This window comes from Mobula hypostoma, chromosome 19 (genome assembly GCF_963921235.1).
Source record: "Mobula hypostoma chromosome 19, sMobHyp1.1, whole genome shotgun sequence".
Classification (NCBI taxonomy): domain Eukaryota; kingdom Metazoa; phylum Chordata; class Chondrichthyes; order Myliobatiformes; family Myliobatidae; genus Mobula; species Mobula hypostoma.
The window spans coordinates 20,600,714-20,661,661 of record NC_086115.1 but is presented as its reverse complement, the minus strand read 5'-3'; the positions used below and the strand labels follow the sequence as shown (position 1 = coordinate 20,661,661).

At 42.4% G+C, this 60,948-nt stretch overlaps 2 protein-coding genes across 2 annotated transcripts in view; both read left to right on the top strand.

The window, feature by feature from the left end:
• Window positions 1–245: 245 nt before the first annotated feature.
• ddx21 (DEAD (Asp-Glu-Ala-Asp) box helicase 21) lies at window positions 246–18,415 on the top strand. The gene is made up of 15 exons (XM_063071504.1): window positions 246–545; window positions 948–1,232; window positions 3,170–3,245; window positions 4,217–4,395; window positions 5,006–5,123; window positions 6,034–6,219; window positions 9,378–9,523; window positions 11,475–11,624; window positions 12,565–12,726; window positions 13,093–13,212; window positions 14,640–14,713; window positions 15,121–15,280; window positions 16,742–16,876; window positions 17,478–17,522; window positions 18,030–18,415. Exons 1-15 carry the CDS (start codon window positions 456–458, stop codon window positions 18,195–18,197), a joined length of 2,094 nt encoding a protein of 697 aa, XP_062927574.1. The 5' UTR covers window positions 246–455; the 3' UTR covers window positions 18,198–18,415.
• Window positions 18,416–40,410: 21,995 nt separating this feature from the next.
• kifbp (kinesin family binding protein) overlaps window positions 40,411–60,948 on the top strand; it is a 21,242-nt gene continuing 704 nt past the window's right edge. Inside the window, exons 1-7 of the mRNA XM_063071150.1 lie at window positions 40,411–40,885; window positions 48,281–48,379; window positions 49,964–50,043; window positions 55,964–56,147; window positions 57,300–57,393; window positions 59,629–59,741; window positions 60,663–60,948. The exon at window positions 60,663–60,948 is cut by the window's right edge and continues 704 nt beyond it. Coding sequence (XP_062927220.1) covers window positions 40,505–40,885; window positions 48,281–48,379; window positions 49,964–50,043; window positions 55,964–56,147; window positions 57,300–57,393; window positions 59,629–59,741; window positions 60,663–60,948 — 1,237 coding nt within the window. The 5' untranslated portion in view covers window positions 40,411–40,504. The remainder of the gene's footprint in view (window positions 40,886–48,280; window positions 48,380–49,963; window positions 50,044–55,963; window positions 56,148–57,299; window positions 57,394–59,628; window positions 59,742–60,662) is intronic.

Below are 60,948 nucleotides of genomic sequence, written 5' to 3'. Positions count from 1 at the left end.
AGATTTCACAGTTGTCGAGGCCCCTGGGGAGGGGTGGAGATTTCATAGTTGTTGAGGCCCCTTGGGGAGGAGAGGAGATTTCACAGTTGCTGGGGCCCCTGGGGAGGGGAGTAGGTTTCACAGTTGTTGGGGAACCTGAGGAGGCAATTTGACAGTTAGGGTGCCTGTACAAGGGGCGATTTGGGAAGTAAGGGAACGTGGATGAAATGGGTACGTAATATCGTAGGGGAAAAGAATGAGAAGGACAGGGAAAATCAAGAGAAGGCTGAAAATGAAGTACACTCCTGGAAGTCGGAGAATATTTGGCACAGGCATTGAAAATTGGAGTTGAGCTGCAGTGCCGGCGCCGACCTCGGGTGGCGCAGTTCCGGGCGGACGGGGCCTGCTTCCTCTTCCCCCGCGGCCCCGCATTGCTCGGCTGTGTCGAGCTTCGTGTCCCGGTGTGTTAGTGAGAAATGCCGTCTAGACTCAGCTGCCAGCCCGAGGACCCGGAACCCGGTATGGAGGCCGAGCCCGTGAAGTCGAAGGAACACAAGAAACATAAGGTGAGCGCGGCCAGGGCCGTTGGGGCGGCTTGGGCCTCGCCCCTCGGCGGAGCTCATGGACTGAGATCGGTCTTTAGGCCGGCGGCGTGTCGCTGCTTCAGCCTCGGGCCCTGCTCATTATGGGAAGCGAGGGGGTTCGTTATCCGTGTAAAGGGACACCGGAGAGAAGTGAAAAGGGGATACGTGATAAGAGAAAGGGTGTCAATAGAAGGATGAGGTGGTGAGATGGGGCAGGAGATAAAGGGGAGGGAGAAGATCTGAGACGGATGCGGAGACTAATGAAAGAAGTACACGAGGGATTATAGAGCGAGTGGGTGTAAGGAGAGGAAGAATTTGAACGCGGGGAGTAAGTATGTAGGGTTTTGACGTTCTGGCACATTTTAATCAAGAGTCTAATTTTAGAGAGATAAAGAGAAGAGAAGACATTCGGAAGAGAGAACGACATCGGAAAAAAAGTCAAAATACAAAGAAAACGGTGTACAAGAAGATCAGCAATCAGCAGATGAGAGCGATGTGAAACCTCCGAAATCAAAAAAGTACAAATTGGCGAAGGGTGATGATGAGGAAAAATGTGAAAGAAGACAAAAACGGGAAGATAAAAATGGGTTCATTAAAGAATCAAAATCTGAAGCCATTCCATCTTGCAGCGATGATTCCGTGCAGTGCTCAGAGGGCGAAGTGGAAGAGGTAGGCACATGCTCATTGAATAACATTAAACTTAAAACTAAACCTGAAGGAAATTTGAGTACTTTATTGTTTTGCATACAGAACTTGGTCCCACTTTTGCTATAAGTACGTCTGAGATGTGGTCGTTGACTCGTACAGCACCAAAACAAGTTCTTAGACCTACCGTGTCTATGCTGCCCATCAAGTACCAAACTGCTAATTCTATTTAGTAACACTTGCTACATAAGCATAATATTCCTTAGTGAATTAAACACTTGTCCTTTTCAAATGTTGTAAAGGTACTCGCCTCTACCATCCACTCAGACAGTGGGTCCATGTTGAAAACATATTCTTGTTGATGAAATAATCGAAATCTGAAGCCATTCCATCCTGCAGCAATCATTCCTTACAGTGCTCCATAGATTAGAGAATTCCAAAGATCCTCTAAATCTATTTCTGTTCACCTAAATCAATACCCTATGGTCTTAATAATTAATACACTTTTCTGCAGGTGAGAGATTTCTATTCTATCTTGGCTTGTAATTTTGATTACCTCTATTAGGTTTCCTACTTCCTCCTCTGATGGAAGCAAGGCAAGCCTAACCAGTCCAATCTCTCCATACAACCAAGTGGTGCTCAGGGATTAAGAGTGGGGATGCATACCAAACAAGTTATCCATGATAGTAAATATTTAAATTCATTTTAGTTTGTCCATTAAGGATAAAAATCTAAAGAAAACTGCAGATGTTCCAAATCTGAATTATAAATAGAACACACACAAAATACTGGAGGAACTCAGCAAGTCAGGCAGCATCTATGGAAGGGAGAAAACAGTCAACATTTCAGGCTTGGTCCTGATGAAGGGTCTCGACCCAAAACATCAATGGTTTACTCTTTTCTATAGTACTACCTGGCCTGCTGAGTTCCTCCAGCATTTTGTATGTGTTGCTGGGATTTCCAGCATCTGCAGATTTTCTCGTCTTTGTACAAACAATGTGCTGGCAACACTCAGGCAACCTTTGTGGAAGAAGAGTTAATGCTTCTCATTGAGAGCCCCTCGTGATGACTTAACTTCAGAATTCTGTGAATTGTTATAGATCTGCAGGTGTGGTAGACGGCATTTGGCAGAGTGAGTGTGTAGGTGGTTTAGGATATCGTTCGATCCCCCTGCTTTTTGCTTGGCATCTGCATGCACTTATTGCAGAGATTCAGTGCCTTTCCAGATGCTTCTCCACGTGATCAGAGCCTCTGCTGTGATGTCAGTGTGGGTAAGGATCTGACTTTGAATTCACATCCTACCATAACATTTGGAGAGTTTAGCAAAGCTGATATTGGAGGTATTTCTCAAATGCTTCTGTATGCCTATGATAGGAGGCAATTACTGCTGTCGGTAAACACTATGCTAGTTGCATGATTTCAAGTCTTGGTCTCTTAAATACTTTTCTATGATTGCTGTGCTGGTCCTGCATACACAATGCCAGTTCTCCCATGGTATAGATTTTCCACAATCTCACCGTGGATCTTGGATGTTAGGGGCATATTGTGTGGCAGAGGTAAATGTCATAGGACCTCTCTTTCAAATGTATATTTAGTATAAGGACCTTTTTGTCAGATGCTTCATTGACTGAATCAGCAATGACCTGATGTTGTGATGTTGAGTATACACATAAATGTCTGTGTACTGTAAATTGAGAACTGATTTTGAATACTACACAGGATGTCTACATCATGAAATGCTCATGATAATGTATCTTGTCAGGGAATGTAAATCAGGAGCAAGGAGTATGTTCTAAGTTGTAGGTGGCAATTGTTCTGACTTGTTTATTGAGTGGTAAGAGCAATTGGTCGCTTTGGAGCAGCAAGCAGCTTAATTGACAGTTGTATTTTATGATAAGCTGTCTATATTGTATTTTGTTTGAAACATTTGTGAGCTATTTCCAATACCTTTCTTCTTGTAGGAGCTTTCTCTTGAACAGAGAGAAGGAGCCTTTTCAAACTTCAGAATTTCTCAGGAGACTATTAAACTACTTAAGGGTAAGTGTTTTGTTTGTTTTGTTGCTTTCTTCTCTTGCAGACTGATGCTGTGCTCTCAGTTCCACTGCATTTCTGATACCACCACTCCTAGACAATGGATATTAGTTGTGATACCAATGTCTTCCATGTGGTGATTGAAATCACACTCCTGCTTGTGACTGCTATGTTAAAGCCTAGTTAAATTCAAAGATCTGCCCTTTTCTCTTATCTCTGGTTCTTAATTTCCTGAGATGCCCAGTCTATTCATTGAGAGATGTATGAAAACTGAGCCCAGTCTTAGCATTCCCAGATGTATCCATTTCTCGTCATGGGTCATTGTCAATCAGGAAACCTGGCGATTTCTTTGGGTAGTGGAGGTTTGCGAAAGATGGCTTGACTTCTTTCAATGTCATTGATAAGTTCTTATCAATGCCTTCATTCCAGATTGTTGGGCTCTCTGAGTCTGAAGTAATTTTCCTCATGTCTTTGTGGGAGGCCTGATGCTGTTACAGGTGTCTATGATCTGTGGTGGGCTGAAATCAATCCTCCCCTGCTAAGATGACAGTTTTTCAAAATAATAAGTCTGTGGTTCAGATTGGATTAATATAGGAAAAAGCTGCAGTTAACATAGTAACTGTGAGCCTCATCTGTCATTTAATGAGATCATTGATGAAACTACCTCATCCAAGATTCTCACATATCTTGATTTCTTGTCCAAAGATCTATCATCAACCTTGAACGTAATCAAAATGCATTCATAGCCTTCTGGGGTAGAATTCCAAAGATTCACAACAGTTTGGGGAAAGAAATAATCACTCAATCCTTTTCATCAGAGTATGTGGCTCCTAGGCACCCAAGCAAGTGGAAGTGCTCACAGTATTGAGATTACAGTTGTTTCTAATTTTCTTTGTTTTGTTGGATTTGAAGTGTGCATTTGGTCAAAGAAATGGTTTTAATCCATTGCATCCATTCCTTTGGTTAATGTCCCATAGCTCGAGGTGTGACTCACTTGTTTCCGATACAAGCACAGACATTCAACCATATCTATGATGGTAGTGACTGCGTGGCACAGGCCAGGACTGGCACAGGCAAAACGTTTTCCTTTGCCATCCCACTGGTTGAAAAGCTGCAGCTGGACATGACTGATCAAAGGAGAGGTCGGGCTCCTAAGGTAAGCATCTGTTTGACAGCTGCGTCTGCACTGATGTAAAGGGATTTTTGTTTGTTTGTTAATGTGTACAGGGAAAGCATTCTGTTACTGATAAAAATGGTGAGCACCATCACAGAAACTGACTGGGTTCAGATGGTGAAACTTGGAGAAAAAAGTGCTCTCTTCGGATCCTGTCATAAAGATGCTCATTCTTGTTTCTTTTCAGTTTCGCATTCGCATGGCTATTTCTTACATAATGTATTTTGTTTTGAAATGGCTCAACATAATTCAGTGCATCCTCGGCAGCTACTTAGTTACACATTTTTTTATTTTTCACGTGAAAGCAAATAGGACTCTTCAAAATAACTTGCCTCAAATAGTTTCAGGACCTTAATGTGATGGAGTATTGGAGCAAATAAAAATGTTTGAAGTTATTCTACTTACTCTCCATGACTAATCAGAGAATGTACTTTGGGGAAAACAACATTTATCTTGAGAAACTAAAAGTAGCTATACAAGAACAGATTGAGAGCACTTATTTTAGCGAGCAAATGGGAAGCATACTCATCGGGAATTACTATTGAGATTTTGCTTTACCTTCTCTTGTACTTGTCTCTTTCTATATTGCCAGGTCCTGATACTTGCACCAACAAGAGAACTTGCGATTCAGGTGTCAAAAGATATCAAGGATATCACCAGAAAACTTTCTGTCTCGTGTTTTTATGGTGGAACAGCATACAATGGTCAAAGTGAGTGCTCCTTATTACTGATGGTGATTGTTGTCTAACTAGAGCTAGGGTTCCCAACGTTTTATATTTCATGGTGCCGTACCGTTAACTGAGGGGTCCATGGACCCCAGATTGGGAACCCCTATTCGAGAGTAATGGGGTATGTGTTTCTGGTCTGAATTCTCTAGTTGATGAGGCTACAAAAGGTCTGTCAGAATCTCTTATACTGTTAGTACAAAGCAGTTTTGTGGGAATGATCAAATGGCCACTGAAGTTCTCTGAGTGCAACTTCTGTGAATGTGCAAATCCCCAATTTCCTGAAGTTCTTGCTACTGTCTTTCCATCTGTGGTTAGAAATTGGAAGCCAACTTCCTGTGGCTTCCCAGCAGTGTGGGGAAAGTTTTAAATATTTTGTAATTGAATTAATTTTTTTTGTTTTCATATTTCTTTAGTATAAATAATTTAGTAGTGTTTGAGTTTTTTCCCAGTACCTGAGGCCTTCAAACATTTTAGCTGAGGTCAGGCTAAACTAATGATCAAAGCAAGGTGCAGGGTTTGCCACCTACAGAAGGAAAGCCCTCATCTTGAAATGACTACGTTGGTTAAGGAAATGAAAACTAGGTGGCTTGCTGCTCATTGGAATAAATCAGATGTGCACCACTATCTTGTGCGAAGCTGACCAATTTAGGAATGAAGTTCACCTTGGAGAGCATTAGGCCAGATCTATCTGTTGTGTTCTGGATAATTTATCACTTGCATTGCTAACTTTTATATCAGTTGTATGTATTGCAGAAAACTGTGATCGCAGATCAGTAGTGATTTCATTGAATTGTGGAACAGATTAGAGGGATACATTCACATACTTTTGCTCCTATCTTCCTCGTGAGAGATGGATTATACAAACAGAGTTAAGATTGAATTTTCTTTTTAGTGGACAGCATTCGCAATGGCATCGATATTTTGGTGGGGACACCTGGCCGGATCAGGGACCATTTACAAAACATGAAGATCAACTTGTCTAAGCTGAAGCACGTGGTCCTGGATGAAGTGGACCAAATGCTGGATATGGGCTTTGCAGAACAGGTGGAGGATATTCTGAAAGTTGCATACAAAAAAGGTTGGTCACTGCATTTTCCATGGCACATTCCCTTTGACCCTTGCATTGTTTTAAACTTGCGCACTATGAGCAATTTGTTCTGAATAAATGCAGTTCAGTTAAAATGGACAGATCCAGTATAACACCAGGAGGACTAGAACAGAATTACTTAATGCTATGAAGGTGAAGAAAGCTATCTGAGTGATAGCCTTTTTCTGTGCTGCAGTTTTCTATGATTTGTATGGATATACAATTCAGTAGTTATCTAGGGGTGAGTTATGACATCAAGGTTGCAAGCTGATTGGTTCAGTGTCAGGCAGTAGCCTTCTCAGAGAGATGATGTCACGGTTTGGATTTGGTTTTGGTTTCCAAATACAGTGGATTGCAGTTAATTGGGACACATCGGGACAGGGTACCTTTTGGTCCATTTAAACCGCCACCCCAGATAGCTGAAGTTTCATGGAAATAGTTAAGATGGTATAAAAAAGACTTACTGTGTAACAACTTGTATATTTAAATCAAATACGACCAATACTACTATAGTACTATGACACTGCATTAGTTCCTAATGGTTATCAACGGAGGAACTCATCCAGTGTTCGCAGTGAACAAAATCAGCACAGGCACCTGGTGCAGATAATAGACCACCGTCATACGATGTTATTGATTATTGCATCCTTCAAATCTTCATTTTCATTGCAACATTCAAGATAATTCTTGATATCTTAATTCTCTGTAGTTCCTAACTTTGAAGTAGTGAAATTTTCATTCCCGGCCTTTTCTGGCATCCCCAAGCCTGAATGCTTGAAACTGAGCAATGTACCCTCTAAGGTGTGTACGTGTACACGCACCTTTTGCTTCTAGTGCACAAAGGAATTTAAACTGCACACGAAAGGTTATCTCCCTCTATCTTGTTGGCATGTTAAGTATATTTCACAACATACATAATCATAATTCCTTTAACGGTTTCTGATGCGGACAGTGTTGACATCGTGGAGTCTGCGATGATTTGTCTGCAGATTTTAGAACTGGCTTATTTATACTGTTTTAATTGATTCACTATGTTGAATGCCAAAGAAGCAACGGGCATGAAGCGTAAAAGAACTGCTGGTTCATTTAAATCGGACTGGCTTAATGAAACAGTAGAAACTGATACACCAAAAGCTTATGAGGTCAGGAACGTGCAGCTGTGAGAAATACAGAAACTGGTATTATCTGCGTGTATTGTTGCAATGCACAAGTTGCTGGGGAATTTGCAAGTGGAAAGAAGTGGGGAGATATTTGGAAACTTGACTTTTTGAAGTGTCATTTAGCAAGCAAATCACTATGGATGGTGTGCAACAACTCCAGTGGGAAAAACCTTCATTACCCGCTGCATATGTTTGTGAGAGTGCAGATGAACGAGAGCAAAAACAATCAAACCCAGAGGAGATTAAAGTTCTTATTGACAGTTATTTTACTTCTTTTAAAAAATGAACAACAAATTGGACTTGGTGGTTTATTATCCTTAGAGTAGCTTCAGCTTTACTTCCACTTAAAAATTCGGTGCACTTATGTTGTTGTCACTGGGCAAAAAATCGTACAATACAAGATTTTTGCACACTGATCATTGCAAATTAGAGGGAACATCATCAGTGTGCAAAGCAGTTCTTATTTCTCACCAACTATCAGTGATAAAAATTACTGCTTTGTGAACACAAACACACAACTGATGCATTGTAAAAGCTGTAGCTTCAAACCTGGTGCACCCTAACAGGCACACAAGTGTGTGCGACTGATGCTTGTTAGAGCCTGTTTGGCAAGTGTCTGCCTCAATTAAGCGGCATAGTGTCCCAAGTAAATAAATGAATCTCCAGCAATTTTCTTGATTAGCTTTTGTTAAAGTTTGAAATAAATGGCAGTGCCAATTAACTGGAATCCACTGTATTAGAAAAAAATACGTGTATTTGTTATGGGACATAGAACAGGTTGGAGATACTGGAAGGTACAAGAGGTGAATTGGAGTTAGTCATAGAATATACAATACAGAAACATGCCCCTTGGCCCATCCAGTCCGTGCTGGATAGTTTCTGTAATAGTACAGAACTATTATTCTGCTTAGTCCAATCAACATGAACCCTCCTTGTACTTATCCAGATTTCTCGTTAATGCTGAAATCGAACTCACGTCCATCACTTCCACTGGCAGTTCATTCCACACCCGCGCCACCCTCCTAATGAAGTAGTTCCTCCTTGGGTTCCCTTTAAATATTTTACCTTTCACCCTTAACCTATGATGTCTAGTCCTAACCTCAGTGGAAAAAAGCCTACTTGTATTTACTCTATATCCCTCATAATTCTAAATACTGTAACAAATCTTCCATCATTCTCCTACGCTTCAGAGAATAAAGTCCTAACCTATTAGATCTTAGTGTGTCAAAGGAACCTGATGTTTGGGAGTAATGTTGCAAGGGGCTCTATGTTGATAAATGGGGGCCGAGAATAGAATTATGAGGGGCACTTGGTAGATTTATCTTACATTTAAGCTACAGGCAGAGTGTTGGATATTGAATTTTGTGGAAACTATTGAAGAGGATGTGGGAGAACAAAATAGTGCAGTTGGGAGAACAGATGTGAGAACATTGGAATAGGGGAGTCTGTAAGTAACACATTGATTAGCTGGTTCGCTCTTAATTGTCTGCATGCAGTTGTGTTGTTCTTAATATCCTCTGATATGTGTGTATTTATTCAGAAGGTATAGCATGTAATGCTTAATATTTAATACATGTGTTGTTATTCATCTCCCATAAGACTTTTACAACCATACAACAATTACAGCACGGAAACAGGCCATCTCGGCCCTTCTAGTCTGTGCCGAACTCTTACTTTCATCTAGTTCCACCGACCTGCACTCCCTTTTCATGGTAGTTTGCCTTTAATGGTTACAGCTCTCCTGATCCTGTGTTGTGGTGGGTGAATATAGAACCATTGATATTAACACTCCACTAGTAATTCTTTTCTGACTTCCAAATGCATTTCGTGCTTAGAGTCATAGAGTTATACAATACAGAAACAGACTCTTTGACCCAGCTTATCCATGCTGACCAAGATGTCTGTCTAGGCTAGTTGCATTTGCTTGCTTAGTGTGTGACTCGAGACCATAATGAAATGAAATGTTTTAACTGTTTTTCTCCCAATAAGATTCCAAGGACAATCCCCAAACACTTCTCTTCTCTGCGACTTGCCCTCCCTGGGTTTATGAAGTTGCAAAGAAGTACATGAAAGATAATTTTAAACAGGTCGACCTCATTGGCAAACGGACTCAGAGGGCAGCTACTACTGTTGAAGTAAGTTCTAATGGACCTGAAACTCTAATGAAACTTAAAGCTTGGTCTTTGTTAGTTATTGGAAGGTTTGTGTTAAATTTGTGGTTTTGGGTGGCTTTCAAATCTGTATTCACATCTCTGGAAAAACTGCATAATTTAATCTAGGGTAATTGTGAAAATCTGGCCCTTGGGTGGTATCTATATGCTATGGTAATTTTAATGCTATATTAATCCAAACTAATCTCATTGTCTAGCCATCCATAGCCTTTTGTGTATTGGATGTTCAATTGCTTTTCTTGAATGTTGTAAGGCAGGGTATTCCAGAATACAACCACCCACTGTGTGAAAAAATAAACACCCAATACTTTAAATATTAAGATTTGAAACACCTCTGATGTGGGGGAAATGTTTCTTGCTTTTTATTCTAAGCTCCTCGGTTTTGTACATCTCAGTCAAGTCTTCCCTTGTTCTCCTTCACTCTAAGGAAAATAAACCTAGTCTATCCAGTGTCTTATCTGTTTTAAGTAGGCAAAGAATTATTTTTAGATAGTGGTCTGTGGTCCTAGATTCTCACGTTAAGGTACATTCAACCTGTCAAACCCCCTCAGGATCTTGTGCTCTAGTCAGGTACCTGTCATTCTTTTAAGCAGCTGTATAAAGGTTGAGCCTGACTTTTGCTCACAAAGCAGCCAGTCTATTCCAAGTATTAGTTTAATAAATCTCTGAACTGTTATTAATACCTTCCCTTAAATAAGCAACCTAATACTGTATAGGAAAGTTGTCTTACCAGTGCCCTGTGTAATTGAAGCAAAGCCTCTTTACTTTTGTATTTAGTTCCCCAGCGATAAGCAATAACATTCTTTTTATTTTCCTAATTTCTCCGTATCAAACATCAGAACACCTCTATCTGTCTTTCAGAGCACCAATCTCTCTTGCCATTTAGTTTTTTTTCAAAATGGATATGGTTACATTTTCCACAATACAATACAGTATATGATCATCACTACCTTAGAGGGGTTAGTTTCCTAAAAAAAAACTATCTGTATCACATACTTCTGTAATACAAATCCCCTTTTCCCATTATAAACCGGATGTGTTCCTACAGGATGTTTTTTTTTTGTCATGTTACAACGTTTTATTGGCAATTACGAAGTGACCCACTGCCATTACTTAACACTCTCCAGTCTGAGGACTAGTGAATAGATGTCTCTGCTGCTGCTCTCGAAGGCATTTTCTCTGTTGCTTAAGGCTTGTGGATTACGAAGTATGGGATTATCAGGGAAAGTGATCGGAAGATTGGGGTTCATGAAGAAATTTGATGCAGAAGTGTTTGGGGGTGGGTAATGAGTTAAAACGTGTTGACATTGGAAGTGGAGTAAATGTTAAGGGAGCACTTTAAGAAGCTGATCCTGGCTACTCTGCTGTCCACAATGCAGCACCTCAGAAGGTGGTTCATAGAGGGCAACACAGCAACTGGTTCCCATGCCTGTGATGTTCAGTTTTATTTTTCCCCTTATCCCAGATGAAGGTTGGCAGTCCAATTGTCTGGTGACTTGAGCACAGCAGACCAAAGACCACTTGAACAGTTTCCACATGACATGAGTGTGAATGATTTCTCATAATTTGTGCTTCTCCTTCCAGTCAAATTATGTTGGTAATTACAAAAAAAACTCGACTTCTGAAAGTTACTGTAGATTTGACTGTGCTTTGCAGTTTATCATTTCCCACTGCTTTCAGAACAGATCAGAACATACCATTTCAGGTTAATGTATACTAGCATATTACAACAGGCATATGCAAGAATGCTACCTATGAAGTATATTTCTGTACTTCAACGTAGTACTGAAACCCAAACTGTCCTGAAGACATTGTCTCACATTTAGTTTGGTTTGCCAGCTGCACTGAGAAGTGATGATGTTTCACAGCTTGACCATTAGCATTATCTCAAATCCCTATTTCCTCTCTGTTCTAGCATTTGGCTATTACATGCCATTGGTCAGAGCGACCATCCGTCATTGCTGATATCATCCAGGTATACAGTGGCAGCCAAGGGCGAACTATTGTCTTCTGTGAAACAAAGAAGGAAGTAAACGAGCTGGTGATGAATAACTCTTTAAAACAGGTACTGGAATATCCCCTCTGAGCTGAAATATTGTAATGTAGGATAGATGAACAAATTATAATTATCTCTGAAATATAGAAGTAATGGACTGAAGATTAAAAAAAACTATAAAATAGCTAATATATCGCCCCTGATTTCTAATATTTCCCCCTCTTCATTGTTAAACAGTGATAAATCTGTTATCCAATGGTTGAATGAAAAAGACAATTTCTGTGAAACACTGAAGGAAGTAAGAGTGGACATTGAAAGCTTCTATAAATTTCTAGAGTCACAGAAGTACAGCACAGTAACAGGCCATTTGGCCCATCTAGTCCTTACCAAAACCATTTAAACTGCCTACTCCCATCAACATGCGTCTCGAACATAGCGCTCCATAACCCTACTGTGCGTATACCTATTCAAACTTCTCTTAAACGTTGAAATCAAGCTTGCACCACTTATGCTGGCGGCTGATTCCAGACTCTCTCAACCCTTTGAAAGAAGAAGTTTCCCCTCATGTTTCTCTAAAACCCATCTTTCACCCTAAAACCATGGTTGTAGTCCCACCCAACCTCAGTGGAAAAAGCCTGCTTACATTTACAATATCTATACCCCTCATAATTTTGTGTAACTCTATCAAATCTCCCCTCAGTCCTCTACATTCTTATGTACTATAAAATCATCTCCAGTCATACAGCAATGTACAAGGTTAGCTGTGATGCACCTATCACTCAATAGCAAATGGTAACGGATTTGAACTGACACCTACTATATTTCCAGTGTTACTATGTAACAGATTTATACTGCATTGTTATGTAAGCATCAAACCTGCTGCTCTTTATACATTCTAGGTGTCCAATGAATATCCCAAATTGTAGATCAGTGTTGCCTGAGCACACATAGTATCTGTTTGCTCAATGTCACCTTTTTCCCTAAACCGAGTTTATGATATCTTGTCCAGGAAGCACAATGTCTGCATGGAGACATTCCACAGAAGACGAGAGAGGCTACGTTAAAGGGTTTTCGGGATGGCAGCTTTGAGGTTCTGGTTGCCACCAATGTGGCTGCACGCGGCTTGGACATTCCAGAAGTAGATCTGGTAATACAGAACTGCCCACCAAAAGTAAGTCAATACAACTGGTTAAGGGGGAGCATTCATCTCTGCTAGTAAAATGTTGGATTATAGATTATTTTGATTATTTCTACAAGTATTTAAATACAGTTCTGTGGTCACATGGACCTCAACTTAGGAGTATAATGTTTCGGGATTTTTATAACAGGCTGAAATCTAGACAGACCATAAATGAATGGGTGGGTTAAGTAGGTGTGGAACTTGTCCATTGGTACCATGGATTAATTACTGAGCATTTCCTTGGTAGCGGCATTTGATTAGCTTCTGTAACAATGAGTCTGAGGTAACTCGCTGTCCTTTGTATCATGTTTTTCAATGAAGATTTTCTTTCTACTTACTTGCCATTCTCTGACTTAGGATGTGGACTCCTACATTCATCGTTCTGGTCGTACTGGCAGAGCTGGGCGCACAGGGGTCTGCATCTGTCTGTATCAGCGCAAGGAAGCGGCCTCGCTGAGGTCCGTGGAGATGAAAGCTGTAAGTGATTTATTGAAGACTTCAGAAAATAATGCTAATAATTAAAGTTTTACCCTGGTCTTCAACCAACAGAGATCAGAAGAATTAGATTTATTTCAAATTTCAGCATATAGAATCATTAAACCCCAGGGGAATTAGTCTTTACCATTTCTGTTTTTGCTCAGGATCTTTCTTCCTCCTCCCAGGTGCTTAGCATTCACATTTATTCTTTATTGTCACCAAACAATTGATACTAGAACGTACAATCATCACAGCGATATTTGATTCTGCGCTTCCTGCTCCCTGGATTACAAATATTAAATATTAAAAATTGTAAAAATTAGTAAATAGAAAAATTTTAAATTATAAATCATAAGTAGAGAATTAAACCTCTAAATTTAATCCTCTACATTAGTTTATCCTTCAATATTGAGTTACAATCGTGTGACTACTGTTGCGGTATTCTCACCTGATGTCTCCTAGCAAGGGCAATCATGCAGCTTTTGCCTATTGACTTGGATCTGTTGGATCTCAAGCAGGGTGCATAGTATTGCACTTCCCTGAATCATTCTGCTAACCTTGTATTCATTGAGCATCAGATCTGATAATTCATGACTCCTGTAGTATGGCTGTTTATCTATAAATTCACTGAAAGATCTAATCTTGTTTTGCTAACTTGGCTGAAATCAGCAATAAAGCCCTTGATTTTATTATCAAAGTTTTGGTTTTGTTTCTTGCTGCTCAACTGTTCCTTTGAACATCTGAATCTCTTTCTTGTATATTTTAAAGTGATCACTGGTCTGATGGGGAACCATTAAGTAGTCAGTTGTGAGAGCTGTGCTTGTGGTCGGGTCTGGAATGCAGAATTCAAGATTGTTTAAAGGAGAAATAAGCATACAGATCACATAGATAAATACATAAGATTAGCATGTATATAGATTGATTGTACTATATATAAAGTGATGCAGGGTACAGGAGTATCTACATAAGGTCAGTAAGAGAGTTGAGGTGAATGTTTATCTCAGCACTTTGCACCAGGCAAGCTGGAGGGGAATTACCTCTCTGAAAGAGGTTAGGATTTTTTTAGGGGTGTGGGACAGTTCTGTGCTTAAATGACAGGTCATTCAACAAATAAATTATTTTCATCCTGTGCAGAGCTCTCAGCCAAGATAACAAATCGTCACTTGATGGAGCTGGTGTGACGTTGAGCCAGGTCATCATGGGTGGTGGCTAAGCCACTCTCCACCTTTCTTCCTGCCAATCTCATCTTTTTATATGCTCCTCCCATGTTTTTTTCATACTTAAGCAAGATTGATGTAACTGCTTTCTTCAAAGTAGCGTGTGTGTGGTGGGGAAGGGAATGTGTTGAGAAAAAACTAATTCAAAAAGAAAACTGCAGCATGAAATGTGGTATTTTACAAAATTTTGATCTGTGCTCTATTTTAAAGGGTTTGAAGTTCAAACACGTTGGAGTTCCAACAGCATCTGAAATCATCAAAGCTTCCTGTAAAGATGCCCTAAGGTACATCAATTTTTGGATTAATATTTATTTTCCTGGGTTCTGACTGCCAGCACCAGACACAGCACAAGCAATTAATGGGAAGGGACTGGAATTGGGATAGGGAAGGAACTTCAGTTTAATGTTTGTGATGGAGACCCATTGAGATTAACAGATTCAAATACTGGCGGCATGAGCATTAAAGATTAGAACAGAGGGTCTGGCTGATGTGGAGAATAACAAAGTGTATGTAAATGTTTAAGTAACGTTATAACATTCTACATCTGATCTGTGTATGTTGAACAGTAAATTATTGGAGTGAGGTGCTAAGATCGGGTAAATATGAGAATTCAAGAAAGGGCATATCAAATCTAGTTAAGAGAACGAGTTCACTCTGGTGGCTGACTATTTTCATAATTTGGGCTTCAAAGGTGCTTGGATTCCGTTCCAGCATCAGTGAGCGAATATTTCCGTCCTGCTGCCGAAAAGTTGATTGAGAAGCGAGGAGCCCTGGATGCCTTGGCTGCTGCTTTAGCACATATTTCAGGAGCAAAGAGCTTTGAACAACGTTCTCTCCTTAACTCAGAAAAGGTAAGTTTTCCTGTACCTCCACAAAGTTCATTCCTTAATATGACAATTCCATTGGCATTGTCAGTAGTTCCATTCACAGTTACCAGTCTGAGTGTTGTATCTTCTCACCCCACCAGCAATTTGGGTTCCACCCCACCTTTACAGCAAAATATATGTTACAAAAGAAGAATAGCAGTTAAATTCCAGTTGTGCTCAAGAATGTGGTTGTGGTTTGTTCTGTGGCCCGATGATTGGGGGCTTGAAGTATTGTACTAATTCAGTCTCAGCCTTTGTCAAGTTACAGTCTAACACTTCAAGATGATGCATATCAAGAAAATTATGGAGAAAAGTTCTAATTCACGGTGGGACTATCTTGTCAATACTGTTCTTTTCCCAATCTGTCTCAACTCCAAACTACTACCTTGTTTAGCTCTCTCCCTAGCATCCCCAAACTAATCATATTGTCTCATTCTTTTGTAATAGCCACTATTAATTAGAAACTAAGCTGACAGTTTCAGTTGCTGCATAACCCAATACCTGAGTCAGCTGCTGCCCTTGTCTGAAATATGCCTGTAATATTTCTTGGTATAAATGTCCCAATAATGCTAACTGACCCCAGGATAGTTAGGTCTAGAAACTTAGAGCATTGTAGCTTAAGCTGTAGTTTTTGAAATGACAATAGGGAATGTCTGTACCCATACATTGATCTTTTGGCTTAAGTGATTTATAAGTAATGTGGTCCTTCAGTTATATTCCTTTCTTAGCATGTACTTAATCCCAAAACACATCTTGATTTAATTTATTTGTGGCAGCAAACCTGCATGCACACAATAAGTTTCTCCTGAATGAACTGGACTTCATAATGACTATATGGTTCCTTCGCTGGAACATTTTCTTTTCACTAGTTAGACAGTTTCCAGCTTTTTGACTCCCCTTTCTATCTTCCACAATCTATCCAAGATTGTACGTTTCACAAATTCTTGTTTTTCAGTTTGCTTCCTCCAACACCTATAACCAAAGTGTCTGTTTCAGCACTGACCATATTGGTGTTAAGTTGCTGATTTTTTTTTTGTATGTATGCAGCATATTGCATGTGCTTTTTAAAAATATATTCCCAGTTCTTAAAAAGCTTTGAGATTGTCGGTGTTGATCAGTCTTGTTCTTGACAGACACACTGGTCCCAGCATCTTCCTTTCAGGAACATCACCTGCCATCCTCCACAGTTCTGACTAATTATTTTTAATCCCTCCTTTCACTTTCTGCTTTTCCAGATTGGTACATTTTACCTGACACCATGTACTTGGTCATGCCTCCCATATGGCACCTTGTCAAGGTATTTTTTTTTAAAAGAACCAAACAAATTAACTTGGGTAAAAATTTCTGTACTAAATATTTTCACATCAAATAAGGTATAACCAAAATTGAGCTTATCTGTTTGCATGTGTTGGTTACGTTGACTACTAACATTGACTTTTGTCTCAGGGGTATACAACCATGGTGCTGGAGTGTTCAGTGGAGATGCACAATATTGGCTTTGCATGGCGAGGTCTGAAGGATCAGCTGGGAGAGTCTGTGGAAAACCAAGTGAGGGGGATGCAGTTCCTTAAGGGTAAAATGGTATGTTGGCAGTGTGCTGTTACAGTGACACAGTTAATAATATGTTAATACTACAGCATTGGAAGCTTACAAATTAGGTTAGCCTTACGAAATTAAAACTCGAACTATAATCAGTCCTGGGTTCTGGCAACATTTTGGAACAGTTTCAGTTCTTGCTTTATTGATTCACTAAGAAGCCTGGAGCCGATTTGCTTCTCCCTTGATATTATTGGCTTTTTAATCATGACCAGTCTATTATCTGGTACTAAATTTCAAATAAACTACATGGATCTCACTTCCCTCATCAGCTTTCCTTCTTGCCACCTCAAAAATTCAGTCACTTTAGTTGAGCATCCTTAAATGCATACTGACTGCCTGTGATTTGTGCTTTGCAAAGTTAAGATTATACAGTTCCAATAAACAGTACAGAGTTAATAGTCCTCCAAACCTGTGGCACCACATTGATGTAACTTTACCTTTTCAAAAGAAAACTTGTTCCATAAAGGTGTGCAATATTAATTTGGATTATTAACGTGAATGAGGGTTTGTGTAGTTGTATGGCAGGCTCAAGGTGCCTATAAGAAGCAGATATACCAAACTAACAATTGACATTATTTTTTAGGGTGTGTGCTTTGATGTCCCTGAAGATGCTGTGGAATCCATAAAGGTAAATCCATGATGTACACTTTCAGTTGAAACACATTATCATTAAAAAATTTCAACTAAAAATAATTTTTTAAAATATCTGTGATTGAAATAGGCTGTAGCTGATCAGGCTACTTATTGTGCCTTTCTCAAAAGGAAAATATTGCAAATGCTGGGAATCTGAAATGGAAAATTCTGCGAGCAGTCATCATATCAAATTACATCTGTGGAGGGAGAAATAAAGCAGACATTTCGTCTGTACAGTTAATTTTCTTTCTTCCCCATAGAGACCTGAGTACTCCCAGCACTTTCTATTTTAGTTAACTTTTCTGTTAGTAGTTTATTCCAGTACACAAATTTGGCTGTTAAGCCCAATCCCTGTAGTACACGAGTTCTTGAAGTCAACTGCTCTGTTATGTGAACTCTGCTACTGAACCTCATCTTGGAATCTCTATTGAGCCACATACTCCTGGCACTGGGTGCAAGGTGAATGTGCTTTACATTGATGGCTTTGAAATCTCCCTCACAGGGAAGGTGGCAAGACAACCGGCGCTGGAAGCTCACTGTAGCCAATGAATTACCCGAGCTGGAGAACGACAGGATTGAGAGGGCGTCAGACTTCAGAAAACGTTCCAACAGGAGTCAGAACTGGAAAGGCTCGAGAAGGAATTACGGCAACACTCACAAAGCATGGTGATGGAACAGGAGCCCTATCCCAGTCAGAATACTTTTTACTTAACTCCTTGCAAGTCATCTTGGGTGCACTGGATCATGCTGTGACACACTGAACGATGCTGGGCCGAAGAACTTTTAAATTTACAGGACATTGCCTGAAATTGGGTAACAGCTGTGTGGTAGAAATGAAGGTTATTACCTGGATGGTTGATTACAAATATATTAAAAAGTATTCTTTAACTTTGGAGGCTGTGTATCTTTATCTGCAGCAGCTAGAAATTGCCCCAGAAATGTTTACTTAAGTGCAATTTCTCCAGCATCTAGCTCTTGGTACTCAGTGCAGGGCACTTGGCAGCTGAGCACAGCACTCAAATGGAGAGGTGCTTGGATGCTCACAGTCCCAGCAGTGATTGAGGTACATAGAATCACACTTTTTCAGTCCATCTCTGCTACTCAGAGTTGGGTTTTGGACCCAAGGTGAAAGTGAGGTTTCTGGCACCTCAAAGTGAGGTATATTTCTCCACTCTTTATTAGTGAGGCCTTTGCTAGTTGTTGGCTTGCTGTGGATGTTTCTAGAGTGCAATGTATCTGTTTTGTTGAATACCTGAAGGAAAAAAAAATTCACCCCATCCCACACACCCCAGAAAATACGCTTATTGCTTTATATTAGTGGTCGCCAACTGGTCGATCTTTGAGACTTTCTCAGTAATCCTGAAAAAAATGAAAAATTAATACACAAATACATTATGCCTGATAAACCTTTTGATGCACATATGTAGTAACTTCTACTGTGAAAAAGGACCACTCGACAACTTCATGCCCAAAAAGAACAACTTTATCTCGGACGGTAAAACGATATTTGCATACAGAGGTTTTCACTAATGAGCAACGGGCAGAAAAGACTGGAAGGAAAACCCTGCAACCCCGGAAACAATCTCTCTTTACAAACAGCTTTGCCATGATCCTGACTGGTATTAACTTATCTTTATGATGCTCACATTATAACACTTCTCCCCCTTTAAATTCCAACATTCCCCAAATATAAAGAAACGGGAAACAAAAACAGTGGTGTCATTAGCTTGCGTACCCCTGAAACTTATACTAGTGTCTCAGTAACAGTTTACCAATACCAGGAAAGTTGAGGAGCTGAAATCGGGGTTGAAGGCCCAGAGGACATGGATTGACAAGTGTTAAAGGACTTGTCACTCTGTAAATATTTTTCATGACAGTTTGGTGAATCCCTGGATGTAATGCAAACAGCTCAGTTTGTTGTATTTATCAGAATGGCTTTCCAGGATTTTACAACAAAGGAGAACTTCCTCACTCTTTTGCACTTAAAGAAGAGAACGAGAGGTGAGGATACTTACAATGAGTTTTTTAAAAATGTCCATGAAAATGACATCCCCACTCACAAACTGGTGGCAATTACTACTGATGGGGCCCTAGCAATGCGCGGTGTGCACGTTGGTTTTATAGCACTGTGCTGTAATGACCCTGATTTTCCCAGCTTCCTGGATTATCACTGTGTGATTCATCAGCAGGCCTTGCCTGGGAAGGTAGTGAACTTTTCTCATGTAATGACACTGGTGGTCAAACTGATAAACTTGATTCGAGCAAAAGCACTTCAGCACCGTTTATTCAAGGCGTTATAGGATGAGCTCGATGCCGCTATGGCCTGTTTGATATGCTAGTTACAGTGTTTTCTTGGTTGAATTAATTTTAAAGTTTGACAAAAGCATTTTATGTAATTAAAATATAATTAGCCCAAATAAAAGGCCTCAAGTTGGAAGTACAATCTGAGCAGTTATTTCTCTAAACGATTTAGTAGGTCGATTGTGCCTTTCAGTAAGGCCGAGGTAGGGGATCTTGGGCTTAAAAAGGTTGGTGACCACTACTTTAAATTGTCTATGCTTGCAAATGAATTCATTGTGCTCTAACCTCCTGAGATTGAGTTTATATTTATACTTTACAAGTTTGTAAGTGTCTCCATCTCTTACATTCTGATTGTCCTAATATGCTGCCAGTATACATTGGCTCATTGAATCCTGTGCCAATCTGAAAACCTCAGGTTTAACCAGCCATATTTACAGGGATTTGACCTATTCTTCAAAGCTTGAATATTTCATGTTACTAAATGCAGTGCTCTTGGTGAGATTGGTAGTTCTAAGCAGAACTGAACTCTTATCATTGCTAATAAGGTTAAAAAGCAACAAAATGCAGAAATATTAATTTTTTTTAAAAAAGACTAATGCAGGCAATTGGGACCAGTGCTAATAGGCTGCTTCTGTGCTATACACTTCTGATTTGCTATAGAAAAGTGCTTTTGGGATAAGAAAGCATCTTTTAAACACCTCTACTACCTCTCTGGCAGCTCATTCTAGATATTCACCACCCCTTCATAGAAATGCTTACCCCTTAGATCTTTAAATTTCTATCCTCACCTTAAACCAGTGCCACCTTGTTCTCGGCTCACCTGCCCAGGTAAAAGGCTATCCGTTCTAGCTAAACTTCCCATAAATCTATAAACTTCTTAAGTTACAACTCAGCCTCGTACGTTCCAGTGAAAAATAACTCAACCTATAACAAGCAGTAGTAAATTAAGACAACTGGACTTGCTGTCGTCTAGAAGACATTTTGCCACTCATCTGAGAGGCTTCTTCAGTTCTGATCCATGGTGGGTAATTTTGCGGCTTATAAACTCTGAGTTGTTTAAAGGTATAGTGATCACATGAGGGTCGCCAAGAGTTGTAGAGGTAATAAGAGGGTCATTAGTCTTAACTCTGCATGAATGGAGCTGTGAATTGTTGTAATGCCGGGGTGGAGATGTTCAGATTGCATTGTCAGACCCCACCCCCTCTGTTCAGGGATGGGTTTTCCAGTTTGACAAAGATGGCTTTAACCCCTCTTTCAACCCACCTGTCTTCCCTGTCCAAAATGTGCACATTGTTATAATCAAAGGAGTATCCATTCTCCTTTAGGTATAGGTATACAACTTGGTCTTGGCCTGAGGTGTTAGCCCTTCTATGTTGGGCTCTGTGAAGTGGTTGTTTTGTCTCACCGATACACAGATCTGTGCAGTTCTCATTGCATTGGATAGCATATACAATATGGCTCTGTTTATGTTTGGGTGTATGCTTGAACCTGGAAACTAACATAAACTGGTCAAACCTTAAAAGAAAAAGAGCAGAGAGAAGATGAAATGCTGCAGATGTATTCCCCAAATAGCCTAAACGAAGCCTGAAAATCTAGGCCAGAAAATAGAACAATACTCCCAAATATCAACACTAGACCTAATAATTAAACTGGAATTATCAAGGAGCAAGATGCCAATGAAGGCAAGTATGGGGACTGGATAATGAAGATGTGGGCCAAAAAACAAGGTGGCAGGGTGAGTGATATGGCATCTCGAGTACGAGATCAATGAATTACATCAGAGGGACATTTTTTCCCCACTGCCCATATTATCACAACCTAACCCGAATACTAATGATTATAAAGACGTGAAACACCTGAAGACCCCAGGTTACGTTACTGATGATGTGTCCCAGTGCACACCTGGTTAATTAAGCCAAGTGCTGTTGGACCAGGTTAATGAAAGGCATGGGCCAGAGTAAAGTAGCCCCACATACTTCATGATGCTAAATTCCACAACCCCCAGCCCTCATATGCAGATCCAATATGGGCAAGTGTTGGACCAGGTTAATGAAGGTGTGGGCCAGATCAAAGTAGCAGGGTTGTGTGACACTGAATCTCAAGTGACCAGATCAAGAAGCACAAGAGGAATGATTTTCCCACTGCCTGGATAATCACATCCTAACTTAATATCACTTTCTGCTAAGAGTTCCTTTACCTTAAGCTCCCTAATCAAATCTGAGTCATCACATAACACAAATCTAGATCAAAGTTGCTGGTGAATGCAGCAGGCCAGGCAGCATCTCTAGGAAGAGGTACAGTCGACTGTACCTCTTCCTAGAGATGCTGCGTTCACCAGCAACTTTGATGTGTGTTGCTTGAATTTCCAGCATCTGCAGAATTCCTGTTGTTTACACAAATCTAGAATTACTTTTCCCCTAGTGGACTCAGCCACAAGCTGCACTAGAATGCTACCTCCTAGGCATTCTACAAATTCCCTCTTGGGATCCAGCACCAACCTGATTTTCCCAATCCACATACATATTGGAATTCCCCATGATTGCCCTTTTTATATCTCCCATTGAAATTTGTAGCCCACATCCTGGCTATTGTTCAGAGGTTTGTTTTCTAACTCCCATCAGGGTCTTTCTAATCCTTCAGTTTCTTAACTCTACCTACAAGGATTCTGATCCTGTGTCACCTCTGCCTAAGGAATTGATTTCACCTGGTACATATTGGCCACCCCAACCCCCTCTCCTTCTGCTTACCTGCCTGGTCTTTCGATGTAATGTGTATCCTTGGCTGTTAAGCTCCCAACTATGATTTTTCAGCCACAACTCAAATGTCCAACATATCATACCTACAAAATTTCTAACTACACTAGAAGATAATCTACCTTATTCTGTATACTGCATGCATTCAAATATAACACCTTCAGTCCTGTATTCGTCACCCTTTTTGATTTTGGCCCCCCCGTTACACTTCAACTTTTAGAAGGATGAGAGGGGATCTGATTGAAACATAAGATTACTAAGGGATTGGACACACTAGAGGCAGGAAACATGTTCCCGATGTTGAGGGAGTCCAGAACCAGAGGCCACAGTTTGAGAATAAGGGGTAGACCATTTAGACAGAGTTGAGGAAAAACTTTTTCACACAGCGGGTTGTGGTTCTGTCGAATGCTCTGCCTCAGAAGGCAGTGGAGGCCAATTCTCTGGATTCTTTCAAGGAAGAGTTAGGTGGAGCTCTTAAAGATAGCGGAGTCAAGGGATATGGGGAGAAGGCAGGAAAAGGGTACTGATTGTGGATGATCAGCCATGATCACAGTGAATGGCGGTGCTGGCTCGAACGGCTGAATGGCCTACTCCTGCACCTATTGTCTATTGTCAACTCCACTGATTGCAATTTTGCCCTATCATCTGCCTGTCCTTCCTCACAGTCTTACTACACACTGCATCTAGTTGTATACCAACTGCCCCATCCTCAGCCCTATCCCACTGGTTCCCATCCGCTGCCAAATTAGTTTAAAATCTCCCCAGCAGCTCTGGCAAATGTGCCTATATGGATATTGCTCCCCCCCCCCCACCCCGGGGTCAGGTGTAACGTCCTTTTTGTACAGATCATGCCTTCCCCAGAAGAAATCCCAATGATCCAGAAATCTGAAACCCTGCACCAATTTTTCAGCCATGCATTCATCTGCCATATAATCCTATTTTTACTTTCACTGGCACATGGCATAGGCACTGATCCAGAGATTACTACCCTGGAGGTCCCTCTTTTCATTTTTCCGCCTAACTCCCAATATGCTCTTTTCTGGACCTCCTCCCTTCTAGCTATGTCGTTGGTACCAATATGTACCATGATTTCTGGCTGTTCACCCTCCAGCTCTAGAATGAAGTGGACCCGATCTCAGACATCCCCGACCCTGAATCCAGGGAAGCAACATACCATCCGGGTGTCACTTTCACATTCACAAAATTGGCTTTCCGCTCTTGTCACTATGTCTTCTCCAACAGTGTCCACATTATTGAGGGGAACAGCCACAGGGATACTCTACACTGTTTGCCTATTACCTTTCTCTTTCCTGATAGTTATGCAGGTAGCTGCCTCCTGCAGCTTAGGGGTGACTACCTCTCTCTGACTCCTCCCTATCATCTCAATTGCCCGTATGAGCTGGAGGTCATCCTGCTGTAGCTCCAGTTCCTTAATACGGTCTCTAAGGAGCTGCATCTCTGAGAACTTCATGCAGATGTAGTTATTAGCAAGATTGGAAGTCTCCCAGAGTTCCCATATCTCTCACACAGAATGTACCTCCACCTCCAAACCCATTATCAGTGCACCAGTTATATATTAACAGAAAAATTAATCATCTTCTGAGTGACAGAAGACCAGCTTGCCTAAATCTGGCTGAGCAGAGGTAAGTACAGTATGTCAGGGCATTTGGTTTGCTTACCTACAATCTCTACCATATGGATTCTACCTTGACATGGTCTCAAATGACTTGGGCACCCATTTTCCAGGACATTAGTCTTAAACATCCTGACAGAGGGCTGATGAGCACCATTGAGGCAGATTTCACTCACTATGACCCAACCCAGGTCCAGTCATTGGGCACAAGGTGCCATAGCATTTGTCCAGTCTCTGTCACAGCATTTGTAAACCCGTAGTAGGATTATTAATGTGAACTGTCCTGAATGTGCTTGCATGTTGCAGTGACTCCCCATCAAGCCACTTACGGAGGCCTACCTCTTCACTGGGTTTGAGACTTTATCCTTCCACAGCATTGCAAAAGCTTGACCTTCAGGACAGATAACTGGCAGACTGGTTGTTGGAACACTTTTAGTCCTGTGACTAGGTCTCTGAGTGAGATACCAAACCAAATCTAATGTAAGTGGGGCTCCTAAATGAAGGCATTGTGGAAACTGGTTTGCCAAATGTGTGTCCTGGGATGGATGGAAGTTCAGTCTATGTGCAGATGTGGCTGGTATCAGCAGCAACTCTTGACTGATATCTTTGCTGTGATGGAACTGCAGAAGGGGGTGTAGTAGGTCTTTGCTGCTGTAGACTTTGACTGTGAAAGGCATGTTGGCTGCGTGGTGTGGACAGCTCCTTGTCCTATTTATAGACAAAATGCATTTGGACATGTTCTTTAGCATGATGCATTGGCTGCTGTGACAGCAAAGCATGACTGATTCTGGTTAGTCAACAGCTGCTTTATATACCTTTGCCTCTGAGGCAACCTCAGCTTCACGCTCTTCCTTGAGCACACTTGAAGCCAGCGCCTCTTCCCCAGGGCACCACTGCTCAATACAAGAGGACATGGCTTTAATGTAAGGGGTGGGAAGTTCAAGGGGGATATTAGAGGAAGGCTTTTTACTCAGAGTGGTTGGTGCGTGGAATACACTGCCTGAGTCATTGGTGGAGGCAGATACACTACTGAACTTTAAGACTACTAGACAGGTATATGGAGGAATTTAAGGTGGGGAGTTATATGGGAGGCAGGGTTTGAGGGTCAGCACAACATTGTGGGCCGAAGGGCCTGTAATGTGCTGTATTATTCTATGTTCTATTAATATAACCTCTGTGTGTGCTCTCGGCATGTCTATGCGAACTTCCTCCATTTGGATCTCAACTTCGTGTTTAGCATAAGTCACTGTCATTTTTGCTGCTTCGGCGGTGGTGTGGTCTTGTGCTGCAGCTATGCTAATCATGGATTCATTCGAGCATCAAGAAGATGTGATCAATGTGCCACAGTCTGATCCTCACTTCCAGGTCTTGGCAATTTCCATTAGTCAGCGGAAGCCGGCGTTGTCATGTAAGGTCTCCATGTCTCCAGTATGTGGGCGATGCCTTTGAAGAAGTTATCTTTTCACTCCACTGCCCTCACCCTACTGTAAAAAGCTATGCAGTGAGATAAACATCTTATGAAAAATCACCTCAGATAGAAGCTTCTTTCAGGGTTTTTAATGAGATCTTACTTGTGAAACTGCGGAAAGCTAAATACAGAGTTGTGGCACACCTGAGTTATACTAATACTGCTGATTATTCCAATTGGTGTTAACCAAGGCAATACACACATTCAATACTGTACTCCATAATTGCCCTGTAAATGAGTAATCTCGTGGTGCAACGTCTTAATTGTAATAAATGAGAAATATAACTTCGTTCAAATTGGATCGACTATATGCTTGGAATATTTCAAAAACTTAATACTCACAGATATTGCTGTTTCAAGGGCAAATAAAGAGAAGATGGAGATTGATGCTTTTCCTCCGCGTGCTTCAAATTGAATCCGAATTACTCTACACAGGAAATGATAGAAAGAAACAGCTTATGAACAGGAAGAGATATTCATACAAAGTGAACTGCTTATGAAATAAACTGTGCCTCTGCAGAGGCTAGAACGCAGTCTCATCAAACTCCAATGAAATATAGCCGCTGTTGTGCTGCCTTTGTTGGACCTATAATACATCTTCAGAGATGTTGACACCCAGAAACTTGGAACTGCTGATCCCTTGACGAGGACTGGTGCGTGTTCCCTGGACTTGCCCTTCTTGAAGTCCACAATCAGTTCCATGTTCTTACTGACACTGAGTGAGAAGTTGCTTTTGCAACACCACTCAACCAGCTGATCTACCTTGCTCCTGTATGCCTCCTCAGCACCATCTGAAATCCTACCAAACAATAGTGGTGTTGTCATCAGATTTATAGATGCCATTTGAGCTGTGCCTAGCCACACAAGTTGTGGTGTAGACAGAGTAGAGCAGTGGGCTAAGCGTGCATCCTTGGGGTGCATTGGTGTTGATTGTCAGTGAGAAGGAGATGTTATTTCGGATCTGCATTGACTGTGATCTCCCAGTGAAGAAGTCAAGAATTCATTTGCAGGTTTTGGAGCTTGTTGATTAGAACTGAGGGTATGATTGTAGAGACCAATAGCATGCATAATTCTCAAGCTGCGGCCTCAGCAAGGCTCGGTGCAATTGCAGTAAGAAATTCCTGCTTTTGTACTCAAATCCTCTTACCTTAAGTGCCAACATACTATTTGCCGTAACCATATGCTGCACCTGCAGATACCCAAGGAACCGCCCAGATCCTGTTGTGCGATTTCCTGAGCAGACTGCCAAGTCACTTGACAGAATGCCTTACCACCAGAACTTGCAGCCAAGTATCAAGATCTCAGATATTTAGAGGCATGTCAAACCTTTGTGACCTTACCTTTCACGTATGGCCAGAATACTGGCCATACTGCAAAGCTGCTCCTGCAATGGCCATAGAGGAAGTGAACTGCTCATCTCCTTCTGGAATATATTTTTGCCAGGAAGATCTGGAAAAGATGTAGGATATATATTGAAATTTGTCAGGAACTGAAACTTGAACTTTGATAGATTCAGCATATCATCCAAAACTCTGACAAACTTCTATAGATGTATAGTAAAGAGTATCCTGACAAGCTGAGTCACAGCCTGGTATGGAAAAGCCTACAAAAAGTGATTGATAGAACCTAATCTATCATAGGGAAATCCCTCACCATCATTCACATCTATAAGGTTCCACAAGAAGGCAGCTTCCATCTTCAAAGACCCCCACCATCCAGACCATGCTCTCTTCTCATTGCTGCCATTGGGAAGGAGGTGCAGGAGCCTTAGCTCCCACACCACCAGGTTCAGGAAGTTATTACCCTTCAACCATCAGGTTCCTGAACCAGTGTGGACAACTTCATTCACATCAACACTGAGCTGATACAACAACCTATGGACTCATTCACAGGATTCTACAACTCATGTTCTAAGTATTATTCATTTACTATTATTATTATTGTATTTGCACATTTTGTCGTTTGCACATTGGTTGTTTGTCAGTCTTTGTTTATATGTTGTTTTTCATTGATTCTGTTGTATTTATTTGTTTACTGCAAGTGGTCCACGGATCCCTTGCTTAATGGTATCGGTTCATGGCATGGAAAAGGTTGGGAACCCCTATTCCACTGGAATGCCCAAAAGAAGATGAATCTCAGATTAGTACTTGGTGACACATACATATCTGATAATAAATTTACTTTGAATTTTGAACTGTTGGATAGATAACACAGGACATACAGGCATACACTGCCTGGGATATACAATGAGGCAAATATCGATGACTGCTGGAAAACCCTCAAGGCGGTGAAAGACACGCTGCCCAGATCTCCAGAGTAGGATGCTGTACCGAGCTGAGTGTTGCGCGGTGGCATAGTCTCAGATCTAGGAGTCTGTATCGAGGGAAAGGCAAAAGCAGTTACAAAGGCTGCATGGAAAAGGATCACAATTGAAGTGTCTCACCCCGTTACACAATAGGTTGGAATCTGTGCTTAAATCCCTGGAATTATTTATAGAGCATTGCAACACAGAAACAGGCTCTTCACACCCATCTCATCTGGGCCAATCTGTTTTTCTGCCTTGTCCCATCCAACCAGACCCAGACAAAGCCCTCAATACCCATCTCATCCGGGCCAATCTGATCTTCCGCCTTGTCCCATCCAACCAGACCCAGACAAAGCCCTCAATACCCATCTCATCCGGGCCAATCTGATCTTCTGCCTTGTCCCATCCAACCAGACCCAGACAAAGCCCTCAATACCCATCTCATCCGGGCCAATCTGTTTTTCTGCCTTGTCCCATCCAACCAGACCCAGACAAAGCCCTCAATACCCATCTCATCTGGGCCAATCTGATCTTCCGCCTTGTCCCATCCAACCAGACCCAGACAAAGCCCTCAATACCCATCTCATCTGGGCCAATCTGATCTTCCGCCTTGTCCCATCCAACCAGACCCAGACAAAGCCCTCAATACCCATCTCATCTGTTTGCTCAATATAAATGAATACTTACAGCACTGTGCAAGTCTCAGGCACATGTAAAAAGATCTATAAAGTGAAGAGCTTTCAAATATAACGAAATTAAAAGTTTCTAAATATCATAAAATTACTATAAAGAGCAGTAAACAGTAAAAAAAAATCAATATTTGGTGTGACTGCCCTTTGCCTTTAAAACTGCATCAATTCTGTGAAGTACACTGTCACGCAGATTTATAAGAAAATTAATTGGTTGTTCCAAGCATCTTGGAGAACCTGCCACAGTTCTTTGGCAGACTTTGGCTGTCTCGCTTGCTTCTATCTCCCCAGGTAATCCCACACAGCCTCGATAATTAGGGCTCCGTGGAAGCTGTACCCTCTGAAACCATATAAAAACTCTAGGGTGCCTAAGACTTTTGCACAGTTCTGTATATCATGCTACTGTTAAGTTATGGACTAATGTGCTTTTGATGCAATTGCAGAGAAGTGGGCATGGGGTGAAGGGAACAAAGGGTAGGTCTGTGGTAACAGTGAAGACTAAGAGAGGCTAAATGAAACACCAATGAGTGTTGGTGTCAGCTGAAAGGGGCTGGTGAAGGCTTGATAATCACAGCTCATCTGTCTGAAGGAGATGAAAATTAGAATAAAAGAGAAAGAAACTATACCAGAAATTTGAGATATGTTTGTACAACTATGTATTTGCCTGGTGTGTTTTTACTAATATTCAATATATGCCTCCATATGCGAGGACTGAGTCTCTAAGCTGCGGTATCACCTAGTGGGCATCGGGCCTGGTCGAGAGATCTTGGTGGACTGGGAGGTCTGAACTATATACGTGCATATTCTGCATCGTATTTTTATGTATGTTCTATATGTGCTTGTATAGGTGAGGACTGGGCCTCAAAACCATGGCGTTGCCTAGCGGGTGTTGGGGCAGGTCGACAGATATTGGTGGGCTGAGGGGAGGGGGCTCTGGACTATACATGCAAATCCTGGGTCATTCTATATGGGTTTGTTGACTTGTATGTGCGAGGACTGGGTGTCAAGTGTAGGGTTGCGGGGGAGGGCGCTGGGGCTCTCTTATTCCGTGAACGTGTTCTTGTGTGACTGTTGGAAATGTGTTCTCGCTCCTTAACCCTGTGGTAATGGTGTCTTGTTTGGCCGTATCCTTGTATAATTGAATTACGATCAAATGAATGGAATGTATTGTTGGAGTCTGAAATGAGAGGGCTGGAAATCCCCCGCAGATCAGTATCTGAACTCCAGAGACCCAGGTTTAGTCGCAACTTCCACTGCTATCTGTGCAGAATCTCTCATTCCCCATGTGGTTGCATGGGTTTTGGATTTCTCCCTCCCCCCCCAAAGATGTAAGTTGGTAGGCTAACCGACAACTGTAAATTGTAGGTGAGTGATAGAATCTGGGGGGAGGGAGGGAATTAGATGGGGATGTGGGGAGAATAAAACCTGGGTTTATAGGATTTGACTAAATGGGTGATGTTTAAGCACTGACATGCTGGGCCAGAGGGGCTACTTCTGTGCTGTGTGAGAGAGTACAGTGTCTATGTCACAACTTTTTACCTAAATTAACCAGGTCTGCTGCAACGGAAGCACATTAGATTTTGAGAATTCCTGACAGGATGGAAGTGGAGAGGATGTTTCCTCTTATGAGGGAATCTGGAACTAGTCATCACTGTTGAAAAATAATGAAGTTTCCATTTAAGGCTTCAAGGTGATTTATTTTTAGTGACCTTGGGTTGTAAGTCTTTGGAATGCTCTTCCCTAGGGTCAGAACAGGGTCTTTGGATTTTGTTTATAGCCGAAGTAGAGTCTTAATAAGCAAGAAGGTGAAAGGTTACAAGTAGTATTGTGAGCAGTTTTGGGACATTTATCTTAGAAAGGATGTCCTGAAACTGGAGAGGGTTCAAATGAGGTTCATGAAAATAATGCCAGGATTATATGGCTTGTCATGGCTCTGGTCCTGTATTCACTAGAATTCAGAAGAATGAAGGGTGATCTCATTGAAACCAAAAGGTGATAGGCCTTGATGGAGTGGATGTGGAGAGGATGTTTCCTATGGCGGGAGAGTCTAAGACCAGAGTACAGCCTCAGAATAGCAAGGCGTCTTTTTGGAACGGAGATGAGGAATTTCTTTAGGCTGAAAGTAGTGAATCTGTGGAATTCTTTGCCACAAGCAGTTGAGGAGGGCTTTGTGTATATTTAAGGCAGAGGTTGATAGATTCTTGATTGCTCAGGGCATATAGGGATACGACAGGAGATTGGGGCTGAGAGGAGAATTTGATCATGCTATGATGAAATGATAGAACAGACTTGATGGGCCAAATGGCCTAATTCTGCTCCTATATTTTATGGTCTTGTGGAATGTGGAGTTGAAGTTATGGTCCAAAGCAGCCATGACCTTACTGAATGGCGGAACCAGCATGAAGAATAAGTGACTAACTCCTGCTTCTAATTCCTTGCTTTGCAAATTAGAAAGGCTGTGTATCTAAACTGTTGAGTCCTGTGGGCTGTAATATGTCTAGACATCAAGGTTTCTTGGAGCCTTTGAGGGATCAGAGTTGGTGAGTGGGATGGAGAATTAAGTGACAAACACCTAGGAGATCAGAAATACCCTAATGGATTGAACAGAAATGTTCTGCAAAGCAGCCATCCACACGGTTTGCTCTCCCAACAGTACAGATTACATTATTAGTGATAAATTGGAAGAGTAATAGAATGATAGAATACAGCATTTGCTTCCTCACCTGAATGGAGTGTGTGGCTGACTGACAGCTGGGAAGGAAAGAGTTGATGCAACAGATGCAGCATCTCCTTCAGTTCTACGAAACGGTGCCATGAGAATGGAGTGGATGCTGATGGAGGTGGAGCAACGAGTAAAAGAAACAAGCAGGAGTGAGTCACTCAACTTCCACTGTTCAGCAAGATCATGGTTAATCAAATCTTGACTTCAATATCACTCCCCCATCTCCCATGACTTGTTTGGAGTTCAAATGTCTGTCATTTTCCCACAGATTCAATGGTTCCACAGCTCATGAATCCCTGGGAGAGAAATAAAAATCTCCACTGTTGAGTTATACAGCACGGGGAAAAAAAGATCCTCTGGCCCAACTGCTCCATGCTGACCAAGATTCCCATCGAAGCTAATCTCATCCAACTAAGCTTGGCCCATATCCTCCTAATTCATTCCTCTCTCTGTAGCTTTCCAAGCACCCTGTATATGTTAATGTATCTTTTTTTTTATTTCAAAATATACTTTATTCAAAAATAAATATATACAATGAACCATTCAATAACTTTTCATCCTTTACATACGTTTCCACTATAGTCAGTACATATCTGTCTTTATAGCTACCCACATGGCACTCCAGTAGTTCAGCTTACCATATCATTTCATTGTTGAGGGGTATACTCCCCGCCCACCGACCCCTCCCACTCCCACGGGTGGAGAAACCTATACCGTGGTCCTTCCCCACCGGGCCCTTGTGGTGACTGCACCGAGTTTCAGTGCGTCCCTCAGCACGTACTCCTGCAGCTGAGAATGTGCCAGTCGGCAGCATTCTCCCACGGACACCTCCATGTGCTGGTAGATCATCAAGTTTCGGGCCGACCAAAGAGCGTCTTTCACCGAGTTGATGATCTGCCAGCAGCACCGGATGTTGGTCTCCGTGTGCGTCCCTGGGAACAGCCCGTAGATCAGAGAGTCCTCTGTTACGCAGCTGCTGGGAATAAAACGTGACACTAGCCCGTCCATCCTCCTCCACACCCTCTTTACAAACTGACAGTGTGCAAAGAGGTGGGTCACAGACTCCTCCTCACTGCAATCCTCCCGTGGGCAGTGGGGTGCGGAGACGACGTTCTGGTCGTACAGGAGGGCTCTGACTGGGAGGGCCCCTCTCACCACCAGCCAGACGAGGTCTTGGTGCCTGTTGGTGAGATCTGGCAATGAGGCATTTTGCCAGATGAACTGGACAGTCTGCTCAGGGAACCACCCCACTGTGTCCATCACGTCCTTCTCCTGCAGTGCCTGCAGGACACTACGTGCCGACCCCTGCCTGATGGCCCTGTGGTCAAAGATGTTCTCCTGGAAGAACTTTGCTACGTAGGACAGGTATGCCGGCAACGACCAGCTGACTGGGGCGTTGCGCGGGAGTGGGGCCAGACCCATCCTTCGTAGCCAGGGCGACAGGTAGAACCTGGGCACATAGTGGTACTTGGTGCCCACACACAACCTGATGCAGCCACATACGAAGCTGGCCATCAGGGTGAGGGCGACATTGGGGACGTTCTTGCCCCCGTTGTCCAGGGACTTGTGCATGACGGTCCGTCTCACCCGCTCCACCTTGGATCCCCAGACGAATCTGAAGACAGCCCGGGTGATTTCCGAGCTGTAGGAGTGGGGGACGGGCCAGACCTGCGCCAAGTACAGCAGCCCTGAGAGCATCTCACACCTGATGACCAGGTTCTTGACCGTTATCGACAGGGAGCGCCCTCCCCACAGTCCCAGTTTCTGTTTCACCTTGGCAGTCCACTCCTGCCAGTTCTTGTTGCACGCCTCACTCAGCCCCTCCGAACCAGATCCCCAACACCTTCACGTGGTCAGACCTGATGGTGAAGGGGACGCTGGATCGGTCAGGCCAGTTGCCGAAGAGCATAGCTTCACTCTTCATGCAGTTGACCCTGGCCCCCGACGCTAGCTCGAACTGTTCGCAGGTGCCAATCAACCTGCGAACTGACCTCGGATCAGAGCAGAAGACGGTGACGTCGTCCATGTACAGGGAGGTTTTCACTTGGGTCCCTCCACTGTCTGGCTCTGCCCCAATTGTTTCCTCTGGCAGCTCATGCAGTGACCACTAGGTGAAAAAGTTGCCCCTTAGATTACCATTAAATCTCTCACTTTAAACCTATGCTACCTAGTTGTTAATTCCCCAACTGTGCAAAACACTGTGGTCATTCATCCTGTCTATGCCACTCGTGATACTCAATACCTTTTCATACAACAATTTCTTCATCCAGGACTCAACCTAGTGAACCATCTCCTCGCTATATCTTGTGTAAGTAAATTCCTCCTTAAATATTGAGATCATATGCAAATCAGGGGTTCCTTAAGGTTGTCGTAGCTGGGGGTGGTGTGAGGGGGGTAGTGGGGATAAGCTCCCATGATCTACTAAATGCTCCCACTGGCTTGCATCTCAAATAGCCTCTGACAACCAAGTCCAGCTCTTGGCTTTCATACCTGGCTTAGCTAATAAGCCTGCTGGAACAGTTTCTACTGACAGGAGAAGGGGCAAAGGCATGTTATTGGTGCCTTTAAATCATTTACTTTGGGTAGATTGGGCTTGCCTGTCATGATTGGCAGTTCATCTTGTTATTTTTTGTAACTCCAAAACACAAAATTAATTAAAAGCAAAAAGTACAGAATTGGGAATGAGAGTCTAACTTTGTATTTACTTTGTATGTATAACACGAGGAAATCTGCAGATGCTGGAATTTCAAGCAACACAGATAAAAGTTGCTGGTGAACACAGCAGGCCAGGCAGCATCTCTAGGAAGAGGTACAGTCGACGATTCAGGCCGAGACCCTTCGTCAGGACTAACTGAAAGAAGAGCTAGTAAGAGAATTCTCTTACCTCTTCCTAGAGATGCTGCCTGGCCTGCTGCGTTCACCAGTAACTTTTATGTGTGTTGCTTGTGCATGTATAACGTGGTAGTGCCATGACACATGCAATTCAGTTACTTTTATATATAACCCATAATGAATTATTGAAACGAACAAGAGTGCGTAATCAAACACTAGCGAAATATTAAATACACAACACTCATCCCTGCTTAGCTATAAGCTCCAACTCCATGTAGAATGCACCTCAACTTATATACTCAGATAGTATATAAAATAACTACTACCTTGCCACTTTCAGGCTTAAAGATTTAATCACTGTGGAGGCTTTCTTACTCTCGTGGGATCCGCAAGGGGGATCACTCTTCTTGGCAGGTGAGACTTGTGGCTATCATATAATCTCAGGTTCTGGGTCCCCCTCCATCGTAGTTGTAGGAGTTGACTCTGGGACTGCAGGCAGTGGTTCTGATAGCTCTGGCTGCCTTTCTTCTCTAATAATTCCCCCTGCCCTCAGCTGATCGGTGTGTCATCTCCAGATGATCTTCATTGTGTGGGACAGTGGTCCAGTTCTGTCCTTAATCTTCCCGACTATCCTCTTTTGGTTACCTCTGTAGACCCTCACCAGGATTGCTGGACAAGGAGTGAAACATTGAACCTCCTTGTTTGAGGGGCACTCAATTTGTCTCAGCTGTTTGTCTGGCATATTCCTTCTGTAATTTTATTTGAGGAAATCCAAGTGCGAACACAAGGGATGACCCAGGAACAGCATAGTTGATGAATTGCTGGTTGTGGAGTGTGCTGCTTTACGACATGCAAGGAGGAGGTTGAGCTTCTGGTTCAGTGTTAGTGTAGTGCATTCTGCTGACATTGTTTGCAGTGCATTCTTTAGACTCTGGACAAATCTTTTAGCTAAGCCATTTGTAGCTGGGTAGCATGGTGTAGATGTAATATGTCTTATTCCATTTATTGAAATGTTCCCACCACAAACACTGGTCCATTGTCACTGACTAACTGTTCTGGGACACCAATTCTTATGCAGAGGCTTCTCAGCACATCTGCAGTGGAGGCTATTAGGACCACTTCTGGCCACTTTGTAGCTACATCCACTACTACCAAGAAATTTGTGCCCATGAATGGTCTGACAAAATCCACATGAATCCTCTGCCAGGGCAATGCTGGCCATTCCCAGGGATGGAGAGGCGCTGCTCTTGGAATTTTCTGAACGTGTTGGCATCCTGACAATGCACGGCAAGCTGCTTGAATAGCTGATCTAACCCAGGTCACCAGACAAACCTTCAAGCCAATGTTTTCATTCTGACCATGCCTAGATGACTGCTATGTAGCTTTTCCAACACCTTAGCTCTTAGCTTGGATGGTACAATTACTCTCAATCCCCACATAAGACAACCCTGTCAAGAGCAAATTCATCTTGACACTGGTAACAATGGGGGAACATGAGTTTCTGCTGTATATTCCAGCCATTATGGGTGGCCATGTAGTCCTGAGACAGTGTGGGGTCTTTTCTGGTTTCTTTTGGATCACCTCTGCCATAATAGGGAGACTTTCGATTTGTGTTAGGGAGAATACATCAAGCGGAGTGTCCTCTTTTGTGAATTGTTCAGGTGTTTCCTTTTCCAAGGGTAAACAGGACAATCCATCAGCATTTCCATGTTTAGTCTTCCCCTTCGATTCAACCTTGTAACTGTGTCCTCCAAGAAACAGAGCTCACCTCTGCATTCATACTGCTGCTGTTAGCAGAACATGCTTCTGTGGTTTGAAAATGGACACTGATTGTTGACGATCAGTAACGAGGGTAAACTCTCTCTCTCTCTGTCCCATACAAGTTCTGGTTGGAACGTTTTGCACCCCAAACCAGACTCTAGGTCTCTGTCAAACTGTTAGTAATTTTTCTCTGCAGCAATAAGGGAATGTTATGCAAAGGCTATGGGGTGTTCACTTCCATCACTCATAACATGTGACATGACTGCTCTTGTACCATAAGGCGAAGGGTCCCAGGCACCCATCACTGGATGATGTGGATCTTAGTGTGTGAGTACGGTGTCTGACGTCACTATTTCCTTTACCTTTTTTCAAAGCCACCTCACACTGCTTTGTCCATTGCCATTTATTCCCAGTCTGTAGTAATCAGTTCACGGGGTGGAGCACAGTGGCCAGGTTTGGAAGGAACCTGTTGTAGTACTTGACAAATTCTCAAAAGGACCACAAATGTGACACATCTTTTGGCCTTGGTGCATCTACTGCTTCTTGCATTTTCTCAGCACACGTGTGTAATCATTGTACGACAATAGTGTGACCACAGTAAGCAAGGCTTGGTTTAAAGAATTCACACTTGTTGCAACATGCTCTGAGCCCACAATATTTTAAATACTGTCTTGAGATTTAAGAGATGTTCGTTGTCATCCTTACTGGTAATAATGATGTCATCCAGGTAACACTGAGTGACTGGGCAGCCTTGAACATCTGGTCCAGATGCTACTGTAAACATGAGTTATTATAGCGATAAAGCCCTCTGTGAGTGTTTATGGTGAGAAACACTTTGGACTCTTCCATCTGTCTGTAGGTAGGCCTCAGCTAAGTCCACTCTGCTGAAGTGTCTCCCTCCAGAAAGGGTGGCAGATTGAATTGATCGACTTTCAGTACTGGGTTAATGGTGACCTTAAAATCACCACAGATCCTGACAGACACATTCTCCTGTACCACTGGGCCCTACTCAACCTTGGAAAGAATTCATTCTGCCTCCATGTGACCCAGCTCGCTGGCTACTTTATCGTGGATGGGCTTTGAAAAATTCAGGTGTGGCATTTTCATTTAACACGAGTTTATCTTTGATATGTTTGAATTTTCCAATGTCATCCTTGAACACTGCTGTGGCTTCATCCAGTTTCTTTCCTAATTCACCTTCAATTTAGGCTTTTACAGGGAATGTGGCATACAATAGGTGGATGAATCTCCAGTAAAGTTGTAGATGTCCCTCAACGTCAGCAAGACGAAGGAATTGGTTGTTGACTTCAGAAGGAGTAGTGGACCGCACAACCCAATTTACATCGGAGGCGAGCAAGTGGAACAGGTCAAAAGCTTTAAGTTCCTCAGGGTCAATATCACAAATGACCTGACGGTCCAACCAAGCAGAGTTCACTGCCGAGAAGGCCCACCAGCACCTTTACTTCCTGAGAAAACTACGGAAATTTGGCCTGTCCTCTAAAACCCTCACTAATTTTTATAGATGCACCGTAGAAAGCATTCTTCTGGGGTGCATCACAACCTGGTATCGAAGTTGTCCTGTCCAAGACCGAAAGAAGCTGCAGAAGATCGTGAACACGGCGCAGCACATCACACAAACCAATCTCCTGTCCGTGGACTCACTTTACACTGCATGCTGTCGGAGCAGTGCTGCCAGGATAATCAAGAACACGTCCCTCTTCCCTCCAGGAGAAGGTTCAGGAGCTTGAAGACTCGTATGGCCAGATTTGGGAACAGCTTCTTTCCAACTGTGATAAGACTGCTGAACGGATCCTGACCCGGATCTGGGCTGTACCCTCCAAATATCCAGACCTGCCTCTTGGTTTTTTTGCACTACCTTACTTCCCATTTTTCTATTTTCTATTTATGATTTATAATTTAAATTTTTAATATTTACTAATTTAACTGTTTTTAATATTTAATATTTGTAATCCAGGGAGTGTGAAGCGCAGAATCAAATATCACTGTGATGATTGTACGTTCTAGTACCAATTGTTTGGCGACTATAAAGTACGAGTATAAATGTCCCAGCCAATCACACCCTGCAATACTGGCCCTCCTGTTTTTACCATATACTAGCCCAATATGGTTTGTGGTTGTCGATATGCACTGTTACAAATGTCATTTGTACGGGAGTTACCTTTTCTCCAGTATAAGTTCCTAGTTGGATACCTACAGGCTTCAGTTCAGTATCTTTGAAATATCATTCAAACTCATCCTGTGGAATGACTGAAATAGGTAAGCCAGTGTCCAAATGCATTTTAATTAATTTGCTGTTCACTTCTGGTGTAAGCCATATTGTTTGTCTATTGTTAGTTTTCACACTGTAAATCTCAAGGCTACCTAAGTCCTGAGAGTCACTAAACATTATCATCAGATTTTTCATCAACAGGATGCAAATTAATGCTCTTTTTGAAACTATAACTCTACTTACCTTTTGCTCTTCCCTGTGCATCTCATTTATTTGTCTCCCTGACATGTATGTGTCCTACTTTATGGCATTTTCTGCAAATTTCACCTTTAAACCTGCATTGATCTGGTGTATGTGAGCCCCTGCCACAATGGTAACACAATTTATTTGGCCAGGCCGGTTTCTGTTTAAACATTGCAATTTTGTTCAACTCACTTTCATTTCTGACTGAAATTAAGTCCCTTGTTGCTGTTTGCATTGATACAGCGATTTCAACTGCTTTTTTAAATGCTAGTCATGCTCAGTTAGGAGCCATTTTTGAATGCTTTTTTTGTAAGATTTCACAAATGAAACAATCGCTCAGTGCATCATTAAGCCCATCACTGAACTGACAGTGCTTAAACGACTTCAATTCAGCCGCATACATTGAAATGGACTCCCCGTCCTTTTGATTCCACTCATGAACCCTAATGTGTTCATCAGTCAACAATGGTTTCAGTTCTAAATGTTCCTACATTACTTTCACAGCATCAGCAAAGCTCATTTTGGCTGGTTCCTAAGCAGATTGTATCATTTTAAATCCAATGCACTCAGCAAAATTGATACTCACTTCTCATTGGCTACTTAATTTGCTTTAATCAACTGCTTGATCTGCTCAGTTTAGAATATACAATTATATATTGAGTAATCTTTAAATGTAAGCAGCCATTTCTTTTTTAGTGATTATTCTTACTGTTCATAAACCTGTGATTCTTCTGTTTTCTGCCTTTTTAAATTCAATCATCCTTGTTTTTGCAAAGAAAACGCTCTGCTCCAAAGGAAAGAAAATACGTGCTGCACTTTTTAAAAAAATCAATCGTTTTTCACTGCACTTCAACAGGTAAGGTAGTCATCTCGGATTTGTTTTAAAAATACCTCATCACCACTGTTGTGTTTTGTAACACCAAAACATAAAATGAATTAAAAGCTAAAAACACGTCGTGTTTACCTTGAGCAAGGACCGCACATATCCGATGGTAGCGTCATAACGTATACAATTCACTCATTTTGACATATAACCTGTAATGAATTATTTAAACAAATGAGAATGCGTAATCAAACATTATTCACAATATTTCTTAAATACTACATACACAACACATCGAGAAGGAAAACTCTTGAACTAAAACCTCTGTTTGGGAGGCTTTGGGAGTAGACCCTGAGGAAAAATCTAGAGCTGGGGTCCCGAAGGCAGTTCTATGTTGAGTTCACTGCTGATGCCAGACTGTACCGGTCTCTTCTGTTCCTTTCGATTCAGCAGCTGCGTGGAGAGGGGGAGTCTGCTGCATTGGGCAACAGGTTGCTCTCCATACCTTATTGCCTGCCTTGCGTGTCACATATCCCTGGTCAGCCCCGACCTCAGTGCAAACCGGCACATCACAGAGGGCACAGTTCCCCCTCCCCCAGAATTTTGAAGGGTAGGGGTAGCTATAGCATCATTTTGGCTGTAATTTCAGCTGACTTTAAAATGTGGAAGCAGATGAGATTGATATGAGGATTCCTATCCTTCTCATGTGTGGTGGAAAGGAACTATGGTTAAGGAAAATAGAAAACCTCAGAAGCACCGATGTGAAGAGTATCGTCATCAGACGAGATTCGATAGTCAGAAAAACCGCATGAATGCAATGGAGGAAGTGTAAGTACGCATTTCTCCGAGCCTCCTCCGCTATGTGGGTTCCCTGAACTACCCACCAGGCTCCCCACTTTAACTCCTTCCCGCTGCCAGGGGCGCTAGCGCAGACTCCCGTAGTGACTCCCCACCGCCAGGGGCGCTGGCGCAGACTCCCGTAGTGACTCCCCACCGCCAGGGGCGCTGGCGCAGCCTCCCCACCGCCGGGGATGCTGGCGCAGACCGCCGTCGTGACTGCTCCTTACCGTGAGGGGCAATGCAGTGACTCCTCCCCACCGCCGGGGGCGATGACGGGGTATAACGCAATAACTCCTCTCTGCCGTCGGGGTCGCCCTGTCGGTCCCGCAGTAATTCATCTCCACCACTAGGGGCAATGGCGCGCCATTGTGGAGAAGATGGCGGTGCAAGAAGGCGGGCCGGAGCTGCGGCTGAAGTACTCGCGGGCACTAAACCTGTCGGAGGTGGAGTCCAAGCAGGACCCGGAATCCGAGCCTTACCGCTCCAAGTACGCGGCCCGCGAACTGCTGAAGGAACTGAAGGCTGCGGTGGGGCACAGGGCACAGGGCGGGGACTCGGAGGATGAGCGTGCCGAAGAGAGGCGCCTGCAGGACGGGCAGTGGCTGCAGAAGCTTGGGGTGCTGGAACTGCAGCTTGGCCTCAACCATGCTGAGACGGAGGAGCTGTCGGCTGGGGAGGAGCACCTAGCCAAATGCGTGCGTGTCCTGGAGGCCTTCAAGTTGAGCCCCGAGGCCGTGTCCGTGTTCATTCAGGCTGAGGTAAAGTGTTGGGTCTGGCGATCGCGAAATGCAGCCAAAAGGCGTGGCAGAGCCCTGTCCACTCGCCAAACTGCGGCCGTGGGCGCAGACTCCGCTTCTCACAGCAAATCTTGTCTTTCCCCCTTTACCCCTCTCACACAGCTCCTCTCGACACCAATGCATCCATTCCTTGTCACCCTTAATTCAATTGCATTGTTCTGATACCGCTCCAGCAACCCGGGTTTAATCCGCACTTGTGGTTCTACTTGTATGGGGTTTCCAGAGCATGGGTTTTCTAAGGCTGCGCCCGTTCATCCCAAACGCATGTCGCTTGGTAGGTTAATTCACTGCTGTTGATTGACAAATGAAGGTGAGGATCAGAAGTAAAGAGGAGTGGTTGGTTTATGGGGGCAAAATCAAAGATCTGCACGAGTATGTACGTCAGGGAAACAAACAGCCACCACACTCTCAGAACCAGTGCCCACCCATCTGCAGTCATCTATCTTCTAGCACTTGGCCCGTTAGCCTTCTGTGTCTAGGTGATTCGGATGCTTCTCTAGGTAGTCACTTCAGTGCTGTTAAAGCACACAAAATGCTGAAGGAAATCAGCAGACCGGGCGGCATCTATGGAAAAAGTACAATCGACGTTGTGGGCGGAGACCTTTTGGCAGGACGCACATTTAATTACAGATGCATACTTTATTTACATCATTTACTTCACTTGAATGGAAAGATGCGGCATGGAAAAGTGCAGAAACAACACGGTCGTTATAGTGGTGTCTTCAACTGCCCCAGTATTGACTGGAACTTCTTTAATACAAGAAGTTTATATGGGACAGGAGTTTTGAGTGCATCCAAGAGGGGTTCTTGAAACAGTAGATGAACAGTCCAACTAGAGGGGAGAACATGCTGTACGGAGTCTTGGGAAAGGAGCCAGGCCAGGTGACAGACCTGATAGTGGGGGAACATTTTGGGAATAAAGACCACAATTCATTATGGTTTAAGATAGTTATGAGTAAGGATAAAATTGGATCTTGCAGGAAGGTACTAAATGGGGGAGGCCAAGTCACAACAGAGTCAGAGGAACACTGATGGGGAACAGCTGCTGTCAGATGTGTGAGAGTTGTTTGAAGAACACATGAGCAGAGTGAAGGATTGGCGTGGAGTAAGCACCAGGACGGTAAGTAAGGGAACCTTGAATGACCAAAAGGCCTAAACTACTCAGAAAGCAGAAAGATGCATATGAAAGATTTAGGAAGCTAAAATCAGACTGGGTTCTTGTGGAATATAAAGATAGCAGGAAAGTGCTCAAACAAGTGATTAGGAAGGCCAAAAGGGACCATGAAATATACTTGGCTGGGAAGATCAAGGATAATTCCCAAACATTTTATACTTGTATTAAGAAAATAGATAACTAAGTAAAGAGTAATTCCACTCAACGATAAAGAAGGGAATTTATGTTTGAAGTCAGAGCAAATAGTTAAGGTACTAAATGAATACTTTGAGTCTGTATTTACTGAGGAGGAGAAATTGGAGGATAGTGAAAGCAGTGAGGTATGTTGATGAAATGGGACATTTTGAGATTGAGGAGGAGACAGTGCTGGGTTCTGATGCCGTATATCCTAGAATATTGAAAGAAGCAAGTGCTGAGTGATTGTTAGGGCTTTGACAAGGTTCTTTGTGTCCTCACTAGCAACAGGTGAGGCCCCAGAAGATAGCAGCAAATGCTGTGCCGTTGTTCAAGAAGGGAATTGGGTCTAATGCAGGTAATTATAGGCCAGTGAGCCCCACATATTTACGGAAGATATTGGAAAGGAAATCCTGAGGGAATAGGATTTCTGTACATTTGGAAAGGCATGGCCTGATTAGGAATTGAATTGACTTTATTTCTTACATCCTTAACGTATATGAGGAGTAAAAATCTTTACGTTACATCTCTGTCTAAATGTGCAATCATAGTAATTTATAATAAATAGAACAGTCAATGTAACATAGAAATACACTCAAATCAGCATGAGTTAATCAGTCTGATGGCCTGGTGGAAGAAGCTGTCCTGGGGCCTGTTGGTCCTGGCTTTTATGCTGCGGTACTGTTTCCCCGATGGTAGCAGCTGGAATAGATTGTGGTTGGGGTGACTCAGGTCCCCAATGATCCGTCAGGCCCTTTTTTCACACCTGTCTTTGTAAATGTCCTGAATTATGGGAAGTTCACAACTACAGATGCGCTGGGCTGTTCACATCCCAGGCAGTGATGCAGCCAGTCAGGATGTTCTCAATTGTGCCCCTGTGGAAATTCTTAGGATTTGCGGGCCCATACCAAACTTCCTCAACTGTCTGAGGTGAAAGAGGCATTGTCGTGCCTTTTTCATCACACAGCTGGTGTGTACAGACCACGTGAGGTCCTCGGTGATGTGGATGCTGAGGAACTTAAAGCTGTTTACCCTCTCAACCCCAGATCCATTGATGCCAATAAGGGTTAGTCCATCTCCATTCCTCCTGTAATCCACAACCAGCTCCTTTGTTTTTGCAACATTGAGGGAGAGGTTGTTTTCCTGACACCACTGTGTAGGCTACCTCGTTATTTTTTGAAATTAGGTCAATTAATGTAGTGTTGTCAGCAAATTTAATTAGCAGATTAGAGCTGTGAGTGGTGACACAGTCATGGTTATACCACCTGCCGGCAATCTGACAGGAAGTCCAGGATCCAGCTGCACAAGGCAGGGTCAGGGTCAAGGTCGAGGTCTCAGCTCCCTGTCGAGCCTGAATGGAACCATGGTGTTGAATGTTGAACTGTAGTCCAAGAACAGCATCCTCACATGAGCATCCCTCCTCTCCAGGTGTGTAAGGACGGTATGTAGAGAAGTGGCTATTGCATCATCTGTCGATTGGTTGTGTCAGTAGGCGAATTGTAGGGGGCTCAGTTTGAGCGGTAGCAAGCTGCAGATGTAATCCTAATTAGGACACATTGGGACCAGTACATTTTAGCCCCTGAAGTGACTGCTTCAGTTAGCTGGAGTTTCATGGAAATAGTTTAAAAAGATATAAAAAAGACAAACTGAATAACAAAATGTGTATTTAAATGAAATATAGAACAAATTAGAAACTATCAATAGTACTACAGTACTGTAAAACTGTGTATTAGTTCCTCATAGTTATTGACGGAGGAATCCATCTAGCATATGCAATGAACAAAATCAGTGTAGACACCTAGAGCAGATAATGGACTGCCTTCATACAATTCTATCGACAATTGCATCCTCCAAATCTTCATTTTCATTGTAACATTCAAGATGATTGTCGATTCCTTCAAGTTCTTAATATTTCCTAACTTGAAGTAGTGAAATTGTTTCATTTTCACTTCCAGCTGTTTCCGGCCTTGAATGCTTGAAACTGCAAAGACCGAAACAGTTCTGAATTGTCTTACTGCTTTTTCTCTAGCCAACTGTCAGTGACAGAATGCATCGCTTTTGGACACAAACTTACGGAACTGACGCTGTTTAAAAACTGTTTGTTCTAAGCACGATGTAGTGCCTAACTTCCTCACAGGAATGATGCTAGTTAAAATCTGTTCAGGTACAGATTCCTGCCCCAATTAAGCATCATAGTGTTCCACACAAACAAAGAGAATCCCGGCAATTTTCTCGATTTGTTTTTGTTCTTTAAGAGTTGTCCGAAAATAATTGGCTGCCCTAAATAACAGATGGCCCAGTTAACCTGAATCCACTGAATTTGCAAAATACATCATCATCTGGAGGCTTGGATAACAAAAAGGTTTGAGTGGTGTCAACATGGATCCACAAGAGGCAAGTCATGTTAAACTAATCTTTCGGCAAACTTTAATCTTGTGACATCGCATAGATAATTCCAGAAATATCTGTCTATCTATCCTGTGGAATAGGCCTTCCGGCCCTTTGATCCATACAGCCTATCAATCTCCATATTTAATCCTAGTATAATCACGGGAGGAGGGGAGGAGAAGATGGCGGTGTGACGCAGCGCGCGCGGCTGCTCCGAAATGATATCGTATTTGTGAAATAGGTACCGAGCACAATCCTGATTTGATGGAGACAACTGTGAGGAGCACGGAGGAACATCTGGAGAAACTTCTGAAATGCCCACTTCGCTGCCGCTGTTACTGTGCGATTGAGAACCTCCGGAGGGGAAGGCCCCAAATCCTTGGCTTTGCCTATTGCTGTTGCTGGGGCCGGGGTCGAAGCACTCGGCAGAGACGGTGCTCGGTGTTGGAGGGCTGGTCGGAGGTTCGAAGTTTTCGGACAGACTCAAGAGTCGGCTGTGGTCGGGTGCTTCCGGGGTGCTGCATCGGCAAGTTTGCGGCGCTGGAAGCTCATGGCAGGGAGAGTTTTTTTTCCTTCTACTGTCTGCGTGAGATGTTGGGACTTTCGAGAGACTTTGAGACTTTTTTTTTACCATGCCCATGGTCTGTTCTTTATCAAATTACGGTATTGTTTTGCACTGTAGTAACTATATGTTATAATTATGTGGTTTTTGTCAGTTTTTTAGTCTTGGTTTGTCTTGTGTTTCTGTGATATCATTCTGGAGGAACATTGTATCATTTCTTAATGCATGCATTACTAAATGACAATAAAAGAGGACTGTGTGTCCTCAATCTAATCTAATTTATAATTACCAATTAACCTACCAACCGGTACATCTTTGGATTGTGGGAGGAAACCAGAGCACGCGGAGGAAACCCACGTGGTCACAGGGAGAACATACAAACTCCTTGCAGGCAGCACCAGGAATTGAACCAGGGTCAACTGTACTGTAAATCGTTGTGCTAAACGCTACTCTACTGTGCAACGTGATAAGCAGTAGTTTACTGTGATTACAATGAATGCTATTAATGATAGTTTTAAGAGCTGTTTGATGTAGGGGAGGAGGTTGTTGGTAACAAAGTCAGTTTTGGATGGTGTTGGAATATACGTAAATATGGAACTGTCTAATGATAGTTGGAAAAGTGGGGCCAGGAAAGAAATCTGTAATTTGTTATTCGATTAGAGTAAGAGCTAGAGGAGTGGGACATGTGATTGATCTGACCTTGAATCTGCAGATTCTCATCCCAGGAACCATTCTTAATTATTTTGTGGACCCTTTTATATCTTCAACATCCTTCCTATAATGTGATCACCAGAACTGAACACTCCACTCTGGTTGAAGCTAAACCAGTAAAAAAGTTGAGCACGACTTCACTGCTTTATACTTTATCTCTATGCTAATGCCCAACATTGTTTTTGCCTTATTTATCTGTCAACGAGGGTTAGCAAAGTGAAAAAGAAGTGGGAGTAGAGGGGGCCAGGGTGTCAGAATGGATCCCTCAATGCCAGAGGCAATGGGTGAAGAGGCGATAGGTGTGAAGTCTCTAGTATAACTGGATTGATGAGAAAGGATCCAAGAGTGCAGTTTTATCCAATTGAGAGAAGTGTTGCACTGACATCCATATTGAAATTTGCTATCTGGCTGAAAAGGAAAAGGAGGAATAGTTCTGATGAGTTTTGACCCAAAATGCTCATTGTTCATTTCCCTTTGAGATGTTGTCTGACCCACTGAGTGTTGCAGTAGGAATAATTTATTTTGCGTCTTTTCAATATTCTGATAAAATTTACAGTGGTGCTAGAAAGTTTGTGAACTGTGTAGAATTTTCTCTATATCTGTATAAATATGACCTAAAATTTGATCAGATCTTCACGCAAGTCCTAAAACTAGATAAAGAGAACCCAATTAAATAAATAACTTAAAATACATAATGCTTGTTCATTTATTTATTGAAAAAAAAATCCAATATTACATGTTTTTCTTGGAAAAAGTGTGTGAATCTTTGCTGTCAGTAACTGGTATGACCCCCTTGTACAGCAGTAATTTCAAACAAACGTTTCCAGTAACGGTTGATCAGTCCTGCACATCGGCTTGGAGGAACTTTAGGCCATTCCTCCTTACCAATCTGCTTCAACTGTGGGATGCTCTTAGGCTTCCTAGCATGGACTGTTTGCTTCAGGTCCTTCCACCGCATCTCTAAAGGATTAGGGTCAGGACTTTGATTTAGCCAAAGCATGAATTTTTTTTCTTTTTAAACCATTCTGTTGTTGATGTACTCTTGTCTCCCGGATCATTGTCTTGTTGCATTATCAAACTTCTATTAGGTTTCAGGTGACAGACTGCTACCCTGACATTCTCCTGTACAAATGTCTTGAGGCAATTTTGAATTCATTGTTCCCTCAATGATTGCAAGTTGCCCAGGCCCCAAGGCAGCAAAGCAGCCCCAAACCATGATGCTCCTTCCACTATGCTTCACAGTTGGGATGAGGTTTTGGTGTTGATGTGTGGCCCTTTTTCCTCCAAATGTAACAATGTGCATTTCTGCCAAGAAGTTCAACTTTTGTTTCATCTGTCCACAGAACATTGTCCCAGAAGTGTTGTAGAACATCTAGATGGTCTTTTGCAAACTTGAGATGTGCAACAAAGTTTTTTTGGAGAGCAGTGGTTTACTCCATGGTGTCTTTCCATGAACACCATTTTACCTCCTTCAGCATTGCACGTTGTGCTCTTGATGTGATCTTTGCAGGATGCCCACTCCTCGGGGGAGTTGCAACAGTACCGAGTTTTCTCCATTTGTAGACAGTTTCTCTTACTGTGGACTGATGAACTTAATTAGAAATGCTTTTATAGCCTTTTCCAGCTTCATGTATCTCTACAATTTTTCTCCTAAGGTCCTCTGAAAAGTTGTTTTGATTGAGGAATGGTGCACATAAACAGATCTTTCTTGAGAAGAGCAGGCTCTGTCAGTAACATGACTTTGTGTGTTCTTTATATGACAGGGCAGCTGTACAACCCACCTCCAATCTCATCTCATCTCAGTGATTGGAACACCCGACTTCAAATAGCTTTTGTAGAATGCATTACCCCAGAGGTTCACATACTTTTTTGCAACAAATACATGTAATATTGGATGATTTTTCTCAATAAATAAATGAACAAGTATAATTTGTTTACTATTATTTATTTAATTGGATTCTCTTTATCTAGTTTTAGAACATATGTGAATATCTGATCCCATTTTAGGTCATTTTTATGCAGAAATGGAGAATATTCTACATGGTTCACAAACATTTTAGCACCACTGTGACTATAATGGAGAAGTTAGGACAGACGTGGGAAATGACTAAATCTTGTAAGTACTTTGTGAATAGGATATGGAGTTGTGATAGTTAGGTCGAGGGTATTATCTCTTTCAAGGTGGGGGTATTACGGATGATGATCAGTTTGAAATAAAGGAGTACTTTTGGGAAGCTTATATCACCAGCCTAGGCCCAGTAAGATGTACACTGTTTCCCATCGCATTAAAGATTTAAGTTACTGATAACTTTTCAGGAGTTAAAGCAGTTCTTGCTCTTTATTCCAGAACCAGTTGGGCATCTTATGGGCTGGACTGGAAGAAATGGAAAAAGCCAAGACCTATCTAGAAGATGCTGAAGCACTTTACAATCAGTACATCAAGGAGGTAAAGTCAACATGAACAAACTTACAGAGCTTTGTGCTTCTCTGACCCTAAATCCTTTCATCTGTCTGGCCTCGCCCAATAACTACTATTCCTCAGCAGGTGCCTTGATTTTAATTTTAATGTGACATTGTGCTCTTCCTTCACCTGTTCCTCAATCTCCATTTCTTTGGCTAGTAACCTCCCTCACCCCCACATATTGGATCTTTTTACTTCTTTAGAACCTTTGTTTCACCTGGACCATCTGGCCTATGACAACTCTTTTGTACTTGGGATTCTGTGTTAGTTGATATGATTTGGCTGTAAGACATGGAAGAAGAATTAGGCCATTTAGCCAATCGAGTCTGCTCTGTGACTTAATCATGTCTGATTTTCTTTCTAAACCTCATTCTGCTGCTGTCTGTAGCAATGAATTCCACAGATTCACTGCTCTCTGGCTAAAAATAAAAATTCTCTCCCACTTAGAAAGTAGTCTTTGCCTTTATTCCTTCTACCAAAGTCAATGACTATGCATTTCCCTGCACTGTATTCCATTTGCCCATTTTCCCAGCCTGTCCAAGTCTGTCTGCAGATTTCCTGCTTCCTCAATGCTACCTGCCCCTCCCCTATCTTTACATCATCTGCAAGTTTGGCGGATGCAGTCTATGCCAACTCTCAACAATTCCATTAATCCCATTTCCTTGTGACCTATTCGCTCACATGTTCCTCCACTCTACCCTGATGTTTCCCAATATAACTTCTTCCTCCTCCTGCCCTTGACCTTTTCCGCCAACCTGGCTTCAGCTATCACCTTCCAGCTAGCCTCCTTCCCCTGCCCCTACCTTATTGTCCTGACATCTTCCTCTTCCTTCTCAGTCCTGAAAAAGGGTCTCGGCCCAAATTGTGCCAGCAATTTTGTGTGTGGTCCTCAACACCATTGGTTTGTTGTTTCTTTGGCTCTTTACTATTTATTCTTCTGTGTTTTTGTATTGTATGTCAATGAAGAGATAATCAACAATTATCTTTGCCACTTAGAATAGCTAACAACAGGCACAAGTACATTAATTTTTGTAAGGATAGCCACTTATGTGTGAATTCTGGACTGAAGATTAACCATTAATAGGTAAGGGTGTGTATGTGTAATTAGACAGTGGATTAAGTTGTCATTGGTGTGAATATTGGACATTCTGTTAACCATGACTGTTGTGTATCTGATAGATATTGAGGAGAATAACCATTTGCTGTGTATTGGATTGATGGGGTTTAAACAATGGTGGTAACATGGATAAACCAGTTTCTGGTTTGTTTTTCTCTGAAGGGGATGCAATATTAAATTTCAATTGTGTATTGGCCAATGGTGTGATTACATTGGAACACTGGAGAAGAGAAACAGGCTGGGAAATTTGTGTTCCTGTGGAGAGCCAACATTGCTTAGGCCATCATCTGAAAACATGGATATTGGTTTATGGGCATTGCCTGTTGCCGTGACACCATGCTTATGCTTTTGGCAGAGGAACGGAATCTGGATAAAAGAAGGGATACTGGACAATAGTTGATGAATAACGTAATTAAATAGAATTCAGAGCTCGTGTGTTAATTTTTCTTTAGATTGGTACTCCACCGTGGGACACACATGAGCATTTCCTGGGAGAAGAGGACAGGCTGAGTGAGCAGGAGAGACAGAAAAGGTATGGTTTTTCTGAACTTACATAACCTTCAAAATTTTGCATCCTTCTCTGCAACTACCACCAAATACTTTACCTCTCTCCTACTCTCCATTTTCTGCAGGGATTGCTCTCTCCGTGATTCCCTTGTATATTTGTCCCTCCCCACTGATCTCCCCCCAGTCCTTCCAGGTGAGGCGACACTTCACTTGCCAGTCTGTTGGGGTCACCTACTGTATCCCATGCCCAAATACGCCTCCCCTATGTTGGTGAGACACAACTTAGATTGGGGGATTGCTTTGTCAAGCATTTTCACTCCATCCGCAGCAAGCAGGATTTTCCTGATGGCCAATCATTTTAATTCTACTGCTTATTCCCACTTTGGTATCTTAGTCTACTGCCACGATGAGGCCACGCTCAGGTTGAAAGAGGAACACCTCATATTCCATCTAGGTAGCCTCCAACCTGATGGTATGAACATTGATTTCTTTATCTTCACGCCTTCTTTTTCCATTCCCCATTTTGGCTCTTCTCTTACCCCTTCTTTTCTCCTCACCTGCCTATCATCTCCCTCTGGTGCCTCTCCTCTTTCCCTTTCTCCCACAGTCCACTCTCCTTTCCTGTCAGATTCCTCCTTCTTCAACCCCTTACCTTTTCCACCAATCATCTCCAAGCTTCTCACTTCATCCCCCTTACCCAGTTTTACCTATCGCCTTCTAGCTTGTACACCTTCCCCCACCACCACCTTATTCTGGTTTCTTTCCTTTTCCTTTCCAGTCCTGATGAAGGGTCTCAGCTCTTCTTTACTCTGCTCCATAGGTATTGCCTGACTTGCTGGGTTCCTCCAGCATTTTGTGTGTGTTACTCTGGATTTCCACATCTGCACAATCTCTCGTGTTTATGATAGCATTCAGAATCAGGTTTATTACCCCTATCTTTTATGACATGAAATCTGTTGTTAATGCGGCAGCAGTGCGGTGTAAAGACATTAAATTACCATAATTTATAATTCTACTAATACTATGAAATTGCCATAAATTTACAAAATAAATACTGCAAAGGTAAAGAGATAATGAGGTAGTGATTATGGATTAATGTGTTCTTCTTTCTGAAGCCCACTTTCAATTCCTTGCTCTTGCTCTGAGGTTGAGTATGAAGTTGTTGCAACACCACTTCACTAGCCAATCTATCTCACTCCTGTACACCTCTTTGTTGCCATCTAAGATTCTACCAACAACAGTGGTGATATCTGTGAATTTATACATGCTGTTTCAGCTGTGCTTTGTCATATAGTCATGAAGGTAGAGCAGTGGGTGAAGCATGCATCCGACTGAGCGTGTATTGATCCATAGTGGAGAGGAGATGTTACCATCAAACCATTGATTGTGATCTCCTATGAAGGAAGACAGAAGGGGGTACTGAGACCCAGGTTTAGAAGTTTGGTGATTAATACTGAAGTGGTAGTGGTGTTGAATGCTGAGCTGCAATTGATCAGCAGCATCCTGATGAATGTTTTACTGTCATCTGGGTGCTCCAAAGTGGAGTGGAGAACTAGTGACTTCTGTCCATTGTTACCTGTTGGGGGGGGGGGGGGTAGACAAATTGCAACAGCTCCAGGTACTTGCTGAGACGGGAATTAATTCTAGCCATCACCAGCCAAAGCATTTCATTACAATAGATGTGAGGGCTTTCTGGTAATAGTCATTGAGGTAGCTTACCCTGTTATAATTAGGCACCAGTATGATCGATGCCCTTATGTAGCAGATCTCCTTCTTAATAGTTGCAGGCTGTTAGGCAGTTTGAAAAGTTCTTTTGGTTGAAATTTCGCCGCAGCGATTATACAGAAACACTGCCTGCTGTAGACTGAACTTATGAGTTTAACTTGTAATTTTAAGCTAGCAGTTGAATTTTTTGAAAAGTTAACGTCTATGTACAGTGATGCTAGAAAGTTTGTGAACCCTGTAGACTTTTCTCTATTTCTGCATAAATGTGACCTAAGTATGATCAGATATTCACATAAGTCCTAAAACTAGATAAAGAGAACCCAATCAAATAAACAATAGAAAAAACATTATGCTTGTTCATTTATTTATTGAGAACAATTATCCAATATTAGATGTATTTGTTGGAAAAAAGTATGTGAACCTCTGGGGTAATGCCTTCTACAAAAGCTATTTGGAGTCAGGTGTTCCAGTCAATGAGATGAGATTGGAGGTGTGGGTTGTACAGGCGCCCTGTCATATAAAAAAGGCAAACAAAGTCACGTCACTGACAGAACCTGCTCTTCTCAAGAAAGATCTGTTTATGTGCACTGTGCCTCAATCAAAACAACTTTCAGAGGACCTCAGAAGAATTGTAGGGATACATGAAGCTGGAAAAGGTTACAAAAGCAGTTCTAAAGACCCAAGTGTTCATCAGTCCACAGTAAGAAAAATTGTCTACAAATAGTCGTAGTCATAGTCATACTTTTTTGATCCTGGGGGAAATTGGTTTTTGTTACAGTTGCACCATAAATAATAAATAGTAATAGAACCATAAATAGTTAAATAGTAATACGTAAATTATGCCAGTAAATTATGAAATAAGTCCAGGACCAGCCTTTTGGCTCAGGGTGTCTGACCCTCCAAGGGAGGAGTTGTAAAGTTTGATGGCCACAGGCAGGAATGACTTCCTATGACGCTCTGTGCTGCATCTCGGTGGAATGAGTCTCTGACTGAATGTACTCCTGTGCCCACCCAGTACGTTATGTAGTGGATGGGAGACATTGACCAAGATGACCAAAATGTAGTAAACTCAGCATTGCTGCTACTTTTCCTAGCAGTGGGCATCCTGCAAAGATCACACCAAGAGCACAATGTGCAATGCTGAAGAAGGTGAAAAAGAACCCAAGGGTAACAGCAAAGGACCTGCAGAAATCTCTAGAGCTTGCTAAGGTCTCTGTTCATGTGTCCACTATAAGAAAAGCACTGAACAGGAATGGTGTTCATGGAAGGGCACCACAGAGGAAACCACTGCTCTCCAAAAAAAAAAGACATTGCTGCACATCTTAAGTTTGCAAATGCTATCTGGATGTTCTACAATGCCTCTGGGACAATGTTCTGTGAACAGATGAGACAGAGGTTGAACTTCTTGGCAGAAATGCACATTGCTATGTTTGGAGGAAATAGGGCACTGCACACAAACACCAGAATCTCATCCCAACTGTGGAGCATGGTGGTAGGGATATCGTGGTTTGGGGCTGCTTTGCTGCCACAGGGCCTGGATAGCTTGCAATCGTTGTGGGAACAATGAATTCAAAATTTTATCAAGGCATTTTACAGGAGAATGTCTGGGTAGAGGCATGTCTCCTGAAGCTTTAATAGAAATTAGATAATGCAACAAGACAATGATCTGAAAGACAAGAATAAATCAACAACAGAATGATTTAAAAAGAAGATAATTTGTGTTTTGGAATGGCCAGGTCAAATTCCTGACCTTAGTCCTATAGAAGTGTTATGGAAGGACCTGAAGCAAGCAGTTCATGTAAGGAAGCCATGAGCATCCCAGCGTTGAAGCAGTTTTGTAACGAGGAATGGCCTAAAATTCCTCCAAGCCGATATGTGCAGGACTGATCAACAGTTACTGAAAATGTTTGGTTGAAGTTATTGCTGTACAAGGGAGGTCACACCAGTTACTGAAAGCAAAGGTTCACATACTTTTTCCAACAAATACATGTAATGTTGGATCATTTTTCTCAATAAATAAATGAACAAATATAATGTTTTTTGTGTGTTATTTATTTAATTGTGTACTCTTTATCTAGTTTTAGGACTTATCTGAAGATCTGATCACATTTTAGGTCATATTTATACGGAAATAGACAAAATTCTACAGGGTTCATGAACTTTCTAGTACCACTGTATATGAAGGACGTCGCCCTGAAATCTTGACTATTCATTTGCCCCCATAGATGCTATCTAACGTGCTGAGTTTCTCCAGCATTTTGTTTGTTGCTCCAGTTTCTAGCATCTAAAGTCTCTTGTACCTCCTACTATATGGTGGTTATATAATGAAATAGTCATAGGGTATTTGATTTTTTGGATTTTAGGCAAAAATTTGTTTCCAGCCACAAATGGTATGTTTGTTTGGTACCATTGTAAAATTATTTGCGGCACAGGACGTTCTGAGAGGGAAGTGGAGCATCCAGAAGTTGTGGTCCATTTGAGAACCTTACATAGGTAAAAATGGCATTGAATTTTAGAATTTCACTTGAAGGCTGTCTGTTCACATGCTTTCTGGGGATAGATGTTGTCGAGCACCTTTGCTCTACATTCCATAACAAACAACAATTAACTCAGTGGATCAATCATAAGCAAATTTATTTTACTTGCAGCAAAGGGAGACCTTCACTGCACAAGCGCCAGTGATGCCTCTGAAAAACAGACAGCATAGTCACTCCTTTATACATTAGCACAGCTACCCACACTTCACTTCAAGAGAAGGATGTATTCTGTCCTGCTTAATCAGTGTACTTGGCGTTCCTCCAGGAATGCATCTTTGAGTCTGCAGTTTTCAAGGACCCAGGTTCCATCAGCATAATGTTGCATGAACACTATTAGCAAAGCACTCTGGTACAATATAGGTTCCATTTTATCACAGACAAAAATGCCATTTTGTTAGTACAAGTACATTTCCACATTGAATTTTAGAATTTCACTTGAGTGTTTCGGTTCACATGCCATCTGGGGATCGATGTCCAGTCCTAATCCAATGACAGGTGCTCCATTTGTTGTCTTTATTTTAATGTTGATGTAGGACAGTTGAGTTATGGAGGGGACAGATATGTCAGCCCTATTGCTGGGTGCCAGGAGTCTCATATAGTACGACAGATGACAGGTTGCCTCCTAGAACATCATAGGGCAGCTCTTTATTAGAATGTGAAAGTTTTGTGGTCATCGTCCCTGGACTTAAGAAATTAAAACAGGAATTGCTGGAAACTCTCAGTGGGTCAGGCATTGTGTGGGAAGAGAAGCAACTAATGATTCCGATTGGGGCCCTTTGTCAGAGCTGGGAAAGTGAGGAAGAACAAGATCTGAAAAATTAATTGTTCCTCTTTCTGCAGGTTTTGCCTGATCTGCTGAGTGTCCAGCATTTTCAGTTTTCCAGCATTTATACTTTTTTTCAGGCCTCTGAGTTAAGAGCCTGATAGTATAAGAACTATGCTGCCCCGTGCCCTCTTTCTGAAAGTTTCTTCCTCTGAAACAACCTATTTCCTACAAAACTACCATTTATGTTATATCAAGTGTTCCACGCATAGCCAACCGTCTTGGTTCCATGCGTAGCTGACTATTCCTTGGTACCTTTCCTTCATTCCCCACGTAATTGCCTATACAGAGTGGTAGGAATGACCAGTTGAACAAGAGACTGGTATTATTGCTGAATCCTATGTCATCAACACCTGAGAGTCACTAGTTCCAGCACACCGCTCACATGAATGCTGTGGCTTGAAGGATAGGGTAAAGGGGCTGGGAATCCTGTAACTAATAGTTCACTTCAAATGCACCATTGCTGCTGCCCCCTGCACAACTGCTGCAGCAATTTGCCAAGCACCCTTGTATCTGCAGCCTCCACCATCTAACAGGGTGAAGGCAGCAGAAATATCGGAGTGTTTCCATTTGAGTTCTCACCAATTGACGTCATCCTGACTCAGTATTATTGATCCTCTGGTGTGTTCGAGTCTGGTTACGGCAATGTACTTTCATGAGTTGATGTGGGACTAACACTACATCAAAGAGTACGATTCAAAGGACAGCCGTGCTGTGCATAAATGCTGACCTTGCCAGAAGTACTCTTCTGTAAATTACTGTAATTATAATGCTGTCTGTGTGTAACTGAGCATTCATACTCCAAATGTCAATGTCCAGCCACTACTTTGATTGTTGCCAAATATGTTTGAATTGTGCAGGTTTGAGAAGGTTTATACTCACACCCTGTACTATCTGGCACAAGTCTATAAACACTTGGATATGAATGAAAAGGCTGCCAGGTACTGTCACACTACCCTTCAACGCCAACTGCAATTCAACCATTACAACCCTGTGGAGTGGGCTATCAATGCTGCCACCTTGTCACAATACTACATCACCAAGGTAAGCTGTCCTGTGCTCTGTATCCGAGCAACAGGCCTTATTAGTTGTGATCTTTGAATAGGAGGGTTTCTAAGCTCATGTTTGTAGATGGAAATGGTGGCAACATCCTGTGGTTTCCCATTCCCTGTGTTAAATTGTCCTGTAAGCTGATGGAGGATTCTGGCAACAAGCATGTTACTTCGGAGGAGTCAGATCAGTGGGTACTGGGGGTAGTGAGGCAAAGCTGTAGCACTGACATGGGTATCGCATGGGGGTGTGGGGAAAGGAGAATGGGGAAGGCGAGCATGGGATACGATTGGGAGGGGTGAGGGAGGAGGCGGAGGGCATGGGGGTAATTGAAGGGGTATACTGACAAAAGTAGGAGCAGGTGTGGAGGAATGAACTTGGAGATACAATGAGATGAAATCGATAAGGGTCTTAAGGTGTCAAGCTGGCAGGCAGGTTGGAACAGAGGTATAGTAAATAGATGGAAGAGATGAGGGTGGGATGATACAAGAGATGTCAGAGGCAGTGCTAGAGGATTGAATGAACAAAATGGGATGCAGGAGCCACACTAAAGTGGCAGAGAAGGAAATGAGTATGTGGGGTGTATATAAGGTTTTGAATATAGTTTCTTGGCAGAATCCTTTGAATGCAATTATAGTTTTAGTTAAGTTTTATTCTTAATATGAAATCATGCAGGCAGGATGGCTCCTTGTATAATCCTTGGTCTGTATTAAATTACCTGATCTTAGCCCTTGTAGTGAAAGGATACAATAGGATGGTGGAAATAAAATGGATGTTATCCTTGATTCTGAGTTACTCATTTGTGTCTCCATCAGGAAGTGGTAACAGGAATTGGCTAGGAATTGATGATCCTGCCAGCTGAGGCTCCAACTGAAAGAGGGGTGCTCTGGTAGTGATGCAAGTGGGTATGCAGGTATTAATTATGTTTGTCCACTAGGGGGAAGCAGAGCAATACAACATCATGATACAGCACCACACAGAGGACTATGTTGCAGCAGGCTTTAGGACCGGGCATTCTCCATGTGCCAGGCTATGGTTTTTAAATGGAGAAGGCAGTTACTGTAATTAAGGGCCACAGTGGAAATAGCAATCAATAATATGGAACTTGAGTTTCACCCAACATATTGTTTGTTTTTTCTTGAGCAGCAGTGTTACATGGAAGGTCGCCTGTGCCTTGCTGCTTCCAATGTGATCTTTAACCAAGCGGGAGCAGTGTCCTCGGAATCTCCAGCAGAGGAAAGTAAGTGTGACTATCTTGCAATGGTCTCAATAGTGTTTGCGGGTATATGGAGCAGAACATTACAGGCCAGGCCCTTCGCACAACGTTGTACTGAACTAAATAACTAAACTAATTCGTTCTGACCACACAACGTTCTTATCCCTTCATTCTCTGCATATTCATGTGCCTCTTAAACACAGCTCTTGAATTTGCCTCCATAGCCATCCCTGGCAGTATACTCCGGGTACTCACCATGCTGCTTTAAAAAAATATATAGAGCCTGTATATCTTTGTCTTGACTTTCCTTCCCACCCTATCAACCTGTGCAGCCACTTTCAAGTAGCCATGAACTTGGATCCCTAAGATCCTTCTGAACAGTATCATTGCCATTAGCTATGTACATTCCTGTTACATTAGATTTTTCACGAATGCGTTACCTGAATATTTGAGTAGATTAAACGCCATTTGCCATTTCCTCACCCATACCTGCAACTGATCATTGTCCTGCTGTATCCTTCGGAAATCTACACTATTCTCAAAATCACTAATCTTTGTATCATATGTGGACTTGTTAACACACCCATCCACGTACTCCAAGTAATTCATATGAATCGCAGACAGCAGACTTCTTGGAGAGCATCACTAGTTATGTACCTCTACCCAAAATAAATCCCATTGATCACTACCCTGTCTGTTATACACAAGCCAGTTCTGATCAGCCAAGTCACCATATCTCCAATGCACCTTAAAGTTCTGGATGAGCCTACAGTGAGGATACACTGGCTTTTTCCTGTATCTAAATCAGCGGCCCCCAACCACCAGGCCACAAAGCATGTGCTACCGGGCCGCGAGGAAACAACATGATTTGGCGATAGGAATCAGCTGCACCTTTGCTCATTCCCTGTCATGCCCAGTGTTGAGCTATTACGCACGCAAGGTCATTACTCACGTGTCATGCATGTCAGTGCCGGAAGAAGATCAACTCCTCGAGCTTGCAAATGACGACGGGCTGAAAAGTATGTTTGACATAACGTCTCTGCTGGCATTCCAGATCAAAGTCAAGGCTAAATATCCTGTGATAGCCACAAAAGCACTGAAAATGTTGCTTCCATTTCCAACATCATATCGCTGCAAAGCGGAGTTTTCTGCAATGAATGCAACGAAAACTAAATTGTGGAATAGACTGGACATAAGGAACCCCGTTCGAGTATCGCTGTCTCCCATCACCCCTCGATGGGACCGTCTTTGTTGCAGGAAAGTAAGCCCAGGGCTCCCACTAATTCAGCGATATTGGTGTGTTGCAATGATTTTATATGTTCATACGGAGAAAATATGTGCTGTGTATTTAATATCCAAGTGTTACTTAAAATGTTATGATGCTATTGACTTATAAGTGACTAATATAACCATATAACAATTACAGCATGGTAACAGGCCATCTCTGCCCTTCTAGTCCGTGCCGAATGATACTCTCACCTAGTCCCACCGACCTGCACTCAGCCCATAACCCTTCATTCCTTTCCTGTCCATATACCTATCCATTTTTTCTTTAAATGATAATATCGAACCTGCCTCTACCACTTCGACTGGAAGCTCGTTCCACACTTACTTCAAGCTCCCCTGTCCTCCCCTGATAATTGACTTATAACTATATTCATGGGAAGAAAATATGCACTGTGTGTTTAATATTAAATTCGTTAGATAAACCCTTTTAGAAACGAAATTGAGTGTATTAGCCACTAATCACATACACGCATACGCAAGTCATGCATGCGCACTGGTGCCCGCGCAAGGCTTCATGGTCATTGTAGTCTTTCTCGGGGTAAACACAACGTAATCGACTGCTACTCTTGTCCGTTGGCAACACTACTCACCCCACCCCCCCCCACAGTTGGCCGGTCCGCAAGAATATTGTCAATAAGAAACCGGTCCGCGTTGCGAAAAAGGTTGAGGACCCCTGATCTAAATAACCTTGAACTAGGGAGCTTAAGGGGAAGGCCATTTTAAGATATAGGAGTGAAGAAATTTGTCTAATGGGAGGATAGTAGGTCTTTGTAGTTCTCTCCTGACAGAAGAGTATTGGGTAGGAGGTGAATTGATAGGCCAGGACAGTTGATAACTGAGAGGATCAATTTTGACCTGGCAGTGGTGGGGAACACTTGAGTAATGATATGGTTTATTTGTGTTTGTTGTTTTTTTTTGGGGGGGTGGGCAGTTAATGGGAAGCACCCACCCAGTCATTTTTCTCCAACACAGGCGAAGAAGAGAGGGACCGTCGGGACCAGCTCCAACAGAAGAAGGCAGAAATAGCACGATGTTGGATAAAATATTGTCTCAACCTACTGCAAGATTCACGCAAACTGCTTGAGGTATCTGAAGTGGGCCTGGGTTTTTTGATACTTGAACCTTTAGAGTGGTCCCTTAGGTGTGTACTTGAATCATCTGTTAGATGAACGGTGGGATAAAGGAAAAATTAATTTCATTGTCAGTAAAATAAAGGAATACCCAAACAGGGTATTTACTGGCTCTTGAAGGGGTTCCAGCTGATCCCACCTTCCACTGCCCCAGGTTCCTTGTCATTTCTGTTATTGGCTCATCTCTCCTTGCTTTTCCAAGGAGTATTTTATAAAATGGTCCCTGAGTCATCATTATTGAATTTCAGCTTTGTGGCATCAGAAATCCCTCCACAACTTTCTGTGAGGGATGAAGTCCTATCCAAGAGCAGAGTTAGGGTTAGTGAAACTGAAATCCCACCAACCCCTATGAAAATTGCTCTGCTCTGCCATTCTCAAGTTAAAACACATGCGGGAATTCATTGTTGTAACCAGTTCTCCATTTTCCTGGTGTTGCTTCTTGCTGGCAAATGGCAACAAAATTTCTAGTCCCAATTGCCCACACTTGTAGCTATCCTTATTCTGGAAGCCCCTCAAATAGGACCAGCTAATTCAATATGATCTTTATTTAACATTTTCAACTTGACTGATTGGTGCCCCTACCAAATTCACTTCTCTGTTAGAGTTCAGTGCTTGACATGCAAGTCTATACCCTCTGTGCCTGCTACTGTCAGGCAAGAGCAGGAAATTCCTGCATCGTTTTGAAATATTGTGGCATAAACATGTTTTCTCTGTAGCTTATGCTACAGCCATCTGATGTGTTCACACGACAGGGCATTTCCCTGGTAGAGTTTGGTGGAGCACATCTCATTACATACATCTGACAGTATGAATGTTGTGGACAAATGCAGTAACTGTTGGGAAAACTCTGTTTGCTGTAGCTATATTTTCTTACAGAATGACATTGGTGAATTGGATTGGGATCGGCAGGAAGAGCTGAAGACCAAATTAAAAAAAGAAGAGGAGGAGAAAGAGCAGGGGAGGAAAAGTGCTGTGCTGTTTGGGTCCAGTGATACATTTGACCTGATCCAGTCTGTTGAGGAGAAGGTGAGCTGTATTTACCCTGTGGACTTCATGAAAGCCCGTGAGGTGTTTCTGGTTGGCCAGAGCTATGTGCGCGAAGCCAAGGAGTTCTTCCAGCTGGACGATCATGTAACAGACCATATTGAAGTGGTTCAGGATC

What these genes read in the sequence shown, in the direction of transcription:
- ddx21 (XM_063071504.1), top strand. Translation starts at nt 456, where the DNA reads ATGCCGTCTAGACTCAGCTGCCAGCCCGAGGACCCGGAACCCGGTATG. An exon ending in GGTCCGTGGAGATGAAAGCT is followed by an intron (nt 13,213 to 14,639) that starts GTAAGTGATTTA and finishes TCTATTTTAAAG; the next exon opens with GGTTTGAAGTTCAAACACGT. An exon ending in TCCTGTAAAGATGCCCTAAG is followed by an intron (nt 14,714 to 15,120) that starts GTACATCAATTT and finishes TGGGCTTCAAAG; the next exon opens with GTGCTTGGATTCCGTTCCAG.